At 44.4% G+C, this 72,089-nt stretch overlaps 1 protein-coding gene across 1 annotated transcript; it reads right to left on the bottom strand.

Annotated features, from left to right (window-relative positions):
* Nucleotides 1-19,915: 19,915 nt before the first annotated feature.
* Nucleotides 19,916-60,173, bottom strand: LOC121870573. Its single transcript, XM_042372404.1, has 2 exons — nucleotides 60,058-60,173; nucleotides 19,916-21,123 (listed from the first exon to the last, which is right to left on the bottom strand). The coding sequence occupies exon 2, from the start codon at nucleotides 20,783-20,785 to the stop codon at nucleotides 19,916-19,918; it is 870 nt and encodes a 289-aa protein (XP_042228338.1). The 5' UTR covers nucleotides 20,786-21,123; nucleotides 60,058-60,173.
* Between the last annotated feature and the right edge of the window lie 11,916 nt (nucleotides 60,174-72,089).

Below are 72,089 nucleotides of genomic sequence, written 5' to 3'. Positions count from 1 at the left end.
ATAACATGAGGGCAGGAGGTCCTTGTTTATAAGAGACGGAGGATAACCTTACGAGGGGCGGGAGGTCCTTGTTTATAAGAGACGTGAGGATAACCTTATGAGGGCAGGAGGGTCCTTGTTTATAAGAGACGTGAGGATGACCTTATGAGGGGCAGGAGGCCTTGTTTATAAGAGACGTGAATAACCTTACGAGGGCGGGGGTCCTTGTTTATAGAGACGTGGATAACCTTACGAGGGCAGGAGGTCCTTGTTTATAAAGAGACGTGAAGATAACCTTACGAGGGCGAGGAGGGTCCTTGTTTATAAGAGACGTGAGAATAACCTTACGAGGGCGGAGGTCCTTGTTTATAAGAGACGTGAAGATAACCTTACGAGGCGGGAGGGTCCTTGTTTATAAGAGACTGAGGATAACCTTACGAGGGCAGGAGGGTCCTTGTTTATAAGAGACGTGAGGATAACCTTACGAGCGGGAGGGTCCTTGTTTATAAGACACTGAGGATAACCTTACGAGGGGCGGAGGTCCTTGTTTATAAGAGACGTGAGGATAACCTATGAGGGCAGAGGTCCTTGTTTATAAAGACGTGAGGATAACCTTACGAGGGCAGGAGGGTCCTTGTTTATGAGAGACGTGAAGATAACCTTATGAGGGCAGGAGGCCTTGTTTATAAGAGACGTGAAGATAACCTTACGAGGGGCAGGCCTTTTTTAAGAGACGTGAGGATAACCTTACGAGGGCGGGAGGCCTTGTTTATAAGAGACGTGAAGATAACCTTATGGGGAAAGGGGGGCGATATCTCTTCCACTCACTAAAATTAATATAAGCATTATTTTATCTCTATATAATTATTTTCATACAAAGTTGACGAAAGAAAATATTAACTTGTAACTATCCTGGAGAAACTGTACCGCCTTGTTATTGTTGATGGTCCCCTTGTAGCCTGTTGATAGGGGGAGTTGTGATGACGCCATGTACGCCAAGACCTCCGATTATATTCCAAGTGTTTTTTTTTTGCTTTTTAATGGATTGTACTCTATGACTATCGTACGAAAATCAAGCAGCAAGTATATGTATGTATGTATATGTGTGTGTGTGTGTGTGTGTGTATATATGTGTGTGTGTGTGTGTGTTTCAAAAATAAAGCAATTAAATATCTTTCTGGTGGACGTGAAATTGAACAAAATAATCTGTAAAACCACAACCAAGTCCTCACAGTTTCACAGTCGAGTTTCATCTCCCGTTGTTTCAGGACGCAGCTAGAGTTGTCAACTAAAGGGAGTAATTTACCTCGAGATATATATAGAAAGTTTTTATGTAAAATATAATATAAACGGAGCCATAAATAACAACGGTGGATACGATCTCTGCATAAAATACTTCGGGAAACAGAATTCTAGTTATTGCATTCCAGGCAGGCTGTGTGTGGTAGTGGTGAAATACACTGCCGGCCTCACATAAACAATTATTTTTCAAGTTTAGTTTCTGTTGGCGGAGAAACTAGTACAAAACACAAACACACACACACACACACACACACACACACACACACACACACACACACACACACGAGAGGAACTGGGAAGGATAAATTAAATATACTTGTATCCTCAGCTTCACCTCTCCCATCTACCGATCCTCCTTCCCATCTACGTATCCTTTCCTTCTCTTCCATCCTCCTTTTTGTCCCTGAATCCTACCCTCCCACTCTTCCTCTTCCCTCTCTCTATCTCCTCCATCATCTAACTGCCTAATTCCTATCCTAACTTCCTCCTCTGCCCTCTTATCCCTCTACTCCCCCCTCTCTCCTAGACCTCTCCCTCACCCGTAGTCCTTCCCTCCGTGCCTCTGCTGCCCCTCATCCCTTCATCCCTCTCTCACCCCGTCACCTGCTGCCCTCTCACCCACCTTCCTTCCCACTCCAATGCTACTTCAGGTGACCTCCCACTAAACACTGCTCAGTTAACAGCAACTTTAGTTCTAATCGGAAAAAAAACATTAATGTCGGGTCAAGGTAGCTCTCTCTGTGTGTGTGTGTGTGTGTGTGTGTGTGTGTGTGTGTGTGTAATAATAATAATAGAGTAATCTTAGCATCTGTCCTCCACCACTACTCTTGTAATATCAACAACATGACAGACAGGCGGACACTTGATGCTTCCTTACTTCTTTATTTGTTTATTTTTTATTTCTTACTTTCTTAACTGTTTATCTGGGTTATATTTCGGAAAAATTTTAAAACTAGAATATTAAACACCATCGCTAAACACACGATACAAACATCTCGACGCTTGTTAAACACATCATGTAAACATGTTCCCTGGAGTTTGTCGCTCACTGTTCTTCGCCATCAGTTAAAACATCGTCTCAGGAAGGTCGGGTCACAGTCAGGAGGATCAGGTCACCGTCAGGAGCGTTATATCACCGTCAGGAGGGACAGGTCACCGTCAGAAGGGTTAGGTCACCGTCAGAAGGGTTAGGTCACCGTCAGAAGGGTTAGGTTACCGTCAGGAGTCAGGTCACTGTAAGGAGGGTCAGGTCTCTAAACATCTACAGGACACAAGAACCGTCTCTAAACATCTTCAGGACACAAGAACCGTCTCTAAACATCTTAGGACACAAGAACCGTCTCTAAACATCTTCAGGACACAAGAACCGTCTCTAAACATCTACAGGACACAAGAACCGTCTCTAAACATCTTCAGGACAGAAGAACCGTCTCTAAACATCTCCAGGACACAAGAGCCGTCTCTAAACATCTCCAGGACACAAGAGCCGTCTCTAAACATCTCCAGGACACAAGAACCGTCTCTAAACATCTCCAGGACACAAGAACCGTCTCTAAACATCTCCAGGACACAAGAACCGTCTATAAACATCTCGGGACACAAGAACAAATCTCTAAACATCTCAGGACACTAAGGGCAAATCTCTAAACATCTACAGGACACAAGAACCGTCTCTAAACATCTTCAGGACAGAAGAACCGTCTCTAAACATCTCCAGGACACAAGAACCGTCTCTAAACATCTCCAGGACACAGACCGTCTCTAAACATCTCCAGGACACAAGAACCGTCTCTAAACATCTCCAGGACACAAGAACCGTCTCTAAACATCTCCAGGACACAAGAACCGTCTCTAAACATCTCCAGGACACAAGAACCGTCTCTAAACATCTCCAGGACACACAAAACATCACCTAACATCACAAAATTAACGACAAGTCACCAAATATCTTCTGAATAACATATCGAGTATTTCCCGGGACACTAATTCTCGCTAAGATGCCTCCAACGGCTGCTGCCCCCCTCTCACTCCCTCTCCTCCTCACCCTGCCCCTCTCTCTCTCACCCCCTCCCTCCCTGTTTAGCCTGCCCATCTCTTTCCCCTAACCGTCTCCCCTTCACCCTGTCCACCTACCCGGACTCTCCCCCTGCTTCTCCTCCTCACCCTTTCCGTCTCTCTCACTCTCACCTTGCCTCTCCTTCATCCTCCCCTATCCTCCTGTAGCTACTTACCCCCAAAAGGGAAAAAAACTAGAATTCGTTGAACCCACAACTTTCCGACGACCTCCAAGACGTGGGAAGTATCCTAACTACTTTCCAAATTATAAGGCGATATGGAAAGTATCCGATTTACTTTCCAAATTACAAAACGATATGCAAAGTATAGAAACTACTTCTAAAAATAAGGGAAGTACCCATAATACTATCAATCTACAATAAGATACGGTTAGTATTTCATTTACTTCCCACGGCACAAATAAAAAAGGTTTGGAAAGTATTCCACCTACTTTTTGGGGTACAAGAAGATACCGAAAGTATCTCAAATTCTAGGATGAGGAAAGTATATCAGCTACTTCCCAGACATATTTCTTTCGTTATACCACAAGATGATAACAGTATCCCACCTACTTTCCAGTATCATGGTTATTTCCGGCAGTACTTCCCTCACACGCAATGCGACGGGACGACAGTATCCATCTTTAATTCCCTCTCTCGTCACTGTAGGATGGAGAGACCTTGACGACAGTGCCTCGGCTACTTCCCTGGCTTAGGCTAATCATCGTAATCTTGGGAGAGTGGCAGTAAGAAAGTACACGGGCGAAGAAAATCTCCCAGAAAAGAAAAAAGAAAAATCATGAGAAGTCCAATTTGGCGCTGTTCCACATCTTAGGAGGGAGGGAGAGTAGAGGTGAGGGAGTGAGGGAGGGAGAGTATACGAGGTGAGGGAGGGAGAGTAGAGGTAAGGGAGAGAAAAAGTAGATGGGGAGAGTGAGTAAAGGTGAGAGAGGGAGAGTAGAGGGAAGGGAGGGAAGGAGAGTAGAGGGGAGGTGAGGGAGGAAGAAGAAAGGAATGATGAAAGAAAGAAAGAAGGAAGGGAGGATGAAGGGAAGGGGAGGATACGAGAAAAGGGGGAAATGAATGGAGGAAGTAGGAAGGAAGAAGGGGAAAGGTGTCGATTGAAAGAGGAAAGGTGGACTATAGGGAAAGTGACGAGTGAGAAAGAAAGAAAGAAGGAAGGAGGAAGGAAGGAAGGGAGGAAGGAAGGGAGGTAGGTAGGGAGGGAAAAAGGAAGGAAGAAGCTGAATAACGATTAGGAAATGAAACACAGACCAAAATATACTAACAGATAGATGAATTGAGAGAGAGAGAGAGAGAGAGAGAGAGAGAGAGAGAGAGAGAGAGAGTAACTTCACCATTAACTCAATAAGGTAATGCCTAAGGTAACACGTCACAGAATATTGCCTTAATTACTCGCAACTTGGCGGTCGAGTTTAAGTGATTAATATACATCATAAGTTTGGCTGAGTGAACACACACACACACACACACGCACACGCGCACACACACACGCACACACACACACACACACACACGTCGAGGATAAGGATACCTGTGTACCTGTGTTAAAATATCGCTCATATCCCTTCACATACAGTTACGATATACCAGCAGTTTAACATTACTACAGACGATAACAACAATATATAACTGGATACGATTATAATATACATTTTCCACTGTAGATTTACTGTTTATAACAATATGGCAAATAATTAGGTATTGGCCAAACTATAAACCATTTATTTCTGAAGGTAACTTAAGAGCTGAGAGAGACAGTGATGTTTACATGACAGACTCAAGAGGTGAAGGCCAACCACACAGTAACTACAGAATCTCACGTACTTACTCCCTCTGTCCCGGACGGCTGGTGTCACGTTCTCACTCACCTGTAAACACAACACAAAAGTTAATCAACAGGTAAAATATATAGACACAACTCATTTACAACACAAGGACACATTTACAAGGCCATAACTGTATCTAATTAACCTTCAAAATTCATGGTAAAAAATATAGAAATCTGAGAATATCTTTAATAATTACCAAACTGTAAATTGATATTATTTACATCATCAACAAGAAGATTAATACAATGACAACAATATTAATACAGGGATTAATATATCAGAAGTAATTATTAATACAACAACAATACCTACGGACATCACTACAAATAATATTAAACCTACAGCAAAACTAAACCATTAAAACCAAAATATTGTACTGGGAAATTGATACTTTTTCTTCTACAGTATACGAATTTATCCACCGTAATGACAAATAAAACTCAGTACTAGGTAATTCATTATTATATATGACGTAGTTATCAATTTGTAAACCCAAACTAAGGAAAATATCATTATAGTAGGAATTTCATTGTCGTTATCATACGCCTGGTAGCAAGTTAACTACGACTCCTGTATACCCCGAGGGAAGCCAGAGGATGTTTAATGATAACAATTCGGACGGTAAAACGAAAAAAAAAAATAACTCAAGCAACACAAATGAAGGTTATCGCAACACCACATTCACTCTCTCATAAGGATTACTAGAAAAACAACAAAAACAAAGACAATAAGAACACAAACCGTTGACTTACACAACACTAATAAGAACCTTTCCTGGTAGGTTGTTGACACTCACCTCTGACAACTTGTAACAATCTCATTTATGGCACGACCCTCGAGGTACAACAGAGCCCCCCCACTCTTCTGTGTGTGTGTGTGTGTGTGTGTCTTTGATATTACACACACACACACACAGTAAGAGACATCGCCCAGCAGAGAAATTAGACCACTAAAACACAGGCAGTCGGAGCAATCTGTTCCTGGCGTCCTCCTTGTACCCTGGTGTTGTATATTATGGAGTGTTACGCCAGACGAACGTTCGCCCACCATTTCTCATTTTTATTAATTTTGGGTATTGGAAGTTTGATCACAACTCCAGCGTCAGGCGGTGTTAATAACCCCACCAGTTGGCACAAGACAAACACCCACGGAGAATTGACAGTAACGTAACACCACAGCACACCACAGCACAGCACAGCACAACACAGCACAGTACAGTACACCACAGCACAGCACAGCACAGTACAATACACCACAGCACAGCACAGCACAACACATGACAACACAAGGCAGCACAGGACAGCACATCACAGCTTCTAAGACTACAATCAACACAGGAAATAAAACACAATCCCGTAGACTGTCGAGCCATGAGAGCCTCGTCTAACATCCACAAACGTAATATAATATCGTTCAGTATATCATAGACACGCCGCCATTCCTCCTCACACACTCAGGGGAAATTGTCTGGAACATCAAGTGGCCGAGACGTGAAATTGTGTTCTTGAAAGATGAAGGAAAAAGGTTCACCTGTCTGATGATGGTGTGATAATGTTGTTGTTTGCTGATTATAAAGGTGTGTGTGTGTGTGTGTGTGTGTGTGTGTGTGTGTGTGTGTGTGTGTGTGTGTGTGTGTGCCCCGCTGAACACATAATATGTTAAAGGGGCACAACTTTTATAGAACACATGATAATTTTTGTGGGTTGTGGCAGCTGAGTGGATACAACGCTCGCCTTCTGTCCTACGGGTCATTGGATCACACCCCAGTTTACCCAGCTGTGAATGGGTACCTGAAAATACAGTCGAGGAGATGAGTGACAGGCTTCACAACCAGACACTGTTTTGACCTTCCTGTGACCCTGACTTGATCACCAGTATTTTCTTTGGTAATGACATATAGTTATGAAGGTTTGTTTACATAATTCTATCTCCACAAGAAATATCCTCACGACTGTGACCTTCAGCTGTAACACCCAGCTGTACAGTACATGGCGGGTAGAAGGTCCTCCAAGTGTTAAGTCACACTGAGGGGAACTGTTCGACTGCGTGAATAACAATTTAGGCAGATGGATGGGCGAGCAGAGAGCGTTAATACTAAAGCAGTCATTAACGAGGAGTAAACAAAATATGAGGCAGTTATTAGGAAAAAGTGTGAAAATAAATTCAGCTGTGAACAGGCCAACACTCTCTCTCTCTCTCTCTCTCTCTCTCTCTCTCTCTCTCTCATATCAATCGATCACGTTAAAATACAGAGGAATAATGAACCAAAAGTCTATTGAGTACTTTAGGTCACCGTTAACTACTGTGAAATGTCCAAAAATATACGAACACCAAAATGATATAAATAAGTGTAGGGCTGTACCAAAGTATACCTGTACCACGTCCTATGTTCTTTAAATGAATTACACCAGATTAATGAACAAAATTCCTAACCTGAGTAATTTTGTGACCTCTGGCCTCTATCAAATAACCGTAAAATATTCACCTATATAAAACGCCTGATGTGGGGGCGACAGCCAGGTGTATATATATAACTAATATTGACTGGTCTAAATCTGACCCTTGACTGGCTACGAAGGAGATGCCACGACCAGATAAAATTGCGAAAAATATTTATATATTCATAAATAATAAAAACTAAGAATAAAACTGAAAACCCCCAAAATTTCATCCATATTTCAAGAATTTCTGAAAACAAATTAGACACGAAAAGAAAAATGTTGAGTTTGGTTGAGGTAGAATGAAACAGTGAGGTGTGTGTGTCGGTGGGTGGTGGCTGGGGCGGTGCTGGTAATTACTGCCTGTGTATAACATTACTCACACTATTATTACACACCTGCTGCTACCTGCTACACAACCACGTCTTCTCTTTCTCCCTCACCTGCTACCTGCTACACACCCTCTCTCTCTCTCTCTCTCTCTCATTACATAGGTCTTTCTCATTCTTTTCTCTTTGTCACCATTATCTTGTACGTATAAACATTATATTTCACACACGTATTTCTCATCACCAATCACGGGAGACATTCTTGTCTATGATTAGCTTCTAGGATATGTATCTGCTTTCTATTGGTGCATCTGGCCTCACGAGCTACAATTAATGTATGTGATTGGTTCATCTATCCTCATGGGCAGCAATGAGTGTCTGTGATTGGTTCATTTAGTCTTATGAACTAGAGTTAGGCTCTATGAATGGTCAATTTGATCAGTGGACTAAGTTAACAGTTTAGGATCGGTTCATTTTCGCTTAACGAATCTGCAGCCAATGTAAGGTTTGAACTATAATGAGATAGGAACGGTTATCTCAGCCAATCAGAATCCAGGAAGATGACAAGGACCAATAAGAACCACAGAAAAGTTAAACCAAAACATTATATAGTGACGTTAATATACTTCATAGTTTCATAAACAACAGTGACGTAATGGGCCACGGCAAGGAATAAGGGAGCCGGAGGACACAAGGCTCCTCCAGAAATCTATCAAGAGGGAGACTGTCAAAGGGGGACGACATTCTCCCACAAGTCCCGGGAGCGAGGAACAAAAGAAAGGCGCCGGTGTTTCAACCCCCAGTGTGGCTGCGACTTGGGTTTCAAGACAACATATATATCAACAAATTGAACTACTGTATTTACATGTATTAATTAATTATTCTAAAAATTATAGAAAAGACTGATGACGACACAGCTGAGAAGAAAATTAAAAGGAATAAAAAGTTTCCAAGAAGCTGAAGTCTAAGTCATTCAACCGAGTCTGGGGAGATACTGTACACCCATTGGTTATTTAACTTGGTCTTGTGTCTCTGGGAGCTGTGGTAAAGGTCATGACTCGGTATAAGTGTCATTAATATTAGATAACCTGCATGTGGCGTGTCTGACACCAGGGCAGTTGACACCATTACTGTATATATTAATGGTCGTGACATCAAGTTACTGATACATTGAAACGTTCATAAATAAGAAAAATTAATGTTTCCTACAAATTATTTGTAAAATACGGCATTTATATTATATTTGGTTATGTTAAACTGGACGAGTTTGGATACGGCAGGTTGGGGTCGGGTCGGGTCGGGTCGGGTCGGGTCGGGTCGGGTCAGTCTTGGTAGGTTTTTTTTTGTTAACATGGATTAGTCCACCCGGGCACAAGTCACTGACCCACATTGGGGCCTGGGGGCGAAAATGTATTATAATAATAATAAGTTCATAGTATATAAATTTTATATATAAAAAAAAACAAATTAAAATAAAATAATAACAATAACAATAACAATAATAATAATAATAACAACAACAACAACAACAACACTGATGATGATAATAATAATAAAGAAAAATTAAAAAAAAAAAAGATTGGTGAGAAACAATATTCAGTATGTATGTTGTGTTGTCAAAGTAAGAGAAACAATTGAGAACCTGAAATTGTGTGTAAATGAGGCAGAAAGTTAGATCAGCAACCTGGGACTTGGTCACATATGGCAGCAGGGTCTACCATTAGACAACACATTATGCTTCCAATATCTCCCCAGGCGGTAGTACCTCCCTGTTTGGTAGCTGCCTACTGCCTCCAACTGGTTGGGTCTACATAAACATACTGTACCTGGTTTTCTACCGGCTTTAAACAAGTAATTAGGGTCAGGTTGGAGAGAACACAGTGAGCTCAGAAGCGTCCTCACAGCGGGCCAGGTACTTACTAAAAAAATAACTTTTTATCACGTTCGGTCTAGTTACACAAATTGACAAGTACATAAGTTTACTCATATGTCTCTTACTTTTTTTCGTACATATAAAATGACAACGTTTTCCCTTACTGTTTAACGTGCTGTCGGGCAATGTTGGAAGGCTGACAGGTGCAGGCAGGTTAAGAGTCAAAATATTTAGAGACGCACTGTTTGTTAAGGAAATAAAACATGATTATTGGCCTTTGTGTATGTATGTGTGTGTGTAGGGGGGGGCTTCAGTACAAAAGAACATAACAATTTATAATTTTTTTTAGAAGATTTTGTGCATTAGGTCGTGAACAAAGTGATGATTAGAGAGGTCAAGGTTAAGAGAGGTCAAGGTTAAGAGAGGTCAAGGTTAAGAGAGATCAAGGTTAAGAGAGATCAAGGTTAAGAGTGGTCAATGTTAAGAGAGGTCAAGGCTAAGAGAGGTCAAGGTTAAGAGAGGTCAAGGCTAAGAGAGGTCAAGGTTAAGTAAGGGGTGAGGCTGGACTGGGTTATTTTCACCATGTGTTTGACAATACCATTAATTATACATACTGTCCTGTTCCTCCTCTCATTTCACATACACCTTCCCTGTTCTTCCTCTTCCTTTACATAAACCTTCCCTGTTCTTCCTCTTCCTTCACATACACCTTCCCTGTTCTTTCTCTTCCTTCACATACACCTTCCCTGTTCTTCCTCTTCCTTCACATACACCTTCCCTGTTCTTCCTCTTCCTTTACATACACCTTCCCTGTTCTTCCTCTTCCTTTACATAAACCTTCCCTGTTCTAACTCTTCCTTTACATAAACCTTCCCTGTTCTAACTCTTCCTTTACATAAACCTTCCCTGTTCTTCCTCTTCCTTTACATAAACCTTCCCTGTTCTTCCTCTTCCTTTACATAAACCTTCCCTGTTCTTCCTCTTCCTTCACATACACCTTCCCTGTTCTTACTCTTCCTTTACATACACCTTCCCTGTTCTTCCTCTTCCTTTACATAAACCTTCCCTGTTCTTCCTCTTCCTTCACATACACCTTCCCTGTTCTTTCTCTTCCTTCACATACACCTTCCCTGTTCTTCCTCTTCCTTTACATACACCTTCCCTGTTCTTTCTCTTCCTTTACACCTTCCCTGTTCTTCCTCTTCCTTCACATACACCTTCCCTGTTCTTCCTCTTCCTTTACATACACCTTCCCTGTTCTTCCTCTTCCTTTACATACACCTTCCCTGTTCTTCCCTCTTCCTTTTACACCTTCCTGTTCCTCTTCCTTTACACCTTACACCTTCCCTGTTCTTCCTCTTCCTTCACATAAACCTTCCCTGTTCTTCCTCTTCCTTTACATACACCTTCCCTGTTCTTCCTCTTCCTTCACATAAACCTTCCCTGTTCTTCCTCTTCCTTTACATACACCTTCCCTGTTCTTTCTCTTCCTTCACATACACCTTCCCTGTTCTTCCTCTTCCTTCACATACACCTTCCCTGTTCTTCCTCTTCCTTCACATACACCTTCCCTGTTCTTTCTCTTCCTTCACATAAACCTTCCCTGTTCTTCCTCTTCCTTTACATATACCTTCCCTGTTCTTTCTCTTCCTTCACATACACCTTCCCTGTTCTTCCTCTTCCTTCACATACACCTTCCCTGTTCTTTCTCTTCCTTCACATAAACCTTCCCTGTTCTTCCTCTTCCTTTACATATACCTTCCCTGTTCTTCTCTTCCTCACATACACATACACCTTCCCTGTTCTTTCTCTTCCTTCACATACACCTTCCCTGTTCTTCCTCTTCCTTCACATACACCTTCCCTGTTCTTCCTCTTCCTTCACATACACCTTCCTGTTCTTCCTCTTCCTTCACATACACCTTCCCTGTTCTTTCTCTTCCTTCACATACACCTTCCCTGTTCTTCCTCTTCCTTCACATATACCTTCCCTGTTCTTTCTCTTCCTTCACATACACCTTCCCTGTTCTTTCTCTTCCTTTACATACACCTTCCCTGTTCTTCCTCTTCCTTTACATACACCTTCCCTGTTCTTCCTCTTCCTTTACATACACCTTCCCTGTTCTTCCTCTTCCTTCACATACACCTTCCCTGTTCTTCCTCTTCCTTTACATATACCTTCCCTGTTCTTTCTCTTCCTTCACATACACCTTCCTGTTCTTCTCTTCTTTTTACACCTTCCCTGTTCTTCATACACCTTCCCTCATCCTCTTCCACATACACCTTCCTATTCTTTCTCTTCCTCTTCACATACATACACCTTCCCTGTTCTTCCTCTTCCTTTACATACACCTTCCCTGTTCTTCCTCTTCCTTCACATACACCTTCCCTGTTCTTCCTCTTCCTTTACATACACCTTCCCTGTTCTTTCTCTTCCTTTACATATACCTTCCCTGTTCTTCCTCTTCCTTCACATACACCTTCCCTGTTCTTTCTCTTCCTTTACATACACCTTCCCTGTTCTTTCTCTTCCTTTACATACACCTTCCCTGTTTTTCCTCTTCCTTCACATACACCTTCCCTGTTCTTCCTCTTCCTTCACATACACCTTCCCTGTTTTTCCTCTTCCTTTACATACACCTTCCCTGTTTTTCCTCTTCCTTTACATACACCTTCCCTGTTCTTTCTCTTCCTTTACATACACCTTCCCTGGCGAGTCCTCCTGAACGACACCCCCATCTGTTAAGAGTGGGAACGTTCGGAAGACGATATTACCTCTCCTCTCTATCTCTCCTCTTACCTCTCCTCTTTCTCTCTCCTCTTCCGGATAATGAAGACGAGTGTTCAGTACGAGGTAAACAGGACGTGATAAGACTCCTCGTTCTCTATTAACTGACTACGAAAGTGGCCCCCAAAGGCATTACTGTACATTAATCAAAATAAACACACACTATCTACTAAATCTTCGCTATTACACTCTACTGCCTTCACTGACTCCATGTTAAGTTAGCAATACACTATTAGCACTTTCACGATACACAACACTAGCGGGGGTAATTCGTAAGCGATCTCTTATACCTGTGACATGACATATAAACGCGGTATACATATCTCGGTAACTGGTGTGTCCAGCTGGGTAATGTTTATTTGTTTATACAGCTATTATTTACAGTTTTATATTTACTAATGGCAGTGCATGAAGGCTTAACGATTACTACTTTTTTTCTTTGGTTCACCGATTCTGTTGATCGTGTCCATTGCTCTCTGTTCCCAGGGATTGACCACATCCCCTGGACCTGTGTGTGTGTGTGTGTGCAACGAGGAACTACCATCATGGGTGTTTGGTGCAAGAGTCTCGGGGCCCACACAGGTTATACCACCAAGATCAACTCCTCATATACGAGTCATTTTACGTCACTCAGGAAAAGTTTACGCCGCCATCTTGCTGGTCACTAACACAAGCGACTTCATGTTCGATTATGTGAATATAAAGTTCCTGAAGTAACAACAACACGATGTTACCTCCCGTGGTGGAACAGTTAGATAATACAGAGAGGTAGAATCACGTAACCGCAAGCGTCCATTAACCGCAGTTTCGGTCATCACACCACCGTCCGCAACATTACCAGCCACTGACGGTCAGGACTAGACTATCCAGACGTCAACACAACCCTCATCCGGTTACTTCAAATATTCACCAGATTCTCCTGCCTCTAACCGGTACCGATCTCATTCTGCAGAGTGGCAAAACACGAGACAAGAACTGACCACTCACTTTAAATTCAACTTTGAGTTCATTTAACCTTACGACGGTACTTATACAGACACGAAAATAACCACAAGGAATACATAAACAGATAATTACTGATATACTAACTGCCTGTCGGGTCGTTACCTCATACTAACAGCACCTCCGGCCTGTTGGTACACCTGACTAGATATTACAAGCTTCGAGTTGTTCCACGGATGATCGTTCGAAATAGTGGATTTACTATTCTAGTTGTGGAATACAGACCCATATACTAATAATGAATGATCATCGGAGAAATTAAGTAAAATATGCGAATCAATAGTGCAACTCGCTACCCCTTTCCCAGGAAGCTCCACAGGCCTGCCAACTGTTTACGAGGTACACAGGCGGATTCGCTCAACTTTTCCCGCAATGTATTCACCAAAACTTGGGAAGACACAGTAGTTGTTTGTGAGACAGTAGGCGGCCCTCCCAAGACCTACATATATCAGACTATTTCACTCCCTTACACTTGTAGATCTAGATTTTACGAATGAAGGAGAAGTTAAACTAAGCTTCATTAACAAAAACCAACGTAAGTGACCTCAACAAACATCATATTACCACAATAATAATAATAATAATTTGTTTTTTCATCACGTATTGTATGTTAAGCGCACCATGACAGCCATAAACTTGTAGATTAAACAAAAACAACAACACCCGTATTCTGCAGATGGACGGTGCATGACTGATGTGTGTGTGAGAACAACAAGTCTGCCATCGTGTTTCTGGCAAGTGGCTCTAGTCTGTTACTACAATAATTACTTGACATTTCTTTTTAGTGCATATTTTTTTTTTTTTTATGGTGAAGAGAAAGTGGGTGGTACTTTAGTGTTGGGTAGAGTGGCTGACTTAACAATATCATGCTTACCTACTGTTAATCTTACCTGTTGATTGCTTATACAAGTCTTACCTGTTGTTAATCTTACCTGTTGATTGCTTATACATGTCTTACCTGTTGTTAATCTTACCTGTTGATTGCTTAAGTCCAACCTACTGTTAATTTCACCTGTTGATTGATATATTAATCTTACCTGCTGTTAATCTTACCTGTTGCATATTCTATAAGTCTTACCTGTTGATTGATCTACAGTATTAGTCTTCTAATATTAATCTTACCTGTTTATGTAGGTATTATGATTAAAAACAAAACAAAACACTGTTGTGGTGCGCGGGTTTAGATCACCGTTCAACAGTAACAAGTGAAGCATCACTCCACAACTGTACTAACTAACATTTCTTTTCCGTGCTTGTCCATAGGTTCCTCCCACACACTACTGAACTAACAGCTGTGTCCGCCTCCAGGTAGAGTAGCGTTCTTGTGTGTGGAGTGACGCATTACAGTTCCGGTAGTCATGGTTGTACAACATTCAGTCTAATGTCACTCATCTCATCAAGGACCAGTCTCTCTCTCCCTCTCTCTTACCCAAGGTGTAAGAGGCAAGCTACGGGTGTCATATGCATCTCCCTTCTCCACACAGATATAAAAATTACTAGCAAAATTGCCCGGCTTCGCTTGGGTTAAGCAAACACTATATAACCTTGACTGTTAGAATTTGTCCTCCCACAATCGCCGTGATGATATCTCAGTCGGGGAAGATTTTCGGTTCTTGCCGGGACCACCCGGGGGTCCGTGGTCGATAGTAATGAGTGAACAACCTTGGGAACCATGTACAGTAATATGTGTAAAGTTTCAGGACTATAACTACTTCAGTTTTGGAACTATGGCTGGAACAGACAAACAGACAGACACACGTCCGTTTTATTATTATAGATATTTTATCCGATATAACTTAATATTTCACACGTCAACGTTATTTGCGATAACTGATAAAATATTCATCTTGATCTCCAGCTGAAACCCTCAACACCTGAGTGATCCGACATAACACCAAGCGTTATCTCATGTAACGATGGACAAACAGTGCACCGTCACCTGGCTCATTTAGTACTAGGTGTACTGTGGGTCACTTCCATGGCATTTAATCAATCTCACAGTCAGCAAAGTCCAATATGTAGCAGGTTATGACTCACTTCACCCACCACTACTAACACCTGAGCCACGAGGTGAGGTACACACTATGGGGAGACATCAACACACACACACACACCTGCACCACCACATACACACAGATGCTCTCTATGATCATCTTACCAAAACTGGAATTGAATGCCACGACCGACTGACCGACAACATGGCTGTGTAAAGAGTGTTAAACCACATAATATAATACCTCCATAGTGACTGTCATCCTCCCAGTCGACCAGCCCATGACACCCGCCTCGTGACCACAACTCTACAGGTTTTCATCTAAGGTCCTGAAAACTAACCATGACAGAGCTAAACATATAATGAAGATGCCTTTTGGTAGGATTCATTAAGTACTCAATTACGTTACAATATCTGAAACTTCGTGTACTATTTCAGAATATGTCCCCAGGCGTATATTACTGTATATTTGTAGTGTATTACCAACAGGTGCCAGTATGTACAGTTGGGGACATTTCCGACTGGTACACTCCGCGTTGTCAATCCATTCTTTCCGTGAGTATCTGAACGTGAATCCGAAGCCTCTCAGTTATTCGGTGAGACGTGAGGTGCACACAGTAGCTTGGGACCACAATGGTATAATTTGACTCATTACATATGCCCGGCAACGTTTACATAGATTATTGATGTACAGTAGTATGGACGCTTCTAACGTGGAGTGAATATTACCGGTCCTGCAGTGGACAATGTAAGGCTGAAACAGTTGGTTACACAGTATAAATCTACCTCTTTATTTATCCTCAAGCAAAGTGTAAGAGACGTTAGTATAGTGCCAGACTTTATGTGGGTCAAGTGTTGTGGGGTGCAACTGTCCCCAGTCCTCTGTCCAGCGTGGGCAGAGACCTCCCGTCCCCTCCCCTTCGTCTCCTTACGTCACACCACCTCCCCTTAACATCATTTCAGTTGTTTACATTAAGACAGTTACAGGGTGTATTGAAAATGTGTTTGAAGGCTAATTTATCGTAGCACTGTTGACAACTGATGTTCGAAACGGAAATAGTTCTTTTATCACAACGGAAAATAATAGAAAATTTGGCGTTAAACCAAATGTATAACTTTATTTTTATTGCTTAATGGATGATAATGTGGTGAAAATAACGGGAAGAATGGATTGACAACGCTGAGTGTACTAGTCGGAAATGTACCCAACTGTACATTTTCATAGGAGGGTCTGTGTCTGTAATTTGGATGAGCTGACAGGTTTACAGGGCACATGCAATACAGTGTTGATCCAGCACTGTTGTAGCACTTGCATGCCTGCGTGAGCCAGGGCTGACACGCTAAGACTTAATGTAATCATATTGACTACTCAAGTTAGCAGTACAGTGCGTCGATTCTAACATTTCTAGTCTGTACCAGGCTAGATGCAGGTGACCAGTACACACTACTTGTTTAACAAATAAGTTAACATTAGTTATTTAAATCAGTTATATTTTATCAAAGTTATCCAATTAATGAAGTTCTCACTTACCTTTCTGACTGAACACTCGTGTACAGTTATTACCAGTTCATCACAACAAGTATAACAAATTCATTAATCCAATGTTTACATATCATGGCTCTCTCTGGGTATAAAATGCACACTGGGGTGTACAGTATTAAGTGTTACAACTTGTTCATGACTCAGTGTTCGTGTTTCCGATGACAAGATGCTTCAACACATACAAACTTATAGATTTAGAAGTACCCGTAGTACTAAATGTACACAAATTACTAATGCATATACTGTACTACTGTGAGGTGACGACAGCAGCCACTCAGGGAGGTACTACTGTAAGGTGACGACAGCAGCCACTCAGGGAGGTACTAACACTCAGACTTGGAAGGGCTTAGGCCTAACTACCTAAAGAGAGGCCTGGATCTTCCTTCTTCCTCTGTAAACACTATTGATGGCTTTTACTACACCCCCCCCCTCCCCACTAGTGCTGTGCCGGTCATCACACCACATAACACAGCATTACCGCCAGGTGACCACGACGTGCCAGCCACTCCCATCTACAGTTCTACCAAGCCAACCAGCGATCAGGAACACAACAGCCAAACAAATCACTTTACAACCAATTACAGCAGTCACGTGCCTGGAGCACCACTATTGACCCTTCACTTTCATTGACAATCGGCTAAACCAAATCTAACACTTCTTACAGAAATGAAAAATTATCTCGTCACATTCACTTCTCCCAGTACTGTGCTGTGTATATCGCTCTCTCATAGCTCCCCTCTGGTGCCCACATTGTTTAACACTCACTGACAAAATGCATAACACTGCAACTGATCCCACAGCCTAACTCATAATGCTGGGTCTGGGAGATTTCAACATCCACAACAATGAACGGTTAACGCACTCGGCTCACTCTGACCAAGTTGGTGTGGAGGAACCTTACACGGGATAGGAGTTGATTAAGACCATTTTCACCTGGGTCTAGCTCCTAGAAGGTAGTCCTCAACATTAAAACTAAAGAAGCATAAATATTTATTAATATTATATAAACTACAAGACGTTAGGTCCAGGTGGGTTTCCTCAAACTACCATAAAAAATGCCTTAAAATCAATTTATCTCAACTCAACTCGACTCAGCAAAGACTTCTGAAACAGTGTCCAATAATTATTCTCAAACGCCTTGAAAATAACAATTTACGTAGTGATCGATTGGCAGTGTTGTTCCCGCTGTAGTCACTCGGCTGTCGACCCTCCATCATTCTCAACACTTAAACAAAACAGACTGGACTGGAGGAACCCATGTTGTGGCTCTTGACATTTCCAAAGCATTTCAAGGTTTTACATAAAGCCCCACTTGTTTAAACTGACCTCCAATAGACCAAACCTCTTTAGTTCTTTTGAGTTCTTCTGTTCTACAAACTGTGTACTATAGTTCTGGAGGTTGTATCGGAGCACCTGTTGTTAGGGTGAGACACACTAAAGTGGCTGATCCCTGAGTACTTGTTAGGGTGAGACACACTAAGGTGGCTGATCCCTTAGTAGTTGTTAGGGTGAGACACACTAAGGTGGCTGATCCCTTAGTACTTGTTAGGGTGAGACACACTAAGGTGGCTGATCCCTGAGTACTTGTTAGGGTGAGACACACTAAGGTGGCTGATCCCTTAGTACTTGTTAGGGTGAGACACACTAAGGTGGCTGATCCCTTAGTACTTGTTAGGGTGAGACACACTAAGGTGGCTGATCCATGAGTACTTGTTAGGGTGAGACACACTAAGGCGGCAGGCCCCGTAGTACTTGTTAGGGTGAGACACACTAAGGTGGCTGATCCCTGAGTACTTGACGTTAGGGTGAGACACACTACTAAGGTGGCAGGCCCTTGGTACTCGTTGAGGGGGGTGGGGAGGTGAATAATGGATGACACACCACGAGACCAGCTGTTAAGTAGTGCTGGTAGTTGTGGTAGTTGTGGTTGTGGCGAAGGTAGTGATGGTGGTACTGGTGGTGATGGAGGGTGTATATTGATGTGTCGTTCGTGGTCGACATGCGATGTCTCCTCCTCCTTCAGGCTGATCCTCTACACTCCAACATGGGGTTTGTGTGGTGTCAAGGGAGTGAGGACCTTCGCTCACCCCGGCAAACAGGTAATGGTTTGTGTTATCAATATGCAGGCAGTGAACGTGTCGCTGGTGGGTGGCACGCGACCTCCCCTTTGGGTAGTTCCGCGTCGTATCAATCAATGTTCCTATCTTTCGGTGTGGGAATATTTTTTTTTTGCATGTCAGAGAGATACATCATCTCCCTCAAGAGGATCCTCCACGCACCGACGCTTGTTTAAGTAGAGTGAGCGTCGTTGCTAAGCTAAGTTAAGCTAGCCAGGAGGATGGAGGGGAGTGGCGTTAGCGTGTGTGTACTGACGTGTCACTGGCGGCACGCGACAGACTGTACACTATGGACTCAACACGCTCCAGTTAACCTGTGAACCCGCGAGTTACCTGTGGAGAGCTGATCACCTTATCTTACCTATCTGTGTAACTTTAGGTTACCTGTGAGGTATCCCCAGCTCACCTAGGGAGCTTTGCTAACTTCTCTAGACCTTCGGTTTGCGCCATGTAGATCCTCAGCTCAGTCATAAAGCCTGAATTTACCTGCGGAATCCCAGTTCACCTGCCAAGCCTTCATGAAGCCTCTGCATACGTGTGTAATCCCAGCTTATCTGCAAAGGTACATGTTAACTATGACATCTCAACTATTCTGTGAAACTTTAGCTTACCTGTGATGCCTCAGCATATATGTGGAGATGCATCTCACTTATGAACCTTCAGCTTACCTGTGGGAGACTGTTGGTCAGCGGCCTCGTCGCTCGAGAAGGTGAGGGAGCAGGAGCGACACATGCTGTCCCTAGGGCTGGGGTGCTGGCCTTCTCCCCGCCAGGCCCCACCTAGCCCTAAGTGGAGGTTCCGAACCCTTTCCTGCAGTCCCCGGAGCCTTCCCCGTGCCCACCCCCGTGCCCTCATCCGTTGCAACTTCTCCTCTAGGGCCGGGGGAATCTCACGGCGAAGACGACGAAGTCCTAGAAAACGAGCCTCGACCCAGGCCCAGTCTTGGCCGCCTCCGTCGTCCCTACTCCACCACCTGTCGTCTGGAGACAACGACGGCGACACAGGCGGGGTGTGGGGGCCTCCTTTGGGCCACGAGGAACAGCTTGAGCTGAGGTCAACTTCCGGGTCATTGTCAGAGTCACCACCCTCGCTCATGGCGGTGTCAGAGGCGTCGGCCAGGGACTCTCTCTCTTGGTGGTCGGGTTCTATGCAATTGGCGGAATAGCGGCGTCTGTAGAGCGTGGCGTCGGGGCAGCGGCCGTAGTGGTGATGTCTGCGGAAGCCCGACCGCTGGAAGGCGCCACTCAGGACGCGCGAGATGAGAAGCTCTGGTCCTGTTAGCGTCATCTGCTCCTTGAAGAGGTTGGCGTTGCCGTCATAGGAGCCGTTATAGGTGGCGTCGAGGGTGGCGCCGTTGGCCAGGGAGAGGTGGTGACGCTCACGTAGCATTGTGCTGCCCGAGGTTTTGCCCCCCAGGAGGGCCACGCCTGCCCCCTCCGTCACACCCCCACCAGGTACAGCCTTTCCCTGTGCCATGTTGGCACGGGGCAACGGCATCAAGAGAGGGAGGTTCATCTTGAGTGAGCCTGCACGACCAACACTCGCTCATCAACCACTATCTCACTAATGCCCACGAGACGCTCCCTCCACCGTGAGCAGCACCACGCATCAAGTTATCTCTGTCCGTCAACTCTCGCCTCACCACACACACATATCAACCGTGTTTACTCTTACAGCGACAGAATTTTTCAATCCGGTTTCCATCTGCACACACACAGTAATACTTGCCTCAGTCAATGACACACACTACTGAAAACTTTCCACCAGCTTCTTTACTCAGCTGACTACATGTGTGAGACACATACTGCTCTTCACTCAGTAAAAATCAAGCCATTTATTTTCTGCCAAGACTCCTGGTGTAGGAACAAAAAAAAGAAATTAAAACAGGAAAATTCTCAAGACGACTTTCATATTTTACAACGACGGTGAAAAAACAAGCGTGATGGCGTGACCAGAGCACCAAGAGGGCGGTGTGTGGGGGAGTAAGAGGGGAGAGAGAGGGAGGGAGGGAGTAGGAGGGAAGAGAGGTAAAGGAGTAAAGGAAGTTCGCTTGGCTGGAGCTACGAAGGAGTAAAGGAAGTTCGCTTGGCTGGAGCTACGAAGGGGAGGGGGTGTAGGGTGGCACAGGAGGGAGGAGATGGCACAGGAGGGAGGAGGTGTACAGGAGGGAGGAGGGTGGCACCTGAGGAGGGAGGAGGAGGTGTTACAGGAGGGAGGAAGAGGTGGCCTGAGGAGGGAGGAGGGTGGTACCCGGGAGGATGGTGGCACAGGAGGGAGGAGGGTGGCACAGGAGGGAGGAGTGGTACAGGAGGATGGTGGCACAGGAGGGAGGAGGAGTGGCAGGAGGGAGGGTGTAGTACAGGAGGATAATTGTAACACAGGAGGGAGGAGGGGTGTACAGGAGGGGAGGAGGAGGTAGTACGGGAGGATGGTGGCACAGGAGGGGAGGTGGCTGGGAGGAGGGGGAGAATTAACACAGAAGGGGAGGAGGAGGTAGTACAGGAGGATGGAGGTAGCACAGGAGGAGGGAGGAGGGTGGCACTGAAGGGGAGGAGGGTGGCACAGGAGGGAGGAGGAGTGAGCCTGGGGAGGATGGTGGCACAGGAGGGAGGAGAATTGGCACAGGAGGGAGGGTGGCACGGAAGGAAGGGGAGGAGGGTGGTACAGGGATAGTGTAGCACAGGAGGGAGGAGGGTGCTGAGAGGGAGGAGGAGGGTGGCACGGGAGGGAGGAGGAGGGTGTGTACCCGGGAGGGTGGCACAGGAGGGGGAGGAGGTGGTACAGGAGGGTGCTTTTGGAAGGGGAGGAGGTGGTACAGGAGGATGGTGGCACAGGAGGGAGGAGGGTGGCACAGAGAGGGGGAGGAGAATTGGCACGGGAGGGAGGAGGGTGGTACAGGAGGATGGTGGCACAGGAGGGGGAGGAGGGTGGCACAGGAGGGAGAATTGGCACGGAAGGGGAGGAGGGGTGGTACAGGGAGGGATGGTGGCACGGGAGGGAGGAGGGGTGGCACGAGGAGGGTGCTTTGGGAGGGTGAGGTACGGGAGGGAGATTGGCGCAGGGAGGGGGAGGAGGGTGGCACGGGAGGGGGAGGACGGTGGCGCGGGAGGGGGAGGAGGGTGGCAAGGAAGGGGGAGGAGGGCGTATACTATTCACCCTCCCACACACTGTATAGGATAGAATTTGAAACTAGAAGAAGTCTGGAAGGAGGAAGGGGGGAGGGGGGTGAAGGAGTGAGGGAGGGAGTGGAGGAGTATAAGTTGAAGGAGGGAGCGAAGGAGGGAGGTGAGTGGGATATATTTCTGCTGATTATAATAAAAATAAATAAAACGTTTGTGTACAATGACTCGTTCGTATAATAAATCTGAAAACGTTCCTCGAGTACAATATCTGAACACGTTTGCATATGAATGCTCGTTAGCGTAGCAGCTGAACAGGTTTACATATTAAGATACGTTTAAGCAGTACAGCAGGAAACGTTTGTATACTGACATTGAGAGTCGTTCTACTAATAAAGAATTGCCTGAAACGTTTACATTATCAACACTCGTTAAACCCGAAAAGGCCCTTGTATCCCGTTTCATAATAAATTCATGTAAAAAAAAAAATAAGGACTTGCATACCATAACCCACAACACCAAGACAGACAGACGGACACACACACAGTGACACGTGTTGCTGGGAATAACAGTAAATGTGTGTGGTAAATCAATATAACCTAACTCATCCCTAACTTAACTTAATCTAGCTTAACCTAAACAAACTTAAAAGTAATATTAACTTAACCTAACATAACAAAGCATAGGATAATTAAAACTCTTATCTAACCTAATTAAACCCTAATCTAACCAAATTTAATCCTAACCAAACTTCGACTAACTCAACCATAAACTAATTTAACTTAACTCAACCTAACCTAACCTACTTTTACCCTATACAACTTTACCAAACTTAACCCAACACTAAACGTACTCAGTATAAGTAATAAAATATTAACACTTAAAACTTGGGCTGGTGGGTTTTCTTCGTGTAGGATTTTTTAACTGCCTCAGAAATACTGTAAGTGTGTGGTAGCTGCGAGGAGATGGTCATAAAGTAGTACTGATAACGTGTCTATAATGGCGTATTGATGAAGTGTTTATAAAGGAGCACCGTAAATGTGTTTTCGATCCCAATAACTATTAAGTGTAATGCGGCAGTGTTTATTAAAGAGTTAGGGGAGAGGGAGGAAATATGCCGCACTTCCCATTACCCTTACTTCACCACGTCCGCCTCACCACTCCCTGGGGAGAACATTACGCCCCTCGCCATAAGTATATTTGCATAATCGGGCTGGTAAATTCGCCACATGCAGCAGGAGGAGGAGGAGGAGGACGAGGGCCTGCTGCAGGAGTACTCTTAAAGATGACCGTCACTTGCCCCAGTTGCTGCACGCCCGACACAACCTCCCTCCCTCCCACCAGTAACTGACACACAGAGTCCCCTCCCTCACCAGCCCCACGCTCCCACACAGCCCCCAAATGCAGAAATACCGCAGCGGCTCTCCGGACACAGCGCCTTCCTTCACCACCACACAGGTCCCTCCCACACAACACACACACTTACCATGGAGTAAAGACGTCTCCTACTGGTTTTCTCTACTACAGCTGTCTGAGGTCAACATGTCGACCTCCTTCTCCACTAAGAAACCTATGCAAGGACTGGTTATGAATCTACAACTGAAACAAACGTGACAACTACAATAATTCTCCCCACCAGCCATCTTGGGACGGATAACCAACCACGTGTAGCGGTCTGATATCCACAGCTGCATTAGACCTACAGGACCTACAGCCACCCTACTGTAGTTTCTGTAGCCTCTATGTTCATCCCGTGTATCCTCCTGTTCTGTGTAAACTGTGTCATCAGTCTCCATTGTGTGTTTTCAGTCTGTGGTTGTTGTTTTCTCTCATTAATCCGTTAATTATTATCATTATCCTCCCTCCTTCCTCACCCCGGACACATTTACTGTTGCTAGCACTCTCCCTTCATTACCACCCCTTCTGCCGTTCACCACCACCCACCCGTTTTCCATCACCCGTCTACCACCCACCCGTCCACCGCCACCAAGATGTGGGAGGGGTGAGGGAGGGAAATATGTGGGAAGGACGGTGTGGGAGGGTGATGAAGGAGGGGTGAAGGAGGGAAGGTATAAAAAAGAGTGAGAAAGGGATGAAGGAAAGGGCGAGAGATGGGATAAAGGGTAAATTTAGGATGTGGTGATTACTACAAGTTAAATCCATCCAATAAATACCCCTTTATTTTAATATAATTCCAATCAATAAATTTCTCCATCAACTCTTAACTTAACTTTAAATCGTCAGGAACTTGAATCAATTATCCAATATGAAGGAACTACCAACCACGACACACCCCCTCCACCAAGACGCCATAACCATCCAGCAACCACACGAGTGAATCTTATCAAGAACCGGAAGTAAAGACCGGAAGTGACATACGCACCAGGTAAGTCGACAAGTCTCTCTCTCTCTCAGGTCAGTACACGCAGTTTATATTCAGTCAATGGACTACCGTTAGGAGAGAGAGAGAGAGAGAGAGAGAGAGAGAGAGAGAGAGAGAGAGAGACCCACAACAGCACCACGGTCGTCTAGTTTACCTGGGGGGCCTCGCTGGACCCAAAGACCGCTCTGATACTTAAAGTCACGTTACAAGTAATAATATAAATCTAACATCACTTTAGCACACCATCTTTATGTTGTGACAGTGAACCAATGATGTACCCTCACACATCAACACTTACGAGGGGGAGAAAAAATTTAATAATAATAATAACAATAATAATAATAAAAAAAAACCCTGGCGTCACATCAACTAAGAGAAACTTTATGATACCTCTACACAGTGTAACCCTCCTCACACAGTGTAACCTCCCCTCTACACAGTGTCCCCCTGGACCCAGCTGAAGATTTTGTTCACCTTAGACAAACAATTAATGTCTCCAGTAAACACACGGGCGCTAAACCTGTACCCCCTCCATCACCCCTTGAGACACCAATCACCAGTTAAGTGTTCAAGATGTCTAACTAAAATACACTGTTGTAGTTGTGTTGATGTTGTTGTTATTGTTGTTGTTGTTGTGTTGTTATTGTTGTGTTGATGTTGTTGTTGCTGTTGTGGTGTTGCTGTTGTAGTGTTGTTATTGTTGTTGTTGTTGTTGTTGTTGTTGTTGTTGTTGTTATTGCTGTATTGTTGTTACTGTTCTTATAGCTGTAGTGTTGTAGTTATTGTTGTGTTGTTATTGTTATGCTGTTACTGTTGTTGTTATATTTTTTGTTGTTGTTATTGTTACGTAGTTGCTGTGTTAAAAGGAGAGAGACGAACAAAGTGATGACAGACAGACAAGCACAAGAGAAGGTGATCACAACAAAAGCTCCTCTTAATTGCGGGTCTTAATAAACTTCTTAGATAAGTACACAGCGACTGTAAGACGAGAGAGAGAGAGAGACTGCTGGCTGTAATGACGTCCCCCCCCCCTCCCCCTAAACCCCTCCCCTAAACCCCCCCCCCGTCCTCGCCCCCTCCCTGCCCTGTCCTCGCCCCTCCTCCCCTCACACTGACTAATGAGTGACGAGAGAAGATAATGGTTTGTACGTCCAATTTTTCACACACACACACACGTCATTAAGAAGGTCATTTAACACCAATAGTCAAACAAGGTCACTAAACACATCAATAGGTCATCATCAAAGTCATTAAACATAAATAGGTAATCAACAAGGTCATCTAACATCGATAAGTTATCAACAAGGTTATAATACATCAATAGGTCATCAAAAGGTCATCTAACACCATTAGGTCATCAACAAAGTCATTAAATATTAACAGGTCATCAACGACGTCATCAAACATCATTAGGTCATTATACGTTAATAAGTCGCCAATAAGGTCATTAAACATCAATTAGTCAATAACTTTCTAAAAAAATATAGCGACAATTTTCCCTTAAACTTAAGAGAGAATATGTCCAGTTAAGGTAGAGTCAAGGGGTAATATCGGCGCCATTTTCTTTTAATCTTAAGTCAGTGAGTCAGGATTTTTTTGTATTAAGTTACAGGAAAAAAAAATGTCGTACGAGTCAGTGGGGAATTGAGTGATGGTGATCAAGGCCAGGCTGGAGGTCAAAGTCAGGCTGAAAAAGGTCAAGGTCAAAGGTCAATGTCAGGATGGAGGTCGGTTATTATGGAGGTCAGGGTCTTTTTGGAGATCAGGGTCATCATGGAGGTCAGGGTCATTATGGAGGTCAGGGTCATTATGAAGATGAACAATATGTAAGTGAACAACACCACCGACAGAGCAGCAAACAAGGCCATTACAGCAAGACATAACAACCCAACCACTGCGCCATTAACCATCGCGCAAACAAGAGGTCGGAGGTCACTTCAGATATATAACAATACTTCCTATACCACACTGCACCATTAGGGTTGGCTGCTATTAGGACATTAACGCCATTAGGCCAACGTGCTATTAAAAAATTACACCATTAGCCCAAGACGCCATTAAGCCACTGTGACATTAGGACGATGGGCCATTAGTACGGTGATCAGAGCCACACTATACCACTAACTGGGCCATTAAAGCAACGCACTAAACAACACTCCCTGGTACCATGATGAAAGTGTAACGTCATGGGTACATCCTCTTCGTCTGGATAACAAAATATTTACGAGTAGAAAGACAGATAGACAAACTAACAGAAAGACAGACAGACAGACAGACAGACAGAGAGACAGACAGACAGACAGACAGAGACAATACAACTCTGCACCAAAATCATCGAGGGGTAAAAATGGTTCTTTCTCACAATATAGAAAATAACAACAAATATCACGGTGTCACTCAACCCGTTAGGTTAGGTTAAGTTAGGTTAAGTTAAGTTAGGTTAGGTTAGGTTAGGTTAGGTTAGGTTAGCATTAGGGTGTTTAATCAAATGGTGAAATAATCTGGGGGGTAAATCTTCATGTAATTCCTTCATCACCCTGGAGACAATTTAACATATATACTTAAAACGCCATCAGTGAATAGAAACTAATGCTAGGGATCGCAAATCAAAATTCCATTCATAGCATCACTGACCTTGACCTCTGGTGACCCTCTGACCCCAAATTCAATAGGTCTTTTTCTTATCTCACATATAACCTATTGATAAAGTTTGAAGACTGTACAAGGAGCTATTCTCAATCTATTACATGGACACTAATAAAAATAACGGACGGACGGACGGACAGACGAAAAATACCACAACATAATACACTTCAGTCATTGTGGGATTCACGCAGACATTCTCCCAGTAATGCTCAGAGATATACGACAGGATGGACGTACAGCAAGTCAAGTTATACCGTAGGGATGAGACGGATGGCTGGATGGATGGAGGGATGAGACGGATGGCTGGATGGACAGACGGACGGACGGACAAACAGATAGACAGAACTCCCCGCCATCCTCCAATGAAGCATAAAAAAGTTGTTTGCAAGTACAGAACCAATAACTTAAGTGAACTGATGTCGAGACACTAAACAATAAAAGAACATCAACAAAACAACAACAACAACACGGGCTACAACAACAACACGGGCTACAACAACAACAAGGGCTATAACAAAGAGGGTTAAAACTACAACAACACAGACATGATCAAGGACACCATCCGAGTCACCATCATCGCCAGGAGAACGTTCACAACAATCCATCAACTCCCTTCATTACAACCACCAGTAAACAAGGTGATTCAAGAGACTCAAAACAAGGCGTTATTTGGGCCCACCTCAGGTAAGTCCGCATGTGTCACGACGTCCCTAGGGGTCGATTAAGACACCCCGCAGGGATACTTGGACACTCCCGGACTACTACTGTGAGCCCCTCGGGAAAATTAGGACACCTAGAGATATTAGAAAACACTCGGGTATTAACACGGCTTAATGGCATTAGGACACACCACACACTTATAACCTAACAATAAGGACATTAGGACATCTTCACATATAAGGATAACTACAAGATGTTTTAACTCCCTCAAGGATAATATGACACACTCAGGGACATTGTAACACCTCGAAGGATATGATGACCCTTCCCTAGGAGATAGAAGGATACCATTAGGAAGATTAAGTCACCCTCCAGGAGCTTTGGACACCTTAGATATATACCAGGACACCCCGGGGTACTGAGACACCCCGGGGTACTGAGACACCCCCGGGTACTGAGACACCCCGGGGTATTAGCATGCCAACTGGAGTACTAGAATACCCAAGAGGCCGTTAAGGACGCTAATAGTGTGTCCTTTAAGTTTTATGAGAGAAACACACATACGTTCCCTCCCTCCCTCCCTCCTTCTCTTATCTCATCCACCTCCCTCTTTCTTCCCCCTTCTATGCTCATCCCCTCCATCTCCCTCTCTCTCCCTTCTTCATTTATCCTCCACATCTCCCTGACCCTCTCTTTCTATCATTCTCCCCGTTCTCTTATCTCCCCCATCTCCTTGTTCCTCATTCCTTCATTCCTAATTCTTCTCCCTCCCTTTCTCTTTGTCTCCTCCTATCCTCCATCTCTCACCATTCAGTCAAGCTCTGGTTGTTTACATTCCAGAAGAGAGATCAAGGCGTGGCTACTGTACATGTCTACACTCTTGGTCTAAGTGCACACACTCATCCAATCCCATGGCCGAGCCTCTCCCACACCCACTTATAATGGTCCTGGTTGGGTTAGTACACACACTCACCATCATATTGACAGGCAGACTGAGGAAGTGACGGGCGGACGGGTTTACTGCTGGCAACATTAGCAACAACAACATATCGTACTGGTCGAGGTTAACTTTTTTTTTCCACATTCAAGTTTAATGAAAATGTTAATAATATACAGGAATATTGTGGAGCTCATTATTCTTAATGATGAAAAAAAGAATAAAACTTTTCAAAACAGCGAATAGTTTCATTACGGTGAGGATAGTAGGATGGTCGTACGCCCGGCAGCGAATAACGTTCACCCTCAGAGGCGTTCACTGAGCGGTGTTCATTAACTGAGTCAAAAAATAGCAGCAACAGCAGCAAAAAATGACGACAAAAATAGGTGGGTCATCACGCAGAGCAAGTGAGTTTTTCTAGAGAGTGAGGAGGACCCAACCGTGTTAATACTACCAGGTAAAAAGTACCAATGTGTAGAGAGGTGTAACACTTAATGTTTTTCTCTTCGTGTGAACCAACAAAAGACTGAACGTGTCAAACTGTGATCGAGGCGGCGGTGATAAAGTCATGTGTAGGAAGTAATGACACAGAAGGCAGTAAATGTGCAGAACTCTATCCCAAAGGTAACAACACACTCTCTCCCCACTACATAAAGAAACCCCCCAAAATCAAGGAAAAAAAATACAAAAACCAAACAGAATATTGATTGAAAACTAATTAAAACTGACTACAATAATGAAGAGCGACATAACGAACTCTACACAATATAGCCTAACTTTAAATACATTCCTCGTAATCCTTCCCTGAAATTTGGTGAAGGAGGAAACAAGGCGATACGGTTAAGTGAATCAACACACTTCCTGCATACATCGTGAGGGCGTAACAAAAGAGGGGAGGCAGTGGTGAGAGAGGAGTAGGAAGGTGTCAGGGAGTAGGGAAGGTGTCAGGGAGTAGGGAAGGTGTCAGGGTGGTAGGGAAGGTGTCAGGGAGTAGGGAAGGTGTCAGGGTGGTAGAGAAGGTGTCAGGGTGGTAGAGAAGGTGTCAGGGGTGGTAGAAGGTGTCAGGGTGGTAGAGAAGGTGTCAGGGTGGTAGGGAAGGTGTCAGGGGGTGGTAGAGAAGGTGTCAGGGTGGTAGGGAAGGTGTCAGGGTGGTGGGGAAGGTGTCAGGGAGTAGGGAAGGTGTCAGGGAGTAGGGAAGGTGTCAGGGGGGTAGGGAAGGTGTCAGGGGGGTGAGTGTAGGACAAAAGCCCCCTAGGGCAAAAATCCCCCAGGAGAAATAATAAGAATTTTTAAAATAATTATTTTATTTTTTACAGTTTATGAACACTTCTCTAACCTAACCTAACCTTCGGGAATTCTGTTATAGTTATAAAGAAGTATACAAGGAATGTTTATTAAATCAGCAATGACGAATGTTTTGTCTACTGGGGTAATTACTCCCCTGACATTCAGTGACCTCATTGGGCCCTCGGGTCACCTCAGTAAATACAGAATGAACATGAGGGTAAAATATGTCGCCTTTTTTCTTTTCTATTAATTTAATAATGTTCTATATCAAAATTGAAAGAGTTATAATATTATAATTGTTTAAATTGTAATAATTTCATATTTAAATCTATATATTTTTAATATTTCTAATGACCCTCTCTTTAACATAAAAACAGGGGGCTTCTGCCCTATTTTGTCCTAGGGGGCTTTTATCCAGGCCCCAGAGTAGGGAAGGTGTCAGGGTAAGGAGTATCCATACATAAAGACTCCATATCAGTATCTATAATTCACCACTTGTCATTTTCTTTCTATTAGTAGTGAGTAAGGGGTGGGAATGGGAGGGTGGAGTGAGGGGGATGGAGGAGTGAGGGGTGAGGGTGAGGGTAGGAGGTGGGGAGGTGGAGTGGGGTGGGTGGGGTGGGGTGGGAGTGAGGTGGGGTGGGGTGGGTGGGGGTGGAGTGGGGGTGGGGTGGGGTGGAGGTGGGGTGAGGTGGGGTGGGGTGGAGGTGGGGTGGGGGTGGGGTGGGGAGTAGGGTGGGGGTGGGGTGGGGGTGGGGAGGTGGGAGTGAGGTGGGAGTGGGGGTGGGAGTGAGGGGTGGGGTGAGGAGGGTGAGGTGGGAGTGGAGGTGGGAGTGAGGGGTGAGGTGAGGTGGGAGTGAGAGGTGACAGGGGTTGGTGAGGTGGGGAGAGGAGTAGGGATCAGGGATGGGATGAGGAGGTAAGGTGAGATGAGGGTTGCTGGATAGGAGTGAGAAGAGAGTACTATCTGGGGTTACTATCCGTGGATGGTTTGTCTTCAAGGAGAAATCTGCAGGAGTGGAGGAACTATCTGAACGTCCCCAGAACACTCACCCTCCACGTGAGGTGAAGGTAACGAGGGTATTACGAATCAAAAGATATATTGCGTATTGTCTGTAAAATGCCCAATTACCGAAAAATTGATGTCCAATATTTCGGAAAATGATACCAGACAAAGATTACAAAGTGTCCCAATGAAACGTAAATTTGCATTGAAAAGTTTGTTCGCCTTTTATATTCATCTTTCTATCGGGGAATTTTTCAATGCTGTTTTTCCCTGATATAGTTTCAAGTCTATGTTACGTGTTGATTTAATCTTATCTTTCTAAATATTCCTGCAGACTTTTTATGACAGGTTTTCTAACTTATTAATACACCTATTTTTCGCGATGTGGTGAATCTGGGTCACACAACAAACTCCTATTAAATTAAACAAGCCTGGTCAATACCGAGTTAATCTCCATGGTGGCCGGATTAAACGGGGGTAATAATCTGGGGTTACTTTCCAGGGTAAACTCCAGGGGATTGATGGCATTCTGCGGGGGGGGAGGGGGGGTCAATCTCTGAGGGTGGTTGACCTGTACGGGGGTCACGGTAACCTCGGAACTAGTGACTGGGTTCTTATGAGAGAGTTTATCTTATTCATTCATATTAAGTCATAGTTACCACTGAATATATTCTAAAAAAAATGGTAAAATTTTTCTTTTTACTACGCGTGTTGATATGGAGCTTCCAAGTCTAGCCTCCGGTAAGACACAGGTAAAACACAGGTAAGATACAGGTATAAGACAGGTATAACACGGGTACAAAAGGTATGACACAGGTAAGGCACAGGTAGCGTACAACACGGGTTCAGTACATAACAGGTGAGGCAGCTACTGACAGATGTAATTAAAGTTAATGCTAACTCTAACAGGGGGTGAATAAATTTTTTAATTAACAATACAAACAGGTGAGAAAGACGGCCTAATTAATCTCATAGTACACGACAAAGTTTAAAAACCAAATATATGTAAAAAAAAATAATAATTGAAATTAAAACTCAAAGCCAAATTGTAAATACTGTCATAACAAAAAAGTAAAAAAAAAATCAATTACACACAAACTCAGAGGAATCAAGTTTCTATGAGTATTTCCTCAGGCCACAGCTGACCATGAGACAGGTAACACAATCATTATTATTCTACGTTAGCGGATCAATCATACCCGACACGTTGTAATCTAGTGCAGGTACTGTAAAACACCTGCTAACACGGACAAAGACTAACTGAAGGCTCTGTGTATGTGTTGGTCTGTAGTCAACACGTGATAAACCACAGGTGTTCCTCCATCCTCTGGTGATATTATATTATGGACGCTGACATCTGTTACACCTGCACCACCCTACAACAGGTGCTGATACTAATAAACGATAGTTAATAGAAAAGTAATTGCCAAATCACCAAGTGTAATCGGATCAAGGAAGGGGAGTGGGTGAGGGGGTAGTGGAGAGAGGGGGTGAACTGTGGGGGAGTAGAGTGGGAGAGAGTGGAGTGGGGGTGGAGTGGAGGGGGGAGAGTAGAAGGGTGAGGAGTGGAGTGAGGGAGATAGTAGGGGAGGAGTGGAGTAGAGGGAGTAGAGGGGTGGAAGGAAGGGTGGTTAATATCCCTACCTTGTATCAAGATAATCTATATCACCGTCAAGGAGGGCACAGACCACGAACACGTACAAGGACACTTCCCTAACATTCCACAAACTCGTTCAAGGATAAAATTACCACGAGAAGCCTTAGTATCTGTCCACCCTCCCTCTTACCAACCCTGTACCTCGTAGTGACCCAGTATAAAACGTCCTATTGTGTATTAATAACGAAACAAACAAAAAACAATGACAGAAAGACAGAAAGACAGGCAGATACCCTAACACCGTCACCTACCACTGTCGCGCTTTAGAATATTAAAACAAAATTGTGGAAACTATTTATTAATTAATGGTATTGTGACGGGCGTATTATAGCGAGAGTCAACGAGCCGTACCTTCTGTAATACGGTGGGGGGGATGGGTGGTGGGGGGGAGGTGGGGTGGGTTGGGGAGGTGGGGTAAGGGGTGGGGGATGGGTTGGGGAGGTGGGGTGTGGGGGATGGGTTGGGGGAGGGTGGGAGGGGGTGGGGGAGAGGGGTTGGATTAAACTGAACCTTAAGATTACCAATACGATAATTAGGTTGTTGAAGGTGTCACCATACTCTTAAGAACACTGATACATAAGAAAGGTGATACATAAAACAAATCCATTTATTATTTTCCTGATACATAAAAAAAATCATTATTTCCCTGATACATAAACAAAATCCTTTCATTATTTCCCTGATACATACAAAAAAAACTTTCATTATTTCCCTGATACATAAAAAAATCATTATTTCCCTGATACATAAAAAAAACTCTCCCAGCCTCAACATGACAAACACTCCAACCAAACAAAATAGTACACAAGTCAATCAATTCTTAACTATATATCCGTTAATGTTATATCCATACAAAGTCACCCCCATTAAGTGTCGTAGTGGCAAGCGAGGAAATACCTGACACTACCTGGGGGGGGGGGGCTTTTACCGTACATCCTCAATTCAATCTAAAAGTTCATTCTCAGGACCACACCAAGAACCTGTTTATTTCAGAGTTACTACGATTCTTACTTTAGTTTCCTTCCGAATAGTCTCTCTCTCTCTCTCTCTCTCTCTCTCTCTCTCAGGAGGAATATTATAATGTGTCTATATTAAGTGAAAATACGGAGATGTATCCCACGTAACACCATACACTTACACCCTCACACACAACACACCTACACCCTCACACACAACACACACACACACACACACACACCTCACACACAACACACCCACACCCTCACACACAACACACCCCACCCTCCCACACACAACACACCTCACACCCACCACACCTCACCACCACACACCTCACACACACACACTACACCACACAACACACTACACCCTCACACACAACACACTACACCCTCACACACAACACACTACACCTCACACACACACACACACCCTCACACACAACACACTACACCCTCACACACAACACACCACACCCCTCACACACAACACACCCTACACACCTCACCACACACACACACCCTTACACAACACACTACACCCCTCCCACACACAACACACACCCTCACACACAACACACCTACACCTCACACAACACACACACCCTCACACAACACACACACCTCACACACAACACACCTCACACACACAACACACCTACACCCTCTATACAACACACTACACTCTCACACTGCACACCTACACACATAGCCACCTACAACCCCCCATACAACACACTACACTCTCTTACAATACACACAAAAACACACCTACACCCTCCTATACAACACACTACACACACAAAACACACCTACACCCTCCTATACAACACACTACACACCTACACCCTCCTATACAACACGCTACACTCTCTCACACTACACACCTACACCCACACACAAAACATACCTACACCCTCCTATACAACACACTACACACCTACACCCTCCTATACAACACACTACACTCTCACACTACACACCTACACACACACACACAAAACACACCTACACCCTCCTATACAACCAGGGCTGTGGAGTCGAAGACAAAACCTTCGACTCCGACTCCTCAAATTTTTATGCTTCCGACTCCGACTCCGACTCCTTGGCCTATTTGTAACAACTATTTCTACCATCCTAATTGTAATTTGTATGTTGTAACCTGCATAGGTAAAAAGTAAAACACCGTGGCTATACTGCTACAGCTTTATTAATGATCTGGACGATATTTAAGAACTACAAAAAGATGATAGGCTTGACTTTCAAAGTTTCAATCAAAAGAAAAATAAATTTATTAAGAATTCAAGATATTAACTAGAAAACACCATTTACATGTATATCTAAAAGTTCGATCTCAGCATATGAATTTTGTTTAAGCTCATAATCTGATGTGGATCTAAATGATGATCCTACAATTCCTTTTAAAGTAAAGTTATATATTTATGTACATTAAAGAAATGAATACCTTATTAAGGAAAATGGATAAACCTTACATGATTAAGTTATTAAATTAAATTTGCCTTAATCTCACCAAAAACAGGTTGTAGCTAATTGTTTTGTAGCTGAGAGCCTCTGTGCAGTTTTCAACGAAACAAAATTTGATATAATTCAAAATTTCAAATGGTAAAGAAGAGACTATCGTCCAAAATTATAGTGCTATACTGTGCCTGCTACAATAAATTCATAATAATGCTTATAAAATGGAAATAAATTCTTTTAATAATTTAAGAAAATTAGTGGGATCAGTGGAATCACTGCAATGAATATGCCTGAGTTCATATATTTGTTCTTAGGAACAGAATAGCTTCAGTCGGAGTCGGAGTCGGAGTCTGGACAATTTTACCGACTCCGACTCCACAAGCCGAAATTTCCTCCGACTCCGACTCCACAGCCCTGTATACAACACACTACACTCTCACACTACACACCTACACCCACACACACTACACACCTACACCCTCCTATACAACACACTACACACCTACACCCACACAAAACACACCTACACCCTCCTATACAACACACTACACTCTCTCACACTACACACCTACACACAAAACACACCTACACCCTCCTATACAACACACTACACACCTACACCCACTACACACCTACACCCTCCTATACAACACACTACTCACACACTACACACCTACACTCACACAAAACACACCTACACCCTCCTATACAACACACTACACTCTCTCACACTACACACCTACACACCTACACCCTCCTATACAACACACTACACACCTACACCCACAATACACAACACACCTACAGCCATTGTTTTTACACTCAAGGACAAAGTAAAAAAAAATTCCTTTCGTTTCAGCTTTTGTTTGGCTTCCTAAGTTAATTTATTTATCCATTTGTTCTTCTCGAATTTATTTTAGTTAACATCTTTACCACATCTCTTGGTGGCTTAATGCACTTATTGCACCCGGCGTATATGAGGAAGCAGTAAGGTTGACGGACAGATATACAACACAGAGGATTATATCATTCATGTACACCAGAGCACAGAATTTTTATGTCGGCTGTATACAAGACTAAGATACTGAACGAAAATGAAACACATTATTACTTCCCTTTATCTTTTTAATTTCATGGTCCGTCAACCTAAGGGCCCTGAGCTCAGCCTAGGACCCAACCTATATATATGGTAAACAAGGGAGGCATCAAAGGCTTCCTCTCAACTTTATTCACAAGAGAAAGGGAAAATAAAATCTCTCCACTCTTACGCCTCCAATTTCATCCACAATGCCTCTTTCTCCATCTTTTAATTCCTGTACCTATTTCCCGCATACTTACGCCTGGTTGGTTATGATAGGGATTTCTCCATAGATATAAACAGTACAAGTTAACACCACACTCTGGCCTCTGGTGACCCTGGTACTTCCACAGGTCAGAAGGGTTCTAGACTAAAGTATAGATCCAGTGTGACGCAAGGACTGCGCTCTATCTTAGTACGGTTGTGACTCATAACTTGTGCTCAACCTTCTCAAATGATTTAAGAACTGCGTTGTATACCATCTATAATTCTAAGACTGCGCTCAACCTTCTCAGATGGTTCCAAGACTGCGCTCTACCTCTCCACATAACTCCGAGACTGCGCTAAGCCTCCCCGGATAACATAAGAACTTCGCGCCACCTTCCCAGAGGACTTAAGGATGACCCAGCGACACCCGTCAAGCGTGAGGCCATGTCGGTGTGTCCAGTGAGTCAGATCTACACGTCACATACCACATATCACCACTACCACAGCCACCACCACTATTATACTTCAAGCGAATATAAAAGTTAACTACAAAAACAACACCACCAACAACAACAATGACCATCACCAAAATAATAATATCTTTCCGTAACAATAAATACCATAATGTCTCTGATGCTGCAGTAATGTAAATATAAATTCTTCACAATTTTGATACAATATTTCTAAAGTATATAAACATATATATATATAAATGTAACAATATGTGTGACTGGCGCAATAAACACCACAATGTATTTTGGGATTAGGATTTGTAACTTGTGAATTAATAGATATTTTACCTGTTTGTATCACGATGAATTACAGGTTACAGCGAGGTACTGTAATTATGCATACTAATGAGGACGACACAACAGTGAACACACCTACAATCACAAATGATGGTCATTGTTCCTTAAATGTCTCTGTTAATTATATTTTACCTCTACACACAAAATAATTCACCAACAATTTACGTTAATGTTCTAAAATTCGGGTCAATTAACTTTTATAATTACTGCTTTTACACGATAATGAGACTACCCTAATGAGGTAGTTATAGAGTACTAAATATTTATAACATAACATCATATGACAAACGTGAGGCATAAACAACCTCACTCTGCCATCACCCCGCCACGACACCTTACTAATATCTACCAGTTAGTTAACGAAGCGGTGATTATGATGTTACGCCTATCGACCAATCAGCGGGCTTTAATAATGTTGTCGCACATCTCGTCCAATCAGAGGTCTTAAATCATGATGTCACACCTGTCGACCAATTACCGGGCTTTAAGCATGTCGGAACACACCTCTCACGACACTGCAATACCTCCATATAATAATAATAATAATAATAATAATAAACAATATTTTTTGAGTTATTACATCAACCAGTGCAGAGCTTGAAGCATACGAGCAGCACCTCCAACACTCTTAATGTGTCTCAGTGCCACAACACAACCAGGGCCGACACACTCAGATATCAGATTCACTGTTAAGAGTTGATTCGGAAATACAATTCAAGAGTTCATCTGGGTACAGGAGATGTGTGTACAGGAACATCTTGTGGTGTTTCAATGTATAGCTGAATGTAAACAAACCAAACCAAGCCAAGCCAAGCCAAACCAAACCAAACCAAACCAAACCAAACCAAACCAAACCTAACCTAACCTAACCAAACCAAACCAAACCAAACCAAACCAAACCTAACCTAACCTAACCTAACCAAACCAAACCAAACCAAACCTAACCTAACCTAACCAAACGTAACAATGATATCAACACAGTTTCATAATCATCCAACACACAAGGTAGAGCTTCACGTAGCTAAGTCAATATTATCACATTCATCACAACAGGTCAGCATCCACACCGTCCCTCCCACCCCACGTAACCACTGACTCACCTTGAGGGGTCGCGTGGGGTGGACAGTTAATGTTGGGCAGTGTCACAAGACGTAAGTAGGTAAGTACGTCGGGCAGTATATATATTTCAACACCGGAAGGAGATACAATATTCATACCTGAGTTATCTATCATTAATGACAAACCCTGGAACTGTTGTTTTTACAGGTCAGAGGTCAATGTCATAACAACCTGAGTTAGTTGACGGCTGTTTGGTTCCTTGACACACACACACACACAGCTGATGCTCTTAACTCGGTGATTAACTCCCTTAGTACAGAGAGACAGTGTTATTAACCCTCCTTACCACCAAGAGACACATTAACACACTGAACATAACTATAAACACAAGGATGAACACTCTGAACATTCCCTCTCATTCCCAGCGTGTTCATTATAACAGAGGGTTCATCAGTTACCAGTGAACACCTCCCACATGAGAAAGTTCCCTCTTAACAGTAGTCCTCCCGCTAATGTTCCTCACGGCATCACAGACTTTTAAATTATTCTCGTCAAAATGAAATGAAGCACATATAGGATTCTATTGTTTTAATAATGTTAGTTTTAAATCTGGAAAATAACATGGCAGTGAATAAGTCAATATTTACCAAGATCTAAATGTCTAAATATAGTATTTTTAAGTAAATATAAGAATTTTACTTCCAAACTTTCAGCAAAAAAAAAAAAAGCAATTGTATTATTTTTTTTTACGAAACGAAAAGGAAAACACTACATCATACTAATATTATTCACGGTGTTCATTACCTCACAGGAACCCACCAACACCAGCCACGAGATAGGACGGCACAGTGGCACTCTCAGGCGAACAAAAAAGTAGATTATCACAGCATCTCACACATCCCCCCAGAAATACCTATACACGTCAAAGTTAAATGAGTTTACCATAAGAACACAAAAATAAAGGAAATAATATATAAATAAGAAAATGAGAATATGGAAAAGAAATGTTAATGTGTCAATCAAATATTTCGATCGATATAAAAGCTATTATTTGACAAAGCTAAACTAACTATGACAGAAAGTCAGGCTTCAGTTATGGAAGAGCTGGTCAGGTAGGGTGATGGGCCAGGTAGGGTGATGGGTTAGGTAGGGTGATGGGCCAGGTAGGGTGATGGGCCAGGTAGGGTGATGGGCCAGGTAGGGTGATGGGTCAGGTAGTGATGGGCCAGGTAGGGTGATGGGTCAGTAGGGTGAGGTAGGGTGATGGGCCAGGTAGGGTGATGGGGGTAGGGTGATGGGTCAGGTAGGTGATGGGTCAGGTAGGGTGATGGGCCAGGTAGGGTGATGGGCCAGGTAGGGTGGGATGGGCCAGGTAGGGTGATGGGCCAGGTAGGGTGAGGTAGGGTGATGGGCCAGGTAGGGTGATGGGTCAGGTAGGTGTGAGGTAGGGGTCAGGTAGGGGTGGGCCAGTAGGGTGATGTCAGGTAGGGTGATGGGTCAGGTAGGGTGATGGGCCAGGTAGGGTGATGGGCCAGGTAGGGTGATGGGTCAGGGCGGAGGTAGACAACAGAATAATGGTTTGACACCTCTGGTCTTATTAAGTTATCATCATATTACTAAATTCCATACAAGAAATAAACCAGCTGATACGGAGATATGATCCAGACAGTGTATATGGAGGACAGATACTACTACTATTACACTATTAGTACTATTACATTATAAGTACTATACTATTACTACTACCAGCACTACTACTACCACTACTACTATTATTATTACAATATTACTACTACTCCTTTTATTACACGACTAATACTAATAATACAGTAGGCCTATGGGTCACCTATCCTCCTCTAGGGCGCGAAGTGACCACAGCACACCATGAGCATAAACTAAACAAGTCCCCATTATAACGACCAACAGTACTAGGGTGTTACTATAGAAGAATAACACACACACACGGATATCACTACGAGTCAACTCCACAGACAAAAACACATTAATATTCTTGAGCTGATCTGACTTTTGAATAGACTGCAGGTAGTGAGACGACCAGGAGTATTATTCATGGCTCTCTTCATCTTTCTGGACTAAATCCTTATCTTTTCAGTTCCGTTCCCGCCCAAAAAGTCGGAAAACTTCTTCACTGTGAGAGACATTTTGGCGAGCTTTTGATCTGACAACCTCTCTCTCTCTCTCTCTCTCTCTCTCTCTCTCTCGTTGACCTGTAGGTGCGTGTGTGGTGGCGACTGTCGGGTAAGAGGATTCATATTTCTCAGGTCACATATCCTTGATGCGTGATGAGCTATAGTTCGTGCCCTGAGACACCACCATCACAGGTCCCACTGAATTTTAATTAGGCACGTCCCCCCATATTCGACTTCTTTGAGGAGCTCAGTTCCCCTGAATCTTTAAAAGCTTAAGAAGTTCAAATAACCGTCAATCTCCATTCCCCGAGTCTTAACCCCCCCTCAACCACCACCTTTAAAGTTTGATTCCTGAGGCTTAAGTTCATCTGAGTCTTCGTTACTCGGATCCCTGACACTAAGAACCTCCAATATCCAGGCCTCAATCTCTGGGAGTTCGATCTCACCCTGTAATGAATCTCTACCACCAAGTTCTCAGTCCACCCTTGAATCTCTCTACCCTTCAGGTCCCCCCAGTCTGCTTGAAGTAACCAGTTTACCTCCGTCTGTCTGTCTGTCTGTCTAAGTCCCCAAACACCCGGACTACTTATTTACCAAAACTTAAATCATAACCAAAGTTCACCTTCACAAAATTCTTCACTTAAAAACCTACTTATGACTCCAAATATTCCCGGAAATATAGACAACCGACTGTCATAAAAAAATATATATTTACAAAGTTTCTGCCAAAGATTCATTTTGAGAAGAGCGTGACGGAAAGTTTTAAAATTTTGGCGAGAGATAAACGACTAGGGAGAGGGGGAGAGGGGAGGGGGAGGGGAGGAGAGGGGGATTTCTCAGCGTGTAGATCTTCATAAACCAAGGGATGACCAACTGATGAGAAGGTGGAGGCCAGATATGAATAGAAACTGTGTGTGAGAGAGAGAGAGAGAGAGAGAGAGAGAGACGATGAAATACACCAGTTCTTTTCTTTGTCTCGCCCTCTCTCACCATTCTCCATGACACGCCTTCTATACTACATAACACATCCACACCATGACACACATCCCACACCCGCGACACACCATCCTACACCCGCGACACACCATCCCACACCCGCGACACACCATCCCACACCCCAGGACACACCATCCCACACCCGCGACACACCATCCCACACCTCCGACACACATCCCACACCATGACACACATCCCACACCGCGACACACCATCCTACACCCGCGACACACCACACACCCCACACCCGCGACACATCCCACACCCACGACACACATCCCACACCCACGACACACATCCCACACCGACACACCATCCCACACCCCGACACACATCACACACATCCCACACCCGCGACACATCCACACCAACACACATACACGCGACACACATCCCACACCCACGACACATCCCACACCCACGACACACATCCATACACACACCCACACACACACACATCCCACACCCTGACACACATCCACACCCACGACACACCATCCCACACCCACGACACACCATCATCCTACACCCACGACACACACATCCCACACCCACGACACACATCCTACACCCACGACACACATCCTACATCCCACACATCCACACACCCACGACACACACGACACACATCACCACACCCGCGACACCATACACCCACGACACACATCCCACACCCACGACACACATCCCACACCCACGACACACATCCTACACCCACGACACATCCCACACACATCCACACCCACGACACACATCCCACACCCACATCCACACCCACCACACACATCCCACACCCACCACACACATCCCACACCCACCACACACACATCCCACACCCACCACACACATCCCACACCCACCACACACCCACACCCACCACACACATCCCACACACCACCACACACATCCCACACACACACACACCCACATACCCACGACACACAATCACTACACCCACACCCACGACACACATCCCACACCCACGACACACACACCCACACCACACGACACACGACACACATCACACACATCCCACACCCACGACACACTCAACACATCCCACCTGACACACATCCCACACCCACGACACACATCCTACACCCACACACACATCCCACACCCACACACACACATCATACACCCACCACACACATCCCACACCCACCACACACATCCCACACCCACCACACACACCACACCCGACACACATCCCACACCACGACACACATCCCACACCACGACACACATCCCACACCCGCGACACACCATCCCACACCCGCGACACACATCCCACACCCACGACACACATCCTACACCCACGACACACCATCCTACACCCACGACACACATCCCACACCCACGACACACATCCTACACCCACGACACACATCCTACACCCGCGACACACATCCTACACCCACGACACACATCCTACACCCACGACACACATCCTACACCCACGACACACCATCCTACACCCACGACACACATCCTATGCCTCTTAATTCATATCCTGTAGGCCCTAGACGTCTACTCCCGCCCAAAAGGAGTGATAGGACTCCTCGCCTGTAGTCCCCCAGGAGTTGTCAATCCTCCTCTCCTTCCGGCAAAAGAGGACAAAGTGTAGGAACCTGTTTCAGAGCTCCTGATTGGTGCTGATAGCGTGACGTCACTGTTTTGAGTTTCCTAGGTAGGTAAGTTAGGGTTGGTTACGTCAGGTTAGATTAGGTTAGACGGGGTTAGGTTAGATTAGGTTAGATTAGATTAAGTTAGGTTAGGTTAAATCAGGTGGGGTGAGTTTAAATTACCTGTTATTAGATTAGGAGAGGCTTTAGATTAAATTAGATTAAGTTAGGTTAGGTTGAGTTAGGTTAGGTGTTTTTGACCCAGGCGAGGTTTGGCCAGGTGTGACGTCATCGGTGACATCATCGGCGCCCTGCAGCCATCACCACCCAGACTCTCGCCGCTGTTGTGTCGATAAAAGATAAAAGTAAAATAAAGTAGCAAAACCGAACTACTACTACTCCTACCTCGGGCCCTCCATGATAGCTCCCCCCTCCCTCCCTCCCTCCTCTCCTACCCTCCCCTCTCATTCCCTCCCCCCCCCCTCCCTCCCTCCCTCCTCTCCTACCCTCCCCTCTCATTCCCTCCCCCCTCCACATGTCAATACTCGATAATATTAATGGCTCACAAAAAGACTCTAGGGAAATAATATTTTTTCCTCCCTAACCCGAATCAGTTTTTTCCCCCAAATGTGTTGGTCACGAAGGATCCGATCTTTCCTCTACATATATTTTACAACAATGTTTACAATATATTCACAATACTTTTTATTTACAATTTACAAGTTATAATATGGCTGTAAAGTAATTTTTTACCTCAAAAGTACTTCATATAGTACAAAGACATTTTAAATAACCAACTTAAATCCCATAAAGTGGTTGATGTCTTTCTTAAATATGTAAATTACCAGACTTTATATATTTTCCTTAAAAGTATATAATGGTAGTTTTTTTTTATTTACTTAGATTTTCTTTTAATAGTTTGTCGTCAAGTGCCATAATTCTTCGTCAGGGTTGTAGTGGCGGTAAGTTAATGGTGCACAAGAGGCTGAGATACGTCACTGGATTATGATGGTGGTGGTGATGGGAGAGGAGGAAGAGGAGGAGGAAGAAGGGGAGGGGGAGAGAAAGAAAAAAGAGGCAGGAGGAGGAGGAGGAGGATAGTAAGGAAGAGAAGGAGAAAGAGGTGGAAGAAGGAAAGATGAGTAGTGGGAGAGTAGGAGGAGGAGGAGGTATTGGCTTTCGGTGTGTGAGGAAAGACTTCAATCTGGACACTTACGTCATATACAAACACACAGACAGGAATCCAGCCATTCAGTCAACCAGCTAGAGAGAGACAAACAAATTGACTGACTGACTCACCAACTGACAGACTAACTGATTGACTGAATGAATGTCTATCTTGAAGGAAAAAACCCTCACCCCCCACCAGACAGAGAGACAAGGAGACACCCTCACCCCAGATCACTCAAGGTGCGGGAGAAAAAGAATCAAACTTAGGGATATTGTTTCGTCGTCTCCCCAGCAAACACTTTCTGGGGAGGTTATGGTGAGCCGAGGAGGGAGGGTAGCAGGGAGGGAGGGGGAGGAGAGGGAGGGGGAGGAGAGGGAGGGGGAGGGTGGGAAGAGATCGGGAAGAAGGGTCCTCTCCCCCACCCTATATATTATCTACACAAGTGACACTCCGCCTCCCACTAGAACAGGAAACAAAGATATTATGTATGCAGATGACATCACTCAAATAACAACACATCAAGGGAAATCACGCGCGTTACAGGTCGACAACACCAGACGGGAATTAGAATGGGTAAATAATTACGATAAACAATGGAAAATCCAAACCAGTCTCTCGAAATTCATAGTGATACACTTATGCAGAAGGAAAACCCACCCATTAGTCACCAATAATGCCCAGATAGAATACAAAAACAGAGGCACCCTCCTGGACCTGCATATATCCACGAGAGGTTACTTCCATCATGTCCACATCAGGAAGGAAAAGGCAAGAAGAGAGCTGAGAAAACTATACCGCTTTAAAGCGCTTCCTGAGAAAATAAAACTCCGTCTGGTTACACCACTTATCACACCGATATTAACTTACCCAGCAGTACCTCTTCATACTATGAGCACCACCCAATTATTAAAATTACAGGTGGTCCAAAATGAAGCCTTAAGATTCGTCACAGGTGAAAGATAACCCTTCACCAGAACCACAGCCGAGATGCATGGAGACCTGAGAATAAAACCCATCAACCAGCAGCTGCACACCCTGGCCAGCAGAGTCTGGCAAAAGATAGAACGATCAGAACAAGGACTCCTTCAAAGACTCCCGCCAGATAACGACAACAACCATACATGGTTCCCAAAAAGTTTCCAAATCTCAAAAGGTCCATTACCACCCCTGATCTTTACGGCCAGGCAATAGACAACCTCCCTAGACCAGCATCCGCCAGTAGGGTCGGCTGAATATGAAATAAGGCCCTCAAAACACCCATATATGGGTTAGGGTAGGCTGTCCAGTGCCTGTATCGACAAACAATAACTAACCAAGGACACAACCCTAACACACTATTAGCTTAGCTAACCTACAGCAGGGCGGTCAGCCCGCCCTCTCCTACCTCCTAAATTTCTTTAATTTCCGAACTATAACTTCCTTCCCCCACCTCTAATCTTCTTTCACCCCTCCTTTCTCTACAAAAAAAAGTGAAAGCAAGAAGGGGAGGAGAGAGAGAAAGGGAAGGAGGGAGGGAGGGAGAGAGAGGGAAGGAGGGTGAGGAGGGAGAGAGAAAGGAAGGCGGGTAAGAGCGAGGATGGGGTGAGGGAGGAAGGGTGACTGGGAGGGGGGAATGAAGCGAAAAAAATTAGAGCGAGAGTAGGAGACAGACAGAATGAATGTTATTTTTAGACAAGCTTTAAGACAGTCAGGAAGCGCTCGTGTAGGTCCAGCAGGAACGGTGACGCTTGGGTGCAGACGTCGACGGAAGCAACAACTAGAGCGGATGTGTGTGTGTGTCGGGGAGAGCCAACCTGCCAGACTGACCACTTCCTGTCTTTATACCGTAATGACTTGATAAGATGCTCTCAAGATGCACCTGAGGGAGGGAGGGAGGTGGAGAGGCGGAAATGAGAACTGATAGGTGGGGAGATTTGAGGATTTTGGAGGTAGGAGTAGGAGGAGGAGGATGAGGAAGAGAAGGAGGTATTGACGAGGAGAGGTGAGAATGTGAGTATTGGGTACGGGAAGAAGGGGAGAGGGAAGGTGGGGAGGAGGGAGGAGGGAAGACTAGGAAGAGTGAGGGAAGAGAGAAGACTGGGTAGAGGAGGGAGGAAGACTGGGTAGAGTGAGGGAGGAGGAAGACTGTAGAGTGAGGGGGGAGCCAGAGGAGGAGGGAAGACTGGGTAGAGTGAGGGAGAAGGAAGACTGGGTGGGAGTGAGGAGGAGGGAAGACTAGGAAGAGTGAGGGAGAGAAGACTGGGTAGAGTGAGGAAGGAGGGAAGACTAGGGAGAGTGAGGAGGGAGGGGAAGACTGGGTAGAGTGAGGGAGAGGATGGGTAGAGTGAGGGAGGAGGAAAGACTCGGGATAGATGTGTCTAGGGAGAGATAAAGGAGCAGTGGGTTGACGATAGATGGAGGAGAGTCTAAGTGTTCCTGACGGGAGGAAGAGACAGAGAAGGAGGAGGAGTGAGAAACGGGGAGAAGAAAGAGATGAGCGATAAAGGAGAGGCTGAAGATGGAAGTAAAGGATGGACAAGGCAATGGAAGCAGTAGATGAAGAGGAAGAAGAGGAGGAGAAAGAGGAGGAAGAGGAAGAGTAGGAGAGAGAGGTGGTATCAAGATGCTAGTAGTGACCACAGCTTCCTCAATCGTGGAGATGATTCACCTGCCAGCCGTCATCTCGCAGTATATTGAACCCGCTGTACGCACCATCACCACCACCACCCTGGGCCACCATCACCATCACCACCCTGGGCCACCAACCACCATCACCACCACCACCCTGGGCCACCAACCACCATCACCACCACCCTGGGCCACCATCACCATCACCACCCTGGGCCACCAACCACCATCACCACCACCACCCTGGGCCACCAACCACCATCACCCTGAGCCAGACACACACACACACAGAACTTACCCCTAAAGACCATCATTATGTTTCTAAGTGTTTGAGGTTTGTTTACGTTTAACACACTATGAGAAGTATTTCACACACCACCTTCCTCCCTCTTGTCTCTCTGTCTGTCACCACACATGCCCTCTCTCTCTCTGTGTCACCACACATGCCCTCTCTCTCTCTGTCTGTCACCACACATGCCCTCTCTCTCATCAATAGGATTAAAAACTAAAATCTATCTAGTCTTTAAGGATTCCAAACACAACTCAAGGATATTCTCTAGGACTCTCATCCTCTAAGACACGTTGGATAATGGTCTTCCTATTAACTAATGGAACAAGAGGAGCCCAGCTACAGTCTCAGCGCCATTAAGTTCTCTGGTCTCTTTGTATTGTTATTTTAAGAGATAAATAAATACGTTCTGTAATCCCCAGTTCAAGAGGAGGGAGGGGAGAATTTAGGGAGAATTTAGGGAGACAGGGAGAATTTGGGGGAAAATTGGAAAAATTTAGGGTTAAGGGGAGAATTTAGAGACTATTTAGGGAGAAAGGAAGAATTTGGAGAGAATAAAGAGCACTTAGGAAAAGAATAGAGAAGGAATGTAACGAAAAAGGTAGAGATAATTTAGATAGAATTAGGAAATGGAAAGGAGGAGAAATTAGGAGGAATTTAGGGAGAAGGAAAAATTGAGGGAGACAATAGATAAAATCGAGGGAGAATTGAGAGATAAATTTTACATAGGAGGCGTTAAGAGCGGACACCGAGCCTTGGTGACGTGAAATAGTGAAAATGCCACACACACACACACACACACACACACAGACAGACAGACAGACAGACAGACAGACAGACACACACAGACAGACAGACACACACTTAGTGGCGGCTGTTGTAAGTCTCTCAGCCGGAAATGTTTTTGTGGAAGTGAAATGCTTTCTCTTATGCTCAGTGCATAAGCTTTCTCTTATGCCGTGTGAATAAGCTTTCTCTTATGCAGAGTGAATAAACTTTCTCTAGTACAGTGAAGAAGCTTTCTTCTGTACAAGGTGAATAAGCTTTCTCTTGTGCAGGGTGAATAAGCTTTCTCTTGTGCAGGGTGAATAAGCTTTCACTTATGCTGAATGATTAAGCTTTATTCTGTAAAATATGAATAAGCTTTCTCATGTACAGGGTGAATAAGCTTTCTCGTGTAGAGTGAATAAGCTTTCTCTTGTACAGGATGAATAAGCTTTCACTTATGCCGAGTGAATAAGCTTATGCCGAGTGAACAAGCTTTCATTTATGCTGAGTGAATAAGCTTTCTCTTGTACAGGGTGAATAAACTTTCTTCTGTACATGGTGAATAAGCTTTCTCTTGTACAGTGAATCAGCTTTCTTCTGTACAGGGTGAATAAGCTTTCTATTGTACAGGGTGAATAAGCTTTCTCTTGTACAGGGTGATTAAGCTTTCTCTTATGCTGAATGCTTAAGCTGTCTTCTGTAAAAGATGAATAAGCTTTCTCGTGTACAGAGTGAATAAGCTTTCTCTTGCACTGGGTGAATAAGCTTTCTCTTGTACAGGGTTAATAAGTTTTCACTTATGTCGAGTGAGTAAGCTTTCTCTTATGCTGAGTGAATAAGCTTTCTCTTATGCCGAATGAATAAGCTTTCTTTTATGCCGAGTGAATAAGGTTTCTCTTGTACAGGGTGAATAAGCTTTCTCGTGTACAGGGTGAATAAGCTTTCTCTTTTACAGGGCGAATAAGCTTTCTCTTGTACAGGGTGAATAAGCTTTCTCTTGTACAGGGTGAATAAGCTTTCTCTTGTACAGGGTGAATAAGCTTTCTCTTGTACAGGGTGAATAAGCTTTCTCTTGTACAGGGTGAATAAACTTTCTCGTGTACAGTGTGAATAAGCTTTCTCTTGCACAGGGTGATTAAGCTTTCTCGTGTACAGGGTGAATAAGCTTTCTCGTGTACAGGGTGAATAAGCTTTCTCTCTGTTCTGTGTAAATGTAGTACTTTCTCCTTGTTCTGGTTGAATCTTTCTCTTGGCATGGGTGAAAACGTTTCGTCTTTCTGCGAACCTTCCAGCCCCCCCCTGCCTACAAAAAATTTGGAGGCCGTTTAAAGGAGGCGTCTTAAACCTCCCCTTACTGGCGTGTCTCTTGACTGTTACGAGACAAGACAATTCTCATCCCCTTGAGACATGTTCCTTATCTCACTCAACCTGTTTCGTCTTGTTACTATTGTTATTTTGTTGATATCAGTTATTGTTTTTGTTATTAATATTCCCTTATTTTGGTTCTTCATCGTTTCTTTCTTACTCTGTTTTGGTTTTATCATATTTCTACTTATCTTCCTCTTCAATTTCTCATTAATTAGGATTTTTTTTCCAGCGCTTTATTCCTTCTCCTCTCTTCCTTGTCGTATTTTCCTCTTCTTCATCATTATCAAATATGTCAAAATAATTACGAGGCAACCCCTGACTGCTGCTGCCAGTGTTTGTTTAGTCAAATTCCATTCTGGCGGACAAGTCCTGGGTCCCTCACAGTGCCAGACAAGTCCTGATATTAGAGTCACCTTCCACAAAGAGAAGAGAGAAGAGAAGAGAAAGAGAAGAGAAGAGAAAGAGAAGAGAAGAGAGAAGAGAGAAAGAGAGAGAGAAAGAGAGAGAGAGAGAGATAAGTTAGTGAATGACATACGACTACGTAGTTGTGTAAGCAGAAGTTGCCTAGCTGATCCCTTGCAGAGCCTCCCACTATGGCACCAGGCACCTGAGGACTCTTAATACCCTCTGTGATCCTGCACTGTGCATTAATGGCACCTCTGGCCAGGTCTGATATTAATGTCTCCTTACAGAACGTAGGTACACGGGATCTAATGGAAAGTCGACACCCACTTGATGACTGCCTTCCAGGGATTCCTCTGGATGTGGCCCTTCATGGTGGAGAGTTAGTTAACTGGTCACCTCCTGAGATTAGTGTTCAGCAATAAATTGTACAAGATCTACCGTTACGGACTATATACTTCAATGATGGTCGAATACCATTAATAAATCTACTCAACTCTACTCTATCCTGTACAGGCGAGAAGAAATCCACCAACAAGCGACCATCAACTATCGTCTTCTGGCAATACAAACCTGGAGTAGACTATGACAGGTTACACGACGCTGAACACTACATCACGAGACACCATTAAGCAACACCCGGTACTGGAGCGCAGATGACTGGTAGTGTGTCAGTAAATAACAGAGACGTGAATATTCCGGGGATGAAATACGACTCTATGATGGCGGTGAAGAGCCACGTGCAGCCTCTCGCCAATAAGGAAGCAAAACACCTGGCGGCCATAACACACACCTTGTATTTACGTGACAGATGTAAACACTCACATGATGCATACTCTCACTCCTACACAACACACCCCATGTCCTCTACTACAGCGACTCCGGCAAGACAAATCCTCAACACAAGCTGGCGGGTCCTGACATGCATCGCGTGGAGGTCTTACGGTTGCGCTTAGAACGTACCCGAAGTACTTGGCCTCACCCCCACCTCCACTTGACCTCACCCATCTAACCCCACACCCACCTGGCCCTACCCCTTCCTTGTCCCACACCCACCTGGCCTCACCCCTACCTGGCCTCACACCTACCTGGCGCCTCTCCCTCGCTAATAAGACACCTTGAAATACTACTTACAGATAACCAGCTGGTGCTTCTGAGAGAGAGAGAGAGAGAGAGAGAGAGAGAGAGAGAGAGAGAGAGAGAGAGAGAGAGAGAGAGAGAGAGAGAGAGAGAGAGAGTATTATCTGAGAGAGAGAGAGAGAGAGAGATCTGAGAGAGAGAGAGAGAGAGAGAGAGAGATCTGAGAGAGAGAGGGACCAGAGAGAGAGAGATCTGAGAGAGAGAGAGAGAGAGAGATCTGAGAGAGAGAGAGAGATCTGAGAGAGAGAGAGATCTGAGAGAGAGAGAGATCTGAGAGAGAGAGAGATCTGAGAGAGAGAGAGAGAGAGAGAGAGAGAGAGAGAGAGAGAGAGAGAGAGAGAGAGAGAGAGAGATCTGAGAGAGAGAGAGAGAGAGAGAGAGACTGCCTTTATTGAGGCTGTAGGGCATGAGTAAAACTGAAGGGTCTAAGCCATTGACTACAATGTTACCTTCAGTGACACAACTGCTGTACTACCACCACCACCACACAACACACCGACCACCTCACACAACACTACCACACCACCACACAACACACAGACCACCACACAACACACAGACCAATCACACAACACAACACTACCACCACCACCACACAACACACCGGACCACCACACAACACTACCACCACCACCACCACACAACACACCGACCACCACCACACAACACTACCACCACCACCACACAACACTACCACCACCACACAACACACAGACCACCACACAACACTACCACACCACCACACAGCACCCCACAACAACACCACACAACGCACCCACTACCACACCACCACAACACCCACAATCACACCCACCAAACCATCATACTGACCACCACCACATCACCACCACCACAACACCATAACTACACTCACCACCACACCCATCACCACTACCCTCACCATACCACACTCTTTCTACCACATTCAGAGCAGTGAGTTGCATGAACGGAGGAACGAACAAGGGCTAACTACTAAATAATAGAGAAATACGAGGTCAGCCAGAATGCCTCACTTACCTGCAGGGAGGGAGGGAGGGAGGGGGGTGTGTGTGTGTTGGTCAGGTGTGCATTTCAAACTACGTATTCTTGGTTAACACAAATAATTATAATGAAATAAAGCAAGTTATAATAATGTATTTATTCTATTATTGATGATGTAGGCCACCGAGATTAACCCAACAATAGTGAGGAAAAAAGAAATACTTGGCCAAAAATTCACCTGGCGGACGAGCACTCAGGTGAACATGGGTCTGTCAGGTGTCAACCAGTCGCGTCAATGTTAATTTTTATTTTAGATATCTGAAAAATTTTTTATTGAAAGATCTTTTTAGTTCAAGTATATACTGGAGACATTGTAAACACTAAATACTATAACTCATAATATTAACAATACCATAACTAAGAAAGTTTGTTGATCAACGCTATAAATATTTATGAACATATTTAAAACATTCAATTTCTGTATAATATAAAAAACGTAATGTTTACCTAATTTTATGTGACCTCCTGTTTGGAAGGTTAGTGCGCGGTTTAAACCAGAACGCCACAGATGGACCCAAATACAGATTTTTTGTGAAATTTTGAAGATTTTGGAGCAATATGCATCACTCATATGCTTTTATAAGTATTGGGGATAACGCAGTGTGTCCCTTCTGGCAGTTAACAATCACACTCTTCCTTTACACTTTTTAGGAATATTCCTCGCTAGCGTTTGTGGTGTGGCTCTTCATCCGATCCTTACATTGTGTTGAGACTAAACGACTTAACACACCGACTAATGAAGCAAGAGTCAATAATATCACCGTCATTTTAAGTAATAAATCCTGAAACAGTGTAAGATATATCTACCTTTAATTATTTCCCTTTGTGTTTCTTACAATAACCAAAATAAAAAGGTCAAATCCCAAAATTATTGACACACCATCTTGCTATGTCTACTACTACTACTACAGGTCTTCGTTATAGATGACAAAAACAAACATATTTATAACAGTCTAACCCACCACTCACACAACACAGACCGATAAACAACAGCAACTAACAGGAGGCAGCTGACAACTAGGTACCCCCGCTGCAGCTTATAATAATAAAGGGGACCACAACTCTGCCAGAAATCGCTAGAGAGGAACCATGTTGGCGAATAAACATCTGGTCTCATACTATGCACTTTTTTACACACACACACACACACACACACACACACACACACACACGCACACACCATTATAACCAATTGGGTCAAACGTATTCCCGTAACAGCCAATGAGAGTAGAGATCTATGGCGAGGTGGGAGATCTCACGGCCAATAGACTGCCTGGAAATCCTTCAGTAATAACAAGAGATCAGTGTGATGAACGGCAGAGGCGATGGATCGGGTATACGTCTTCGTGATATATGAAGCTTATATATCATAGTAATATAGAGTGTATATCTATTTTGATTGGTACCAGTACTATATAATACTTACTACCATATAACACACACACACACACACACACAACTTATAACTACAACTTTACATGAACCTAACCGATGTGAAAAATCCCGGGTCCTAAAAATGTTATTGTGTGACTGGAATGGTCCTAGGTGCTACCTCTTGGGGGGTGAGGAGTCCCGAAGTCACTGTGTCACATGAAGAATCTCCACCCCAGCTTATTTCACCTGAAGATTAACCACCCTAACCTAACCTAACCTCATCCTCCCCAAAAGGTGCTAGGGTAGTTAATCTTTAGGTAAAATATGCTAGGGTGGATATTCTTCAGGTGATCCTTTTCACCAATCCAGCCTAATGATAGAAACCTCACTATGAATGACAAGTCTTAACCATCCATCCATCCAGTACTCTCAGCCATACCCAACCTTATTTTTGTAGCTGTGTAAATACGGATCACTTATACAAACACAAAACTCACCCACGTTCATCCTATCATCTCATAATTATTTTTTGTTCCTCATATAAACACAAATTCCTGCAGCTAATGACCTCAATACGTATTAATTAGCTTCTCTTCATTCACCCTCTTTATTCCATCAAAAAGAGAGGGGGGGGGCTTGTGCTTAATCCGCTCTGATCTCCCCGGATCTCGGCAGCTAAATCTCACAGTCCCCCAATGACCGCGATCTGCTTTGGTTTAAACCTTAACTTCCCTAAAACTGTATCTTTGTTGCCTCTATTGCTTCCCTAACTATACTGATCTAACGCTTTTTACTTATTTATTTATAATGTAAGTATCAAGTATCTACCCATTCGTCGAAAATTGTAACCATTGATTTCCATGTCGATAATGTTCCCTGGTTCATTCGTTCTTCTTGGACTAAAAGCAGAAAGCTCTTCCATTGTCAATTAACTCATCCAGACACTCCCTGACCCATCCTGATACCCTGATCACTTTGATGATAAACCCTACAGTCTAGATCAGCTCCTCACAACCCTTTATGCTCTCATTGAGTCCTCTCCAAATGGTTATTCTGTTTATACTCTTGTTTCATAATTTTACACTCCTTCCTTCCCGCAAGTCCTCCTCCCCTTCCCAGACTTACACTATTCTTTCTATTATAAAGCTAACTGGAATGTTTCAATGGTATTATACAAGTGGAGATTTAACAGGGACTAAAGTATTTCTGCCACATTTCACAAACTTTTAATTTTACCTTACCTCGGTACAGAACTCTATATCCATTGTATTCTTACAAAGAAGCTTAAGTCTCCAGTCTAGTTCAACTTTTATTTTCAAAGGGCAACTGAACTCAAAGGAGCTTCGTACAGAGGCTCTAAACATCAACAAAACCAAGAAACTTACAACACACATTATTTCTTGGTACCTCGCTAGCTTAGTGTCAACAAAGCAACACGAAATTTCTTCCAATAAATCCCTAACACAATCCAATTGTTCTTAACCCACGCATGTCGAATCTTTCTTGTTATTCGTCAAGTTCCTTTACAACATTAACCAAACCACAACCCCTCTCACTCACCTTATTCTTATAACAGTCACCTCACCACCACAACGAAATCAATCTTCTAGGTTCCACAACTATAGACAATTCAACTTTAGATCTTGACAACAACTCCCTCCATTATTAGCAACACGTTCACCCCATCCCAAACAACCTCCTATATCTTACACCTGTCTTGTGTTTTCTGTTAATACCAACCAAGACACAAACAGAGCCCCGGGATCAGATGGTATCCCACCTGTCATCCTCACAAAATGGGCGCCTGAAACTCCATCTCTCCTCTCGGCTTTTTCAACCCTATCATAAAAATTAACCAACGTGCAGTACAACTTATTCCTGAAAAGGTGATCCATCCCCCATCCCAACTTCGCGCATCACAGCTCTCCCTCGGTCATTTCTAATGTTATGAAATCAGTCAAACAACCACTTACTTCAAGACAACCACTCCCCGATGGCACCCAGTGTGGTTTCTACGGCTTTTGACAATGATTGGCATCTAGTTTTCCTTACCCAACTTCCATTTGCTCTCCGTTATTCTTTATTTCTTATATCTTTCTCTCCAACCAATTATCCGTGTACATGTAAACGGCTCAAACACTGCTGGAGTACCTCAAGGCTTAGTTCTTGCGTCTATCTTTTTCTTACTCCATATTGATGACCACTCACTATTCCTTCCACCTGTTTATATTTCTTTGCTGATAACAAGAACGTGTACAAAAGTTAAGCCTATCTAAAGCTCAGTCAAGTCCTGCTGCAGGTCGCCCATATGATACAACCACAGTGAGGAACGCATAGTCTTGTCACGTCTATTACCATCAAGACCAAAATTCTTCCTGACACACACACACACACACACACACACACACACACACACACACACACACACACACACACACACACACACACACACACACACACACACACACACACACACACACACAATGACTTCAATCCTTCAATTTCATTCAGCACAACCCCCGTTATACCAGCCACCAGTGTCAATAAACTAGGTGTTACTATAACTCATAACCTTTTGTGAAACTTTACGTCCAACATTCCAAACAGGCTTCCAAAATACTAGGCTTCCTTTCTATACATAAATTATTGCCATAACCACATCAGCTCTCATTATGATATTGTTCTAAAGAGAGGGATGACGCTCCGTAGTGCTGCCTATCACTGTTATACAAAATACAACTCACAGCTGTTACCCCATCCTCGTACCCCCCAAGTTCAATAATCCATCTCTTTACTTCTTCTTGTCTGTCATTGCTTTCATGGTCAGTGTGCCAAACAGATCCAGTCCACTCCCCCCATCACAACACCCGCCATCACCCAACGCCTGTGACCTCACCATTTTATTCCTCGCGCTTCCTGAATATGCAATTCCCTTCCCTCATGTCTTCTCGTCTATCAACAGATCTTTAGGGTAGGACATAATTATTATACCCGCCCCTTGTCACAAAACTAAACATTAATTTATCTTGTCAATGATAGAGTATGTGACCACAGCCTAAATCTTGGTCACTTTAACACCGCCCAGCATACAGTACACTGCCTTGTGTGCCTCCCAGACTGGGTCAATGTTAAAAAGTATACAATCATTATACAATGTGGTGGTCTCATCACCTCCATGATATCACCAGTGTGTGGATCATACTGGCTAACACCTCCGTCACAGTCTACACCCCTCACTGCGAGGTATAACCCAGCCATCACCAACTTGTTCCTGTTGGGTAAAATATCAAACATCACGGCTTTGTTATAACGCACTCGAGCTGACACAAGAGTCGGCGGCTAATGATGGTCATATACGCACACTTCTCTTCCGCCTGATAAGTGGTGATGATCCACCAGCTCAACGGTTCAGAATTTTACAATACTTATTTGGTGCGCGTACAGTACGTGTAGAGGAAACGTTACTAGAGTATATACGACTCATCTGCACTACTGAACCAGGCCCTTAAAGATGTCGTGCACAGCGCTGGAATACCAGAACAGAGTCAGCGTGACGAAAATCATAACGTACATTCTTGCGAGAAATCGTCAAAAACAAATTACGACTGAAAACGAGAATGACCGGCACAACAGCGGGTGTAGCCTCGTGTGGTCTCAATGGTCAAGATTCGTACAGTTTTCTCCGTGTAAATGAAAACAACAGAACGCCTCTAGTCACGAGAGCCTCAGAATAATGTTGGTGCCAAGACGGTGTGTGGACCTGCCCTACCAGTCATCCACACACTCCCCAGGTCACTTAGTATGGCTGTCTTAATGGCTAGTCTAGTCATATACCCACCAGCGAGGGGAAATATATAGCTATATCCTTTATAAGGTAGAGTCATGGTACAAACACTGTCTTAGTATATTACTACAACCTACCATATACACCTCCTCCCGCTCTCACAACACCCCCTCATATTCCCCCGCCCTCTGACCACCACCACCTCCTCCTCCCGCCCTCACACCTTCTTTCTCTCCCACCCTAACAACCCTTCATTTCCTTTTCCTTCTTCCTTCACATCTTCCACCCCCTCCTCCTCCCGCCCTCACACCTTTTTCTCCTCCCACCCTGTCAACCCTTCATTTCCTCTTCCTTCCTCCCTCACACCTTCTTCCCACTCTCACACCACCTCCTCCCGCCCTCCTCACAACACGGAAGGTCCTCATTAGATAACAGTGTAAAGGAGTTAATACCTTGAACACATGGCGACTGACCTCCAAAAGTATGGTGGTCTCCTGGTGTTGGAGACTCTTATACTGTGGTGGTCTCCTAGTGTTGAGAGACAAATTTAGGTATTTATACACTACTGCTCTAACACACACACACACACACACAAACAAACACACACACACACACACACACACACACACACACACACACACACACATCGCTACCCCTAAACGCTGAATCACTTTGCATATTGATACCTGCACTACAGCCAAACTGATCTCCATGCAAATACAGTCAACCCGCCTTCATACTGTGTTTTTTTTTCTTACCAATGAAAAAAACCCACACAAAACAAACACCATTACTATCAAATTATACATACAAATCTACCACTGTCCTCCAACCTCTTTGTGTGTGTGTGTGTGTGTGTGTGTGTGTGTGTGTGTTTCTTACTGCAGTCTACTCAACACAAGCTGGTACACCCAACAACTGCCAACTCACGTACAGAACCAGAACACAATTTGCCTTTTAAATTCATATCAGTTTACGTAGAAAGAGACGTATTTATATCTCTCCCACATTGAACTATTTCTATCTCACAGTGAACTATCTCTATCTCTCCCACAATAAGATCTCTCTCTCTCTCTCTCCCCAACAGACAACGTAAAGATAGTATTGCTCGGACACACACACACACACAGTGCAAACAACCTTCATTCTTGTGTTCTTTGCCGACGGCTCGAGACACGTTCATTTAATAGTACCGTAAGTGATGTGACCAGAGGATATGTACACACTCCTCCGTGCCGGTGTACAGAAGCATGTACGTACACCCTCCTCCCGTGCCTGTGCACAGAAGCATGTGCACACCCTCCCGTGCCTGTGTGTACAGAAGCATGTACACCTCCTCCCCTGTGCTGGTACAGAAGTGCACACACTCCTCCTGTGCTGGTGTACAGAAGCATGTACACACTCCTCCTGTGCTGAGCATGTACACTCCTCCGTGCCTGTGTGCAGAAGCATGTACACCACCTCCAAAGCTGGTGTGTACAGAAGCATGTGCACACTCCTCCTGTGCTGGTGTGTACAGGAAGTGCACTGTGTGTACAGAAGCATGTGCACCTCCCGTGCCTGTGTACAGAAGCATGTGCACACTCCTCCCGTGCCTGTGTACAGAAGCATGTGCACACTCCTCCCGTGCCTGTGTACAGAAGCATGTACACACTCCTCCCGTGCCGGTGTAGAGAAGCATGTACAGATTGTACACCCTCCCTCCGGGTCGGTGTACAGGACCTATGTACACCCTCCCCCTTGTAGGAGAACAGGACCCATGTACACCCTCCCGTGTCGGTGTATAGGACCTATGTACACCCCCGTGTCGGTGTACAGGACTCGTGTACACCCTCCCGTGTCGGTGTACAGGACCCATGTACACCCCCGTGTCGGTGTACAGGACTCATGTACACCCTCCCGTGTCGGTGTACAGGACCCATGTACACCCCCGTGTCGGTGTACAGTAGGCAGCAGGACGCCGGCAGTGCCCCAGACGACCTGCTCAGTTATGGTGATAAAGTCAGGACACCACCTTGTCTTCCCCTGACTAATAATGACCATATATTCTCAGTACGGCACCAGAGACTAGACTGGCGGCACCATCACGTTCTTTACATCACAACCAACCTTCCATAATCTCTCCTTCATTATATTATATATTTAGGAAGTAATGACTATACTCTGTGATTGGGTGATTATCATGAGGTTTAGGGAATAATTGCGTAGTTTAGTGTTTTTACCAGCAAATGGGTGGATCTTAAAGTGGCAGGTGAAGAAAAAAAGAGAAATTATAAGACTCAGAAAACACGGGAACTCTGACATCTTCAAGAGTCATACATAAATTTCAGCAATTCACGGAACGAAAATGAATATTTGAACACTGCAGAATTTTCTTGGATATTAACACTTCAGACACACTTATAAAAGTCTTAACATCTTAAAAAGAGTTAATTTGTTCCAGTGTTGGCAGGATTAAAGGTGCAGAATTGTATCGTCCTTAGTGAAGGTGTTCCCTCTCTCACAGTATCCTTCACTGCACAATTATCGTGACGAGGAGATGGGTCCTACAAATTGTCTGGCCAGGAGGATAACACCCGAGTTTAATCTCCTAATTTAACGCCAGATTAAACACTAATCAACCTCCAATACCCATAATAACAACAGAGTACACATATTACTGCACCATGCTAGCGGAAACCAGGAGTCGACCCCCTGGCTGCTTGTACTTCGACACGCCCCCTACCACAACCTCCGTCAGTAGCCTGGTCAGGGGGTATAGACGCTGACACAAAGCCTGCAATTACCGGAAGTTGTAGTAAAAGTGTCGAACGAGTATAATTAAGGTCCCCTGAGGTGCTTTGGGGACACATAAGTTACCAGCGTAGCGAAAGGAGTGACACACGACCGCGCACTACACCAGTCCAGCACCGACTGAGACGGGCAGGCAGGGAAGACAACCCCGTCCCTCTCTCACTACCACGCTGCTGCCGGGGGACGCTGCCGCTACTGATGGTGGTGGTAGTGATGGAGACGCTACCATTACTGCTGCTGCCGGGGGAAACAGATGGTGGTGGGGACGCTACCATTACTTCTACGGCCGGGGGACGCTGCCACTACTGCTGGTGGTGGAGACGCTACCATTACTTCTACGGCCGGGGGACGCTGCCACTACTGCTGGTGGTGGAGACGCTACCATTACTTCTACGGCCGGGGGACGCTGCCACTACTGCTGGTGGTGGAGACGCTACCATTACTGCTGCTGCCGGGGGAAACAGATGGTGGTGGAGACGCTACCATTACTGCTACTGCCGGGGGACGCGCTACCATTACTTCTACGGCCGGGGGACGCTGCCACTACTGCTGGTGGTGGAGACGCTACCATTACTTCTACGGCCGGGGGACGCTGCCACTACTGCTGGTGGTGGAGACGCTACCATTACTGCTGCTGCCGGGGGAAACAGATGGTGGTGGAGACGCTACCATTACTGCTACTGCCGGGGGACGCTGCCACTACTGCTGGTGGTAAGACGCCACCATTACTGCTGCTGCTGCCGGGGTCAGATGGTGGTGAGACGCCGCATTACTGCCACGCTGGGGAACGCTGCTGCTACTGCTGCAGGTGGAGACGATACCATTACTGCTACTGCCGGGATCGCCACCACTGCTGGTGGTGGAGACGCCACCATTACTGCTGCCGGGGGAAAACAGATGGTGGTGAGGACGCTACCATTACTGCTACTGCCGGGGACGCTGCCATACTACTGCTGGTGGTGGAGACATCATCATTACCAAGCTGCTGCTGTAGCCAGATGGTGAGGGAGACGCTACCATTACTTCTAATAAATGCCAGACGCCGCCACCATCAAGCGATGGTGGAGACGCTACCATTACTGCTGGTGGTGGTGGTGGTGTTGTTGATGCTGGTGGTAATTGTGGTTGTGATAAAGGTAGTAATGGCATTAATGTTAGTGGTGGTGGTAGATATGATAATAATGGCATTAATGGTAGTAGTGGTAGCGATGGCAGAAATGGTATTAACGAATTTATCATAAATGAGGAAGAGGGAAAAGAAGAAGGGGCGGGAGGAAGGTCTTGAGGTAATTAAGAGGAAGAGAGGAAACTCGTCAAAGGAATATAAGAAAGAGAGAAAAGAAGGAAGGAGGGACAAAGAGACGTGACTAAAGGAGTTCTGAGAGGGCGAATGACAAGAGGAAAAACTCGGACCAGCAAAGGCAGGGTGGAGAGGAAGGTCCTGATGGAGGGCTCTGGGAGGCCAGCAGGGAGACACAGGAGATCAAGGTCCTGGAGGCCAGGGAGGGTGGCATAGGAGACAAAGATATTGAAGGAAGGGTCTGGGAGGCCAGCAGGGAGACACAGGAGATCAAGGTTCTGGAGGCCAGGGAGGGTGGCATAGGAGACAAAGATATTGAAGGAAGGGTCTGGGAGGCCAGCAGGGAGACACAGGAGATCAAGGTCCTGGAGGCCAGCAGGGAGACACAGGAGATCAAGGTCCTGGAGGAAGTGTCTGGGTAGGCCAGGGAGGGTGGCATAGGAGACCAATACACTGAAGGAAGGGTCTGGGAGGCCATACAGGGAGACACAGAAGACCATGGACATTATAGTGCGTTTTTTCCCAGCTGAGACGAGATACCTCGCCCCCTCCTCAAGAATTACAGCTGATTGGCTGTTGGAAATCTGTCCGATTTCGTCCTGAAGTAATGATGTATTTCTAAACGAGTTTATTCATAATCGTTGGGATGACCGTTTCTGACGAGAAAGAAATTTAGCTAAATCATATAAAGCTACATACATTCATTATTTCAAACAGGAGCATGTAGGAAGTTTATCAGAAATCTTATACATGAATTAACTGTTAAACTCTGGTAGGAAATTCACGCTTTTGGAAGACGCATTTAATATATATTTATTTTACCAGAAAGAGACCAGCATATGTCTGCGAACAGCTTTATATTTCCCGCCTCTGCTGACGGCCGTGTAATATTTCAAAATGATTCTGATCTTTTAAAATGTTAGTTTTTGCATAATGTGGTTTTACTGATACGTAATTTGTCTTAGTATGCCTTATTATGACATTACTTCAGGACAAAATCGGACAGATTTGCAACAGCCAATCAGCATTAACTCTTGAGGAGGGGGCGGGGCATCTCTTCTCATCTGGGAAAAACTCACTATAGTGCACTAGGTATAATGTAGAGACCGGGGAGAAGAGACGATCGAGGTAGAGGAAGCCTTGTGTTGCCACCACCGAGGTAGAGGAAGCCTTGTGTTGCCACCACCGAGGTAGAGGAAGCCTTGTGTTGCCACCACCGAGGTAGAGGAAGCCTTGTGTTGCCACCACCGAGGTAGAGGAAGCCTTGTGTTGCCACCACCGAGGTAGAGGAAGCCTTGTGTTGCCACCACCGAGGTAGAGGACGCCTTGTGTTGCCACCACCGAGGTAGAGGACGCCTTGTGTTGCCACCACCGAGGTAGAGGAAGCCTTGTGTTGCCACCACCGAGGTAGAGGAAGCCTTGTGTTGCCACCACCGAGGTAGAGGACGCCTTGAAGGCTACCTTACCGAGGTAGAGGACGCTTGTGTTGCTACCTCACTGGAGGTAGAGGACGCCTTGTGTTGCCACCACTGAGGTAGCAGTTTTGTGTTGCTACCACTGAGGTAAAGGAAGCTCTCAGAAGTTGCTACCCCAACGAGGTAGAGGACGCCTTGTGTTGCCACCACGAGGTTGAGGAGTCTGTGCTGCCACCACTGAGGTTGAGAAGCCTTTGTGTTGCCACCACCGAGGTAAAGGGAGTTTTGTGTTGCCACCACTGAGGTAAAGGAAGCCTTCAGGTTGCTACCCACTGAGGCAGAGGACGCCTTGTGCTGCTGCTACCACTGAGGTAAAGGAAGCCCATGCCACCACCGGAGGTAAGTGAGCCTTGTGTTGCCACCACCGAGTAAAGGCCTTGTGTTGCCACCAATGAGGTAGAGGAAGCCTTGTGTTGCCACCACCGAGGTAGAGGAAGCCTTGTGTTGCCACCACCGAGGTAGAGGAAGCCTTGTGTTGCCACCACCGAGGTAGAGGAAGCCTTGTGTTGCCACCACCGAGGTAGAGGAAGCCTTGTGTTGCCACCACCGAGGTAGAGGAAGCCTTGTGTTGCCACCACCGAGGTAGAGGACGCCTTGTGTTGCCACCACCGAGGTAGAGGACGCCTTGTGTTGCCACCACCGAGGTAGAGGAAGCCTTGTGTTGCCACCACCGAGGTAGAGGAAGCCTTGTGTTGCCACCACATCTGAGACGCCTTGTGTTGCCACCACTGGAGGTAAGGGAAGCCTTGTGTTGCTACCACATCGAGGTAGCGAAGCCTTTGTGTTGCCACTCAACGAGGGAGAATGCCTTTGTGTTGCCACCACCGAGGTTGAGGAAGCCAGGTTGCCACCCACGAGGTAAAGGAAGCCTTGTGTTGCCACCACCGAGGTAGAGGTGACGCCTTTGTGTTGCCACCACCGAGGTGAAGGAAGCCCAGGTTGCCACCCACCGAGGTAAAGGAAGCCTTGTAAGCAAGCTACCACTGAGGTAGAGGACGCCTTGTGTTGCTGCCACCACTGAGGTAGAGGAAGCCCTAGGTTGCCACCAACGAGGGAAAGGAAGCCTTGTGTTGCTGCCACCACCGAGGTAGAGGAAGTTTTGTGTTGCCACTGAGGAAAGAAGCCTTGTGTTGCCACCATCAGGAGGTAGATGGAGGACGCCTTGTGTTGCCACCAATTGAGTAAAGAAGCTCCTAGGCTGCCACCACCGAGAGGGAGGACGCCTTTGTGTTACACCAACGAGGTAAGTTGAAGCCTTTGTGTTGTCACCACTCAGAGGTTGAGGAAGCCTTCAGGTTACAAATTCACCAGAGAAGCCTTGTGTTGCCACCCACTGAGGCTGAGGTTCGTGTTGCCACCACCGAGGTAGAGGACGCCTTAGTTGCTACCGAGGTAGAGGAAGCCTTGTATACTCACCGAGGTAGAGGAAGCATTGTGTTGCCACCGTCAAGGAAACCTCGTAATGTGTAAACCTTCTGATGTCTCTGCTGCAGGAAGAAGGTGTGGGGTGTTCTAGAATGGGCTTCCTTGTTGCATGTGTGTTCTATGCGTGCATGGTGCCAGTATGAAACTGTGTGTGTGTGTGTTCGTATACTTGCGAGTGCTTGACCGAGTGTATATATATATATTTAGTCGAATAAATTAGATCGTGTACAGTACTTGGATGCGTGCGAGTGTATGCTAAATTACAATGCAATAATTAATTAACTTGTTTTTTTTTTGTCTCTTTAAACCTTAGTGCACCATAACACACACACACACACGCCTTGCCCACCTGAAGGTAAGAGATGGCGTGTTTAAGCGACATACAATATGAACAAACACCACCAGACGCACCCTCTGCATGTCGATGACCGGAAGAATTTGTTTACACAACATCTGGGAGTGGTTACCAAGGTGACGTATGCACCACACACACACACGAGAGACGGGTCTCTCTCTCTCTCTCTCTCTCTCTCTCTCTCTCTCTCTCTCTCTCTCTCAGGTTGCTGATGCACAAAAGACCCTGCGAAAATAGATGTTGTTTGAGTGTTGTGTGTTTCTGTACGTTGTGTAGGCGTGTATACATGTTTGTTTCTGCAACTTCATCAAGAATTCTTCCCTTTCTCCTACCTCTCCCTCCACACCACCTACCTCCTCTCCATCTACCTCTCTCCCACTCCTCAATCCTCTCCACCCCGTTACCCCCCCCCTCTCACCTCCACGTGTGAGGGAGGGCGATGGAGTAACAATATCGGTGTCATCTTTCATCCGGTTTTATAGTACAGCTGACCATCTCCTCCCTCACCACTCGCCTCATCCAGCTCTTCATCCTCCCCCCTCCACCCACCCCATCTAGCCCTTCCCTCTCCCTTCATTCTCCCCACCACATCCAGGTCTACCCTCCCTATCCAACCCTACCCTCCCCTACCCAACCTCTTCCCAATGTGATCATCCCGTTCCACCAAAAAAAAACATTTCCTGACTACCTGTGTAACGTGTACAGGAGCACCATCTATACAATACCTACAGAGTGACTAAGACGTATTACACAGGTCAACCAAAGAGGATTTAACACACAAATGGTCAATATAACTGTTGTGTTAGAATGATGTTAAATTCTGGGGAGTCGGTACCGAGAAATGAACAAACCCACGTTATCAACTGGGCCCAGGGAGAACCGTCAACCAGCGACACAGAAACACTAATTGTAAAATCCTGTTTAATTAGATTTATAAATTCTATGAATATATATGATGGCTTTGTATTAAATCGACAGTACCGGTGTATTAACAAATTATATGTATCGACTATTGCACCTGTCTTGATATACAGTACACGAGGGACTTGGTTGCTATAAAAAAAAAGGTTATTTTTTCTTAATGAGAATACACACACACACACACCTTTGTGGTAGTGTATATTCCTCCACATACAAGAACATAAGAATACCAGACACGTACGTAGGCCCCGCGATACAGCCTCAATTTATGTTTACAGTGTGGTGATGAGGCGACACTTTATTTACATCAGTGACGTCAAAGCAAGACCGTGCAGGAAACATACATTAAAAACTTGGACTTACGACATTTAACTTACGATTCACAAATATACAGGTAGCTTACGTCAGTGTCCACATACCTGAATCAGACCCCTCCTACCCCCCCAAAGCCTTACCAACAGTGAAGGTCACGGAGTAAACACTGACAAACGACTAATATCACCCAATGTTTATATAATAAACCTAAAAATCTGACTTAACTTAACCGTAACTAAAACCCAACCCAAACAAATAAATCCTATAACTTAACCCAACCAGATTTGAACCCTAACCTAATTCAGCAAAGTCACACACCACTATCACGCCCTTCATCTGTGACGACCTGACGACACCCGACACCTGCCCCACTGCTACACGCGGTGAGTGACGGGCTTCATTATCACACACGAGGTCTTGTTCCACCCGTCACGCTGCAGGTGTCACGCCTAGCTGGACACACCTGTCATGTACGACCATAATGGTGAATGTTTATTGGTTCTATCTATATATTTCTCAGTCCTTCTTTACCTAATTTAAGTGGTCCCGTCAGTTACAGTCTCTCACCACCAGGCCACCCAGCTCTCTATAAATGAACCCTGGCCGTGGTGAGCGTCCAGGCCTGAGTCAACGAGTACGGTAGGTTGGAGCTACTGAAGGCTGAGTGATGGCTTATGACTCAGTTATGTTGTGGAGGTTCTGACGGTAGGACTCCAAGCCATCGATAGGACCCCAAGCCATCGATAGGACCCCAAGCCGAGTAATCACGTTTACCGAATTTGTCGATATAGATCAATGAAACAACTTAAATATATATATATATATATATATATATATATATATATATATATATATATATATATATATATATATATATATATATATATATATATATATATATATATATATACACTGAAGTACAAAACATATCACAGCCACGTAAATGTACTTTCATTTTTTTTAATAATATTTCTATAAACCATAAAGTGAACATATTTGTGGCGTCATCCCTCGTGTACGGCGCCTGACGCAGCTGTGGCGGCCAACACCGATAGTCCATCTTGTAAACTTCTGAAGGGAATTTTGAACTGTCTTACCTCATAAACGTAACAAGTTAGTGACACAAGTTACAGCCACAAATATTGTGGTGCCTCATTACTAAAGGTCAAAGGTGAGGAGACAGTCTGACACTCAGTATATATGATGATGTCTGTGTATATATGATGATGTCTCTCAGTGTATATATGATGTCTCAGTGTACAGGTACATATGACGATGTCTCTCAGTGTATATATGATGTCTCAGTGTACAGGTATATATGACGATGTTTCTCAGTGTATATATGATGTCTCAGTGTATGATGTTTCTCGGTATACGGAACCGATATAACTGAAAGTCAACACGTTATATACTGATCATGCGGTATACCTATAAGAGGTCAACTATATGTGCCAGTCTGAACACCTCATTAGGCCTCGATATGAACGTGTTATGATAAACGTAGGAGACAAAGATCACAGCTGACCTCTGACCCTTCACAACAGGCCTGGAAATATCTCCCACCCAAACTTATAATGCCAAACGGGGAACGAAAGTCATTAAACTCTCCTTCGTGTCTTACTGCAGATGATGGTGACCTCTGACCTTTGGATGACCTGCGACCTTGACCTTGAGGATGACTAAGGGTACTAATGAAGGAGTCAACGAAAGAATCTCGGCCAATTCCTTTTGTGGCTCCGTTAAGGTCAAAGGTCAATGGTCAGTTTTCTAAACAGGACTACTAACCCAGCAGTAGTACGTTAAGCAGAACTACTAACCGAGCAGTCATACGTTAAGCAGGACTACTAACCCAGCAGTAGTGTGGTAACCCTCCAGTTCCCCCCGTCTTAGGTTCGTTTAACTCCTGCTGTGGGGACGTCTCTAGGGTGGCAGCTAAACTAAGGACAACACTCGCGAAAACCTGGTATGAAATTATGTTCATTACAAGACATGACCTACAGTGGCCACACGTCCCACGGGTTGGCAGAAGTAAGAGGCTACCTTAAAATATAAGATTATTGTATCAACAAACGCTCTGAATTTAAATAGGAGACTTTTCATATACCGTCGAGATGCATGCAGTATACCTAAGTTGTCGAGGGTGTTCGTTAACGTCCGAAAAATGATTTAAAATGTGCACAGCGGTTTTTTCAGGTCACGGGTGAAGTCTGTAGTGCTGGGGAGTATAACAATGGCAGCAGCTTTCAAATGTTTCCACTCGGGTTGGGTCGTCTGGGAGCTACACACTTAGGTTCTCAAATTATAATCGTCAACGTTTTAGTCCCTGTAGACGACTGCAAGATTTTATATTGATACAATGAAATTATATCTCCAAATTTCTGGAAACTTGTATGAAAATCTACTAAGATCCAGATTACGTGTGAAACTGCCAAAAGAATAACTACCACCACAGAATTCTGAAAACATTTTTGAGACACATTGACGCACTGATACACGGGCGCCTGACGCATGGACACAGTGACATACGGACGCCCTGACACACGGACACACTGAAATACGGAGTTGGTGACACACGCATAATCCGAGACGTGGACAGAATGACACATACACAGGAGGTCCTGGTGTGTTTGTGGTGACAGAAGTGACGACGGAAGGCTAGACGAACTGCTACAGTCAAGGAAAACCTCAGGTATAGAAGCAGCAGGTGGCCGTCTCTTTCGGACATCACACTGTCAGAACTCAGCCGTGATTGATTGCTGGATTAACCTCTCAACATTGTAAAAAAAAAAAAATACAAACAAAAAAGAAATAAAAATTCTTAGTTGTTAATAGTGTGACGTCCCTCCTTGCTACCCACAACACTGAGGAAAGGCAAAGTTGACAAGTAAAAATACAGAGTGAATGATCTAGGGGTTGAAATACGTGGATGCAGCAAGTAAGGAGCACACACACACACACACACACACACACACAAGAATCACTGCTATCGTGACAGACATATTTAAATTATGAAAGAGACAGGGGATAGAGTGGTCACAAGAGACTCAATACTGAAGATTTACATGATATATAACTTGGTGGTGGAGCAACACACACACACACACAAAGAAAGAAACGGGTACTGACGGTGAGAATATAATGAGAAACTTTAATAAAAACATAACATTGGGGAAAGTGGGAAGCTGCAGCCACACACACACACACACACACACACACACACACACACACATCAGGTGGAGGTGTGTGGAGTGTACCGCAGCCAACCCAACCTAACCCATCCACTTCAAAAAACAATAACAAATTTAAAGAAAGGAAGACCTGATGGGATTCCGAAAGACTGCGGAAGGGGACTAATTAGCTTAAGACAGGTGAGGAGAGAGTGTTACACCTGGAGAGGAGTCACTCCCCCGTCAGTACCAAATAAATGTTTACAGTAATAATAATAATAATAATAATAATAATAATAATAATAATAAAAAAAAAAAAAAAAATAATAATAATAATAATAATAATAATGAGACAACCACAAGGATTATCAGTAGAATTTTGAAAAATAAAATAATGTAATTATAACAATCTTACATTACGAAAAATTTATGATTATTCTAAAGAATGGAACAAAACGTTGTATTTATTACTTTATACATTATAATGCATTAAACAATATACAGAGAAACATTTTATTACGTAGGAACAAAAGAAAGTATTTTCAGCGCAATTTAACTTTATTGTGTGAGTTTTAGAAGTTGCGTCACTATGGAGAAGTGAAGTTAAGAGTCTGATGGTCATGAGTGACGTAATTATTGGTGATGATAAGAGTAATTAGTGCGGAAATGAGTGATGTGTGACGTTATTATTGGTGTTAATAATAATAGGTTGGTAATGAGTGATGTGTGACGTCATTATTGGTGTTGATAATAATAGGTTGGTAATGAGTGATGTGTGACGTCATTATTGGTGTTAATAATAATAGGTTGGCAATGAGTGATGTGTGACGTCATTATTGGTGTTGATAATAATAGGTTGGTAATGAGTGACGTCATTATTGGTGTTGATAATGAGTGGTGTGTGACGTCATTATTGGTGTTGATAATAATAAGAGAAATACAAAAAAAGGAGGAATAAGATTTTTTTTTTTTTTTTAATTTACAAGAAAAATAAATGAAAAATTAGCAGAATAAGTTGGCGTAATAACCTGGAGAATTACTAGAGGGAAAACAAACAAACAAACAATCGTAGACAAGCAGATGAATGGCACAAACAACCAAACAACCGGAATGGGAGGAAGGGGAAGACAGTGCTATATTTACCATCTGGGAAAGAAGTCGTACAACAACTGCTCTCTCTCTCTCTCTCTCTCTCTCTCTCTCTCTCTCTCTCTCTCTCTCTCTCTCTCTCTCTCTCTCTCTCTCTCTCTCTCTCTCTCTCTCTCTCTCTCTCTCTCTCTCTCTCTCTCTCTCTCTCTCTCTCTCTCTCTCTCTCTCTCTCTCTCTCTCTCTCTCTCTCTCTCTCTCTCTCTCTCTCTCTCTCTCTCTCTCTCTCTCTCTCTCTCTCTCTCTCTCTCTCTCTCTCTCTCTCTCTCTCTCTCTCTCTCTCTCTCTCTCTCTCTCTCTCTCTCTCTCTCTCTCTCTCTCTCTCTCTCTCTCTCTCTCTCTCTCTCTCTCTCTCTCACCTGACCCGCGAGACATTTTTTTCCTGTCATTATTATTATTTTATTACCAAAGGCGAAATTGTCTGTTAATACATGTTGATTTTTCCTTTCTGTTTTTATTACTGTTGTGTGTTACTGTTGTGTATGGTACTGTTGTGTGTTACTGTTGTGTATGGTACTGTTGTGTATGGTACTGTTGTGTATGGTACTGTTACTGTTGCGTGCTGGTGTTGCGCGTTAGTGGTACTGTTGAGTTACTGTTGTTCATTAATGCTCAATGCTTGCGTTGGTATTACTGTTGTGTGTAAGTGGTAGTGTTACGTGTTCCCGTTAAGTGGTGTCAGCGGTAAGTGTTACGTGTTCCTGTTAAGTGGTGTCAGCGGTAAGTGTTACGTGTTCCTGTTAAGTGGTGTCAGCGGTAAGTGTTACCTCCATGCGTTGTCATAGTGTTAATGTTACTACAAGGTGCTAGTGAAGCCTGGTGTTAGTCCGACGCGCTAGTGAAGCCTGGTGTTAGTACGACGCGCTAGTGAAGCCTGGTGTTAGTACGACGCGCTAGTGAAGCCTGGTGTTAGTACGACGCGCTAGTGAAGCCTGGTGTTAGTACGACGCGCTAGTGAAGCCTGGTGTTACTACTACTTGTTAATAGTGTTAAAGCCTAGTGTAATATAAGTGACATAGCCGAAGCCTTAAACTGCCCAGCAGTCGAGGACACTGCCCACACGAGCTTCCAATAAGCGGCTTCTTAAAAACATCTACTTCAAGGCCAAATTGGAACAACTTTATGGCGCCCGCCAGTAAAGGTAAACAAATCCAGCGTTAACTTAAAACTACACCTCACAAAAGGACCACATATTTATATATGAAAAAAGAAAGAAAAAAATTATATATATATATATATATATATATATATATATATATATATATATATATATATATATATATATATATATATATATATATGTGTGTGAGCACAGCGTCGCACGAAAAACATATTTTACTGACAAAGGTGTCGGCCCTGCCCTGAGTGATCACTTACAAATTTCTGACAAAACATGAGGCGTGGTCAGGGAAGCATCAGTCATCCGCTTTACAGGGAGGAGTACAGTATGACAACTCTTTTTAAGTCGAATTTAATTTAAGAGGGAAACCAACTATCTGTTATTTAACAGGTACAGTAGGTAGAAGGCGCTGTTAGAGGTTACACAAGCGTCGTTCCCTTACCAAAGAATAAATATATTTGAAGTCGAATTTTTAAAGTGATGAAGACAAAGGAAAACCATTCTCGAGGAGGGAGTTAGTGCAACAGATTGTGAGTCCAGGGAACACTGTATATGACTCTGGTAGACAGAAGTTCGATAAGGCGGAATGTCAACATAAATATCCTAGGTCCTCCCTGATACCCTAGTCGGCCGAGCGACTGAGTGTAGGTCATAAAAAAAAAAAAAAAAAAAACAGGAAATATCAACAAAAAGAGGAAGCGATGAGATATCCCGGCAAATGTTGAAAGCTAGATATTTCCAGGTATTGTTCATTGTTTCGATGGCTTTTTCCTGCACCGAGTCAGTAGGCAATTGCATGAA

The sequence above is a fragment of the Homarus americanus genome, unplaced genomic scaffold (genome assembly GCF_018991925.1).
Source record: "Homarus americanus isolate GMGI-L3 unplaced genomic scaffold, GMGI_Hamer_2.0 scaffold56333, whole genome shotgun sequence".
NCBI lineage: Eukaryota > Metazoa > Arthropoda > Malacostraca > Decapoda > Nephropidae > Homarus > Homarus americanus.
The sequence above is the reverse complement of the archived record's forward strand: the minus strand, read 5'-3'. Positions and strand labels throughout refer to the sequence as shown.

Coding starts and splice junctions, on each gene's coding strand:
- LOC121870573 (XM_042372404.1), bottom strand. CDS start 20,785: ATGAACCTCCCTCTCTTGATGCCGTTGCCCCGTGCCAACATGGCACAG.